Genomic DNA, 72,089 nt, shown 5'->3' with positions numbered 1-72,089 from the left:
TTGAATATTGACCTCCAAAGAGGGGAGTCAATTGCCTCAGGATGTCCTTCTTCTGACTTAACTGTCTAGTATTTACATGGCTGTTTCCAGTGTCTAAGCAGAATAGATGTTACTCTTTGAGCTTACACTGGTCAGCACTGGATGTGTATTGGACCCCAAGACAGTGATCAGAATGGGAGTTGGGCAGAGATTTAAAGAGACAGGTGATTAGAGGCTCAATATCTTCCTTGGGGACTTGCAAAGTAGACATCCAATCTGCATGTGATTTCTCCAGTATAGAGCAGACCTCATTGTGAGCATCATATACAATACACAGAATTGGAAAAAAAGTACATTTTCCATCTCTTCCCATCTAGCATGTGGTTGTGCTTTTCTGAATCAATTTGTTTCTTTTTCTCCTTGTCTCTAACTGCTCTTTTAAAAATAATTGCTTTGTGAAAATATTTCCTGGTACTCTATCACAGACATTTCCTCTGCTTGCTCCACCTACCTCTGCAACATTTTATCAGACAAGCTTGTACTTGGCACTGTGCAAGTGCTGACATCCAGTTAACTGAATATCATCCTGTAATATTTGTATGTATCTGAAAAAATGGATGTGCAGATTTATATAAACTATTGAAAATTGGGTGATAGGTCACAAGTGTATCCAATACATTTGAAGTGTAGTAGACCAACATATTACAATCCTCAGCTTGTTTACCATGATTAGCAGATGCATAACCATGTCGAAATTTATTGCAGTAATACATTTTATTTTTACCAAATGGATTCAGATATTGCTTATAGCCATACATTCTGTTTATTACATCGAGGCAAGATAATGAAAGTCCTTATGCTTCTTGTGATGTTTAAGTTGATATTTGCTCTTTGTTTCCTGGAGAGGCTTTTATCATTTCTGTGAATTAGTTATCAGTTCTCAGCAAACATGATATTCTCTCATTTGTTGCCAGTAGCCAGGTCACAAGCATTGTATACTTTACAGTTTTCCTGACAAAAATAAGAGGGAAAAATGAATAATAAATAATAAATCTGCCAATCTGCACAGTGCAGACTAATTCGAGGAATATTTTGCCTATTATATTCTAATGGAGGATACAATCAGAGGCCTGGCTTTTTCTGTCCTCACTGTGATAAATTTGCTCAGTCGCCTTGAACTGCTGCCTAAGCCTAACGGCTTGAAGGAGGATGTGTATGATTGAAAAGAGGTGGTGCAGAGGGTGTCTCAAGCTTCTCAAGAACAACTTGCATGCATCATTGCCATTTTATTTCTCATTACTTACATTTCTAATGGCTCTTGCTTCTTGAAATTATAATTTTATGAATAGAAGACAGATGAGCAGCTGTGATGCTATAAATTAGAAATGTATGTTGACAAAAAACCTGTCTGCTGCTTTAAAGGAATCATCCAAGGACATTTCTTGGATGGGAGATATTGTAAGTTATATCGAGAGCATATTAAGGAGAACTTAAATCTGTCCATTTTTATAATTAGGTATTAGGTGAATAATCACATTGTACCACTCCGAGTACTTTGCAGATAAGAGTTCCTTTAGAAGCAGTATGATGAAGCAATTTATTTCTTGTCTTCTTTTTTCTACCTTTCATCTTCAACTTCCAGATTATAAAGCCGTAGTTATCTTGAAAATATTTGTCTGTGTTCTATCACAGACACTCCCTTTGTTTTCTTCAGCAACCCTCACCCCTCTATCTCTGTCTCTCTGTCTCTGTCTCTCTCTCTCTCTTTCTCTGTCTCTCTCTCTCTCTCTCTCTTCCCCTCCCCCATCCTCTCTCCCTCTCTCCATCTGATAGGCTAATATTTTATGTTTTCCAAATGTTGAAAATGGGAAAAGTCAACTGGATTATTTTCATTTTATGCTTAGCAGCTTCTCCCCACCTAAGCTTATACATCTCAACCGTTATGATTGTTCAGGACAATAATAGATTAATAAATAAAAAAACATTTACCTCCTCCATTTCTACAATATTCAATTTCTACAATAATTGAGGGTTTGAGAGGCATCCCAAATTGGATCGATTCTCTGGAAGATTTATTGTTGACTAATGTATGACAAAGCAGCAGTCTTTACCATGCTGGATATATTTAAATCATCTTACAAGATAATTAGATGCAAACAATTTGTTTTCTGGTTGCTACAAAAGAAGGCACAAGTAGTTGAGCAGTAATGTGAAATGTCTGCATTTTCTTTTACGTCAGTGCATTTTGGCATTTAATTTAATTAATTCGTAGTTATAACTTCAAGAAAAGATCAGAGTAGTCTCATCTTGATACTTTGTTCAATTGTGCAAAGCTTTGATATTTGGAAACTAAACAGTGATGGCATTACCAGGAATTTTCAGATCTAAAAAATAATGAGATACTTTTAAAAAAAATCTGCAAACAATATGGTCGATGTTCATTGTGGTTAATCCAATAATTCTCTGCAAATAACTTTGCAACAGTAAGGGATAGAAATCAGCCACTCCTGATACATTATAATAGCATTTTAACACCTCTTGAGTACATTGAATGGACCTGGAATGCCCACAGCAGAATCAGATTTATTATCACTGACATATGTTATGAAATTTGTTGTTTTGCAGCTCCAGCACAATGCAAATATATTAAATTATGATAAATTACAAACATAAATAAATAGTGCAATATAAATTAAATATTGCGGTAGTGTTCATGGTTTCCTGCACTATTCAGAAATGTGAAGGTGGAGAAGTGGAAGCTATTTCTGAGTCATTAAGTTTGGGGCTTCATATTCCTGTAATTCCTCTCCAATGGTTGTTATGAGAAGAAGGCATGTCCAGGATGGTGAGGGTCCTTAATAATAGACGCCACTTTCTTGTCATAAGACGTCTCTTGAAAATGTCTTCGATCGTGGGGAGGGTTGTGCACGTGAGCTGGCTGAATCTACACTATGCAATCTCTTGTGTGCCTGTGGATGGTATACTCTATGCCAGGCTGTGTTGCAACCTGCTAGAGTGCTCGCCACTGTGCATTTAAGAATCTTTGTTGACGTACCAAATTTTCTCAAACTCTTAATGAAGTAGAGACAACAGCTTGCTTTTTTCATAATTACATCAATGTGTTGAGCTCAGGAAAGCTCACAGAGGTGTTGATGCCCAGGAACTTGAAGCTGCTCACTCTTTTCTCCAGAGACTGGTTCTGTCTTATGGTCTTCCTGTTCCTCAATTTCCCCATTCAATGCCTCGGTCTTGTTGATGTTGAGTGTGCGGTTGTTGTTGGGACACCACTCAACAAGCTGACTTATCTCACTCTTGTATACCACCGTGTCACCATATGAGATTCAGCTAACAACAGTGCTGTCATTTTCGAATTTATATATGGCATTTGAGCTGATGTTAACTTTGAGAACAATTGTTACCTGGAGTCCTCTGACTTCATTTTAACTTCTGCTATTTGGCTGTAATTAAGCAGAGGACACTTAAAATTTAAGTGGATGTTAGTCTTTCTGTAATGGTACCCCAGACAGCATGAGGGTATCATGGGTCTTTCCTGCCTTAGGATTCCATGTACTTATAGTGAGCTAAGCTTATGTTAAAAATCGCATTCCGAGCAACTTCTTTGTACCCCTCAGCTTTATCAAACACTTTGCTTCCAACTATTATGTTGGGCCATGTGGTTTGGTTGTTAAATTGAGCCTGCCTGTTGCCTTCCAAAATAGGTGCAACAATAGGTTCCCACCTGGGAATTAAAATCGAGCTAATATGAACAAGGACTTTAGAAATTCTATTCCCTTTTTCCTTGATGGAGGAAATAACTAATGGCTCCATAAACAACAGCTTCCACAGATGCAAGTTTTCTTGTTCTTTTCTTATGAATCAGGGCCGCATTAAAATTCAGCTGCCCAGCCTATGGTTGATCTCAGTTTGCTCAGTTCTATTATATCTGAGAAATTATTATCTATCCATGCCTATCTATGGACCCAGGCCTTTTATGGAAGCTTGTTAGCAATTCATAACTGGAATGTTGATTTGAAAAATAATGAGCTGTCATTATCCAGAACTAAAGTCCATACATACCTCAAAACAATGGGTTAGACTGACTCTCAAGTGTGTTACTGGGGTGACCATAACAGCAAACTTTGTAACATGTTCTGTGAAGTGAGTTGAAGTTTATAAATACCTTTTTAAGATCTCATATATTGTGGCTGATTTAAAGGAACAGCTGCCAAACCCAATCAAGACAGAAATTATTTACTCATTTAGTTGTTTGGGAGCCAGAATATGCAATTTTGTGCTACCAATACTAACTGACCGTTTCAGACATTCCTTTAAGTACATATTTTTACCATGAAGTTGAAATAAATTTTGTCTCTAACATATCAGTCTTAACAGAATCTTTATATACAATATCTGAATAGTCAATGAAGATTACTACTTCTTGCTGAGAAGCTACAGATAAAATTGAACATTATACAGTCATCAACAAACATCTCCACTTCTCTCTTTCTGATGGAAGGAAGGCCATTTATAAAGCAGATGAAGATGGTTAGGATATTCACCATGTGTGAACTTTGAGGCAGTAACAAAGTTACAAGTATATTTCCATGTTTAAAATTAGGCTAATTTTCTACATTCCCTCCTGAAGTCATAGAGTAATACAGCATTACAGTACAGAAACAGGACCTTCATCTAGTCTGTGGAGTCCTGTTTCTTCCCAGTTCCATCTACCCACTCCTGGGCCACTTTTCTCCATACTCGTACCTGTGCATATTTCTCTAAATTTTTCAATTGAACCCACGTCAACCACTTTCACTGGCATCTCATTCCACATTCACATCAGCCTCTGAAGATTCCCCATCAAGTCCCACTTAAATATTTCATCTTTCACTCCAAATCTATGACCTTTAGTGTTACCCAACCCGAGGAGAAAAAAGCCGATACTGTATGTACTTATCCTATCTATATCCCTAATAATTTTGTGCACTTTTTCTCATAAGATTTCCCCTCATTTTCCTACAATCGAGGGAATAAAGTCTAACCTATTCAACCTTTACCTATAACTCAGATCCTTAAGTCCCAACAACATCTTTGTAAATATTCTCCGTACTCTTTGAAGCTTATTGATATCTTTTCTATAGGTAGGCGGACAGAATTGCACACAATAATCCAATGCGGCCTCACTAACATCTTACAGAAATCTAACTTAACATCACAACTTCTGTACTCATTAAGTACATAAATGGTTAGTTCTCTCTCCCCCCACCAACTTTCCCCAAACCCTAGGTGTAGCTGTGGGCACCTGCATGGCCCCAGCTACGCCTATATTTTCGTCAGCTACGTGAAACAGTCCATGTTCAAGCCTACACTAGGAATGCTTCAAAACTCTTTCTGTGCTACATTGATGACTGCATTGGTGCTGCTTCCTGAACCCATGCTGATTTTGTCAAATTGATCAACTTTGCCTTTAACCTCCACCCTGCCCTCAAATCATCATCATCTCTGAAGCTTTTTTTTCCCTGTAACTGTCCAGCTTCTCAAGAAAACTCATACAGGTATAATATCCTAACTGTCCCTGCACAACATCCATTAAATGGTCCAAATGGTCTTTCCAGCTCTCCTTGTTGACAATTATTGAGCCTATTTACAGTATGTGTTCATAGATATTTAAGTCTGATTATTGACATTTGTGCATGTGACTGTTCTGCTAACTGTTGAATGCTCATGGCTGTTTGCACTATTGATTGGTTGCTTTTGTGTTGTTTGTTATGGTATTGCCCTGTGTTTTATGTTTGGCACTGAACCACAATCAGTTATGGTATGTTTCACATATTGGCAATAAAATGATGCTGATTCTCCATTTAGTCGGTCCCTCTTGAACACCTCTCTCCCCTTTCTCAATCTCACTTCTACATCTCTGCAGACAGACGGTCTACTGATATCTTTTGTTATCTGATTCTCACAGCTAATGTATCTTGACTATACTCTTCCCACCCTATCACTTGTAAAAATGTAATTCTCTTGCCTCAGTTCCTCCGTCATCACTGCATCTGTTCTCAAGATTAGGTTTTCCATTCCAGGACATTTGAAATGTCCTCCTTCAAGGAACAGGGCCCCTCCTCTACCATCAATGTGTCCTCACCTGTATCTCCCCATTTCCTGGGGTCTTCGTCTCCTTGCTCCCATAATAGGGATAAGGTTCCACTTGTCCTTTACCTACCAGTCCATGAGCCTCTGCATCCAGCACATCATTCTTTGTAACTTCTGCCACCTTCAATGTGATCTTACACGTCTTTCCCTTTCCACTTTCCACAGGTCCCAGGTTCACTCATCCCTTCCCACTGATCTTTCTCTGGGTACTTGACCCTGTAAGCAGGATTAGTGCCACACCTGCCCAGACAGCTCCTTCCTCAACACCATGCAGGGCCCCAAACAGTCCTTCCAGGTGAAATGACACTTTAGTTGCATGCAAGTCTGTTGGGATTATCTACTATATCTGTTGCTCCCAGTGCGGCTGCCTCCTCTGCATAGGAGAGATCCAACATAGTGTGGGGGACCACTTTGTCAAGCACCTTCACCCTGTCCGCCGCAAAAGGTGGGTTTTCCCAGTGACCACTCATTTTAGTGTTACTTCCTAGTCCCTTTCTGACATGTTGGTCCATTGCCCCCTCTCATGCCACAGTAAGGTCAACCTCAGAATCCAAATCAGATTTATTATCACCGGCATGTGTCGTGAAATTTGTTAACTTAGCAGCAGCAGTTCAATGCAATACATAATATAGCAGAGAGAGAAAAAAATAAAATTGATAATAGTAATAAATAAATAAGAAAATCAATTACGTATATTGATTAGAAGTAAAAAAAAAGTGCAAAAACAGAAATACTGTGTATTAAAAAAAAGTGAGGTAGTGTCCGAAGATTCAATGTCCATATAGGAATCGAATGGCAGAGGGGAAGAAGCTGTTCCTGAATCACTGAGTGTGTGCCTTCAGGCTTCTGTATCTCCTACCTGATGGTAACAGTGAGAAAAGGGCAAGTCCTGGGTGCTGGAGGTTCTTAATAATGGACGCTGCCTTTCTGGAGCACCGCTCCCTAAAGATGTCCTGGGTACTTTGTAGGTTAGTACCCAAGATGGAGCTGACTAGGTTTTGCCCCTTCAGGTTGAAGGGACAACATTTCATATACTGTCCTTGTAGTCACAAACCTGATAGCATGATCATTTCCTTCTCTAACTTCTGGTAATTTCCTCCTTCTTCCCTTTCTCTCTTTTTGCAGTCCCCATTCTGGCTCCTCTCATATGCCTCCTTGTCTCCTCACCTGCCTATCATATCCTTCTGGTGCCCCTCCTCCTTCCATTTCTCCCATGTTCCACTCTCCTCTCCTATTCAACCCTTTACCTCTTCCACCTATCACCCTTCATCTTCTCTTCATCCTTCCTTCCCCCATCCACCTATTTTCCACCCCACCTGATTTCACCTATCACTTGCCAGCTTGTACAGCTTCCCCTTCCTCCATCTTCTTACTCTGGCTTCTTCCCCCTTCTTTTCCAATCCTGATGAAAAGTTTCAGCCCAAAACATCAACTGTTTATTCTTCTTCATAGATGCTGCCTGATCTGCAGAGTTCCTCCAATATTTTGTTCTTCTGGGTTTCCAGCATCTGCAGAATCTAGAATAGAATAGAATAGTACAGCACATTACAGGCCCTTCGGCTCACAATGTTGTGCCGACCCTCAAACCCTGCCTCCCGTATAACCCCCACATTAAATTCCTCCATATACCTGTCTAGTAGTCTCTTATACTTCACGAGTGTATCTGCCTCCACCACTGACTCAGGCAGTACATTCTACGCACCAACCACTCTCTGAGTAAAAAACCTTCCTCTAATGTCCCCCTTGAACTTCCCACCCCTTACCTTAAAGCCATGTCCTCTTGTATTGAGCAGCGGTGCCCTGGGGAAGAGGCGCTGGCTATCCACTCTATCTATTCCTCTTATTATCTTGTACAACTCTATCATATCTCCTCTCATCCTCCTTCTCTCCAAAGAGTAAAGCCCTAGCTCCCTTAATCTCTGATCATAATGCATACTCTCTAAACCAGGCAGCATCCTGGTAAATCTCCTCTGTACCCTTTCCAATGCTTCCACATCCTTCCTATAGTGAGGCGACCAGAACTGGACACAGTACTCCAATTGTAGCCTAACCAGAGTTTTATAGAGCTGCATGATTACATTGCGACTCTTAAACTCTATCCCTCGACTTATGAAAGCTAATACCCCATAAGCTTTCTTAACTACCCTATCCACCTGTGAGGCAACTTTCAGGGATCTGTGGACATGCACCCCCAGATCCCTCTGCTCCTCCACACTACCAAGTATCCTGCCATTTACTTTGTACTCTGCCTTGGAGTTTGTCCTTCCAAAGTGTACCACCTCACACTTCTCCGATTTGAACTCCATCTGCCACTTCTCAGCCCACTTCTGCATCCTATCAATGTCTCTCTGCAATCTTTGACAATCCTCTACATTATCTACAACACCACCAACCTCTGTGTCGTCTGCAAACTTGCCAACCCACCCCTCTACCCCCACATCCAGGTTCTTAATAAAAATCACGAAAAGTAGAGGTCCCAGACCAGATGCTTGTGGGACACCACTAGTCACAATCCTCCGATCTGAATGCACTCCCTCCACCACGACCCTCTGCCTTCCGCAGGCAAGCCAATTCTGAATCCACCTGGCCAAACTTCCCTGGATCCCATGCCTTCTGACTTTCTGAATAGGCCTGCCGTGTGGAATCTTGTCAAATGCCTTACTAAAATCCATATAGATCACATCCACTGCACTACCCTCATCTATATGTCTGGTCACCTCCTCAAAGAACTCTATCAGGCTTGTTAGATATGATCTACCCTTCACAAAGCCATGCTGACTGTCCCTGATCAGACCATGATTCTCTAAATGCCTATAGATCCTATCTCTAAGAATCTTTTCCAACAGCTTTCTCACCACAGACTTAAGGCTCACTGGTCTATAATTCACCTCCCTCCAATCCTCCGGTACCATTCCCGTGGACAACGAGGACATAAAGATCCTAGCCAGAGGCTCAGCAATCTCTTCCCTTGCCTCATGGAGCAGCCTGGGGAATATTCCGTCAGGCCCCGGGGACTTATCTGTCCTAATGTGTTTTAACAACTCCAACACCTTCTCTCCCTTAATATCAACATGCTCCAGAACATCAACCTCACTCACATTGTCCTCACCATCACCAAGTTCCCTCTCATTGGTGAATACCGAACAGAAGTATTCATTGAGGACCTCGCTCACTTCCACAGCCTCCAGGCACATCTTCCAACCTTTATCTCTAATCAGTCCTACCTTCACTCCTGTCACCCTTTTGTTCTTCACATAATTGAAGAATGCCTTGGGGTTTTCCTTTATCCTACTCGCCAAGGCCTTCTCATGCCCCCTTCTTGCTCTTCTCAGCCCCTTCTTAAGCTCCTTTCTTGCTTCCCTATATTTCTCAATAGACCCATCTGATCCTTGTTTCCTAAACCTCATGTATGCTGCCTTCTTCCACCTGACTAGATTTTTCACCTCACTTGTCACCCATGGTTCCTTCACCCTACCATTCTTTACCTTCCTCACCGGGACAATTTTATCCCTAACATCCTGCAAGAGATCTCTAAACATCGACCACATGTCCGCAGCACATTTCCCTGCAAAAACATCATCCCAATACACACCCGCTAGTTCCAGCCTTATAGCCTCATAATTTGCCCTTCCCCAATTAAAAATTTTCCTGTCCTCTCTGATTCTATCCTTTTCCATGATAATGCTATAGGCCAGGGAGCGGTGGTCACTGTCCCCCAGATGCTCACCCACTGAGAGATCTGTGACCTGACCCGGTTCATTACCTAGTACTAGATCCAGTATGGCATTCCCTCTAGTTGGCCTGTCCACATACTGTGACAGGAATCTGTCCTGGACACACTTAACAAACTCTGCCCCATCTAAACCCTTGGAACTAATCAGGTGCCAATCAATATTAGGGAAGTTAAAGTCACCCATGATAACAACCCTGTTATTTTTGCACCTCTCCAAAATCTGCCTCCCAATCTGCCCCTCTGTATCTCTGTATTTCTGCTGCTACCAGGGGGCCTATAGAATACCCCCAGTAGAGTAACTGCTCCCTGTTCCTGACTTCCACCCATACTGACTCAAAAGAGGATCCTGCTACATTACCTACCCTTTCTGTAGCTGTAATAGTATCCCTGACCTCCCCTTTTTCCGCCCTCTCTATCCCTTTTAAAGCACTGATATCCAGGAATATTGAGAATCCATTCCTGCCCTGGTGCCAGCCAAGTCTCTGTGATGGCCACTACATCATAATTCCATGTATGTATCCAAGCTCTCAGTTCATCACCTTTGCTCCTGATGCTTCTTGCTTTGAGGTACACACATTTCAGCCCTTTTGCCTTACTACCTTTCTACCTTTACACCGTTTATTCTGCTTCTCTTTCCTCAAAGCCTCTCTATATGTTAGATCTGGCTTTATTCCATGCACTTTTTTCACTGCTCTATCGCTCCAGGTCCCACCCCCCTTGCAAATTAGTTTAAACCCTCCCGAACCATGCTAGCAAACCTACCTGCAAGGATATTGCTCCCCCTTGAGTTCAGGTGCAACCCATCCAATCTGTACAGGTCCCACCTTCCCCAGAAGAGATCCCAATGATCCAAAAATCTAAAACCCTGCTCCCTGCACCAACTCCTCAGCCACGCATTCAACTGCCATCTCCTCCAATTCTTACCATCACTATCACATAGCACTGGCAGTAATCCTGAGAATGCCACCCTTGAGGTCCTGTTCTTCAATCTGTTGTGCTTATTATGTGCTCAATGCCACGAGTTATGCTTTCCTTGATCTTTTTGCTGTGCTGCTCTCCCTGGGGTTCTACCACTCACTGTGTCAGTCTTACCCCAGCTTGGCCTGCCAAAGTGAGGCACCTCACACGTGTCCGCATTAAATTCTATCTGTCATTACACAGCCGTTTTCCCAATGGGTCCAGATCCCACACCAAGCTGTGTTTCCTTCCTCGCTGTCCACTACGCCCCTAATTTTGATCATCTGCAAATCTGAAGATGAAAATAACATTTGTTATGAACCAATTTGCTGGGACTATTTCAATAGCATGTTTTACTCTGGTGTCATTTTTTTCACTTATTGGTATTTTTGTCCATCTGTCATTTAGAGTCCTGATGGAGTTATTATATATTTTGTACCATGGTCATAAACTAGAATTATCTGTAACTTTCAATTTCACAGTGCTATTTAAATAGGGGAACTTTAATCTGTATGTTTATCTTCCTGCCAAGGTCTTTGAGTATTCATGGTTCAAGCCATTTGGTCCTAGAGTTTTGCTCTGTTTAATTTTAACCTATTCGTCAAATATCCCTTTCTTTTGATCTGAACTATTATAAAATCTACCTTAACTTTGTATGAATCCGGTATTGCCATTTGCCCTGTATTAATATCTTTAATTAATTGCTGGGGGATGATTAATCATGCAATGTTTCTGCTATTCAAACATCACTCTCTTTGAACTTATCTTGCATTGATTTGTGTTATGTCTATACTTATAGTATATATAACCTCTTACTGTATTATATTCTCTGATACTTTCCCATTGTCCCTTCCCTAAACACATATTCCCCTTTGACCTCCACTCCTCTCTTGCCCATACAAATTATAGTGGTCTACTTCACAACATTCAGTTTTATTCTCATTATTGATCCATGACTTGTTTGTTATTGAATTAATGGAATATATATTTGTCCAAACAATGCCAATACCTCCTTTATGTACTGTCCACAGTTGTTCTATTATTTCTGTCAATACTTTTTTCTCCAGTTTTCCTCCCTAGCTCCATTCCTATTCTCCTGCATTGATTTTGTTCCCAGCTACCATGTGATCTTTGTACTCTCTCTCCAGCACTGCCTTAAACTTGGATACGATCATTAATTTGGTTTAATCATGTTAAAATTAATACAAACTGGAATCTTCATAATCTTAATGTCTGTGTTATTCACCTGGGTCTGAGCATTTAAAAGTAAATCATCATAGGTTTTGTGTCTTTAAGTTGGATATAATTTTTGTGGCCCTTGATGAATCTATAAAGATACCCTTTTATCATTTGCTGTGTGAGGGGATCGAATCTGAATGAGGCTTAGCTAAAGTCTTGCACAAGGAGAAAATGACTTTTCTTACCATTAGATTATGAGGACATGCAGACCTCTTTTATTGTCATTTAATAAAGCACGCATTAAGAAATGATACAATTTGTTCCTCCAGAATGATATCTCAGGAACACAAGACAAACCAAGACTAAAAAAAACTGACAAAAACCACATACTTATAACATATAGTTACAACAGTGCAAGCAATACCGTAATTTGATAGAAGAACAGACCATGGATACGTTAAAAAAAAGTCTCAAAGTCTCTCGAAAGTCCCATCATCCCACGCAGACGGTAGAAGGAAGAAAATTCTTCCTGCCATGAGCTTCCAGCGTCGCAAACTTGCCGGTGCAGCATCCTGGAAGCACCTGACCACAGTCCGACTCCGAGTCCATCCGAAAACTTCGAGCCTCTGACCAGCCCTCCAACACCAAGCACTGAGCACCATCTCTGCCGAGCACTTTGACCCCAGCCCCGGCAACAGACAATAGGCAAAGCCGAGGATTTGAGGCCTTCCACTCCAGAGATTCTTGATTGCACAGTAGCAGCGGCAGCGAAGCAGGCATTTCAGAAGTTTCTCCAGATGATCCTCTGTGCTTCTCATGGCTGTCTCCATAATATCAGGACTGTGCACGGCATCTTACTTCACAAATATGATATCAATCCGGAGCGGCCGCGTGTGCTGCGTGGCGCCGCCATCTTCTCCTCCTCTCTTTGATTATTATGTCAAATAATCCTGCAATGCAACCTATATTTTACTTGCCTTATCTATCACTTTACAGCACTAGTTATGAATGTGAACTGAATTGTGTAGTAATGTCAGCAAAGTTGAGTCACTATATGTTTAATAGTGATAGGACAATGGAAGATTTATCTATCACATTATGGCATTTGCTCATAAAGAGGGCATTCGGCCTTGCAATTCCATGTCAGCTCTCAGAGCAATTCCATCAATCCTATTTCCCCATTGAATTCCCTGTATTCTATCCTTCCTCACATGCCCATCAACTCACCCTGATACTTGCACTATGCCCCTACACCAGGGGTAATTTAGAATAGCAAATTAAACTACCAGCTAGTGTGTCTTACGGATGTGGGGCAAAATCAGACTACCCACAGGACACCCATGCATTCACAGTGAGATAATCCTGTTTTACAGAAGCAGAACCGGAGATCAGGATTGAACTTGGATTGCTGGTTCATAGAGGGATACGGACTACCTGTTGCACTAACATGCTGGCCACTTAACTGTCATTTTCCCAATGTGAGGCTCTTTGCCCCTTCAAAATCTGCAGCAACTTACTTTGTATCTGTTAGGGAACTTACAAAAATCATCCACAGTCCGGTGGACTGTTCCTCCAGTATTGACATCCAAATAATTCATGCAAATAATATTGAGTGTTTCCAGCATTTTTCTTGTTTTACCTTATTAAAGAACATTTTATTGAGCTAAACCAAAACTATGGATATACTGTATTTTCATGATGCATTCATAATCCATTGATTGCAGAGAATGTTATCTGGATTATTTATTCTTTACGTATTAGTTCACTACTGTTCCATTTAGACAAAGAATTTTCTTCCATAAATAAAGCATGAAAGAGTTATGTACTTTTTTTTTACCAAACGCTTTCATTTTTGAGAATACAGCTTATTGTGCCATTGCCTTCACTTATTGTAGACAAACCCATATGTTAGGTTATTATGCTTAGTGGAAGTATGTGAATAGTTATTTTGGTATTTCAGCATAGATGATTCAAATAATGAAACAGCCTTTATGCACCAAGGTATCTGATATGGGACTACATTACTTATAAACTATTAAAATACTAAATTGATTGCTGAAATAAATGCCATTTTCTGGCACCAAACATAGAAAGTAAAATGCTTATTACTTATTTAAAATGTCTGCAGCTGTAAACAACTATTATATAATGAAGTCATGTTATAAAAACATGATGAGCCTCATTAATAATAAGGCATAAGTTTGGAAAATAATTAAGGAAGCATATTCAATGAAAATGAATAATACAAGTGAAAAGTTGTATAAAAATGACTTTGTCCATGTTTCTGTATCATTGCAGAATAGAAGAGTTTCAAATCCTACAGTAAGTGAGGACACACAAAGAAAATAATCTACTCTCACTTTTTCCAGAAGGCACTGGGCTGAGTGCAGAGGTGTGGGAAGCAGATGAGGTGTAGTCAAGGGTTCTGTTAACTATGTAGAATGGAAACCATGATTCAGGAAAAAGGAAAGCATTTGAGATGCACTTGTTGATAAGTTCTGGACAAAGATCCAGACTACTAAGCCTTACATAAGTTTTAATGAGATTTCTTCTCATTCTCCAGAAGTCTGGAGAATACAGTACCAGTTGACCCTAGAAGGTTAATTGGTCATTGTAAATTGTCCTATGATTCAGTCAGGGGGTTGCTGGGCAGCGTGGCTCAAAGGGCTGAAAGGATCTGTTCCACATTCTATCTCAATATATAAATAACTACATCTCCTCCTTTGGCAAGCTCACTATTGCTAGAACCAACCTAATGGGTCTTTGCTTAGTAGACAATATTTCAGGTGTGTTATGACAAAGCCACTATACAGCTGAAATAGGATTTCCTTACTGCTGTTTTCTAATAACAAAAGCCATTTGCCATCTCACGTGCTTGATGCACCAGTACTTTGCTCCTCAGTAACTTCTTTCCCTGAGGATATAGTAAACCAGATGTTCTTTTATCACAAACCAGTCATTTCATGGATATATTTGCTGATGTTAGGATTTTTCTCCGGATTCATTTAATTACTTGAGTGTAAATCCTACAGCTGCTGAGGTAGAGTTTGAACTCAATTCTCTGCACCCCAGTAACAACACAATGTTTAAGACAGTGCTGAAAGCACCACACTCAATCCATACGCTCACTGAGAGTCTCCATCAACTAGGACTGGTACTGAACAATATACGCACCGCCACATATACTCATTTACTATTATGATCAATGTTAGATGTTTTAACCATGACTGGTGCATCACTCTAAAGCTGTAGTACATTCTCCAACACAATTCTTCCTCTCATTGTGGATATACTGTTACTCATCATCATCATCATCGAGTGCCGTGCCCAGTTTGAGCTTTGACTGCCATGGCCCACACACTCCTGTTTCAGGTCAAGTGGATCAATTCATTGGCATTCATTTCCAGTTCTCTGGCTGCTGTCTCCATCATCATTTGTCTTTGTCTTCCTCTTGCTTTCTTCCCTTCAATCTTCCCCATAATTACCGTGCATTCTAACGCCTCTTTCCTAATCACATGTCCAATGAAGTTACGTTGCCTTTTCATGATCTCATACATTATTTCTATTTTTGTATTTGCTCTGTTCATGACATCCTCAATAGATATTCGTTTCATCCATGATATTCTTTGCATCCTCCTCAAAAACCACATCTCTGCTGCTTCAATTCGTTTCGTCATGTTTCTAGATATCGTCCAACATTCTGAGCAAACATAACATAACAGGATAAAAGTAACATTTCAGTACTCTGAGGCAGGTTGTCATGCCTAGTTTAGTATTGGTCAGTATACTCTCCATTCTTGTAAAGGTGTCTTTTGCCATCCCTATTCTTCTTTTGATGTCCATGTCGCACCTGCCATCTGATGTCACCCAGCTTCCTAAGTAGCAAAAATTCTGTAATTGTTTTATGTCTTCCCCATTTATTCTCAGCCTGCAGATAAGATTCTCCTTCTTTTTGGATATCACCATACATTTTGCCTTTTTGCAATTGATAGGTAGATCCATTTTTGCACTTTCTTCAACAACTATATCAATTAAGTTTTGTAGTTCTTCCTCCGTACTTGCAATTAACACAGTGTATACGCATATCTGAAATTATTGATGTTTTCACTGCCAATTTTGATTCCCAAGATGTCTCTTATTTTTTGTAATATTGTTTCACTGTACATATTAAATAAATCAAGGGAGAAAACATACCCTTGTCTAACGCCTCTTCTGATTTTTGTAAACTGACTCACTTCTCCATCTATTCTTACAGCGGCAGTTTGTTCCCAGTACAGATTTCTGATCAGGCAGAGGTCTTTCGAATCTAGATCTAGAGTTTCCTTTAATATTTCAGATAACTTATTGTGCTTCACTTTATCAAATGCTTTTGTGTAGTCGATAAAACAAACAAACAAATCTTTTGCACTTAAATAACCTGTTCTGATAGTATCCTTAACATCAATATTGCTTTTCTTGTACCTTTGTCTTTCACAAAACCACATTGTTCTTTACCTATTTCAGCTTGTATCTTACTTTTAGCTCTTGTCATCAAAATTCTTAGAAGAATCTTGGTGATATGACTCATTAAACTTATGGTCCTATGTAATTCGTATTCTATTGCTCCAGGTTTCTTAGGAAGAGTGATAAATACTGATTTTTTCCATCTCTTCTGGTATCATTCCTGTCTCATAAATGTCATTGATTAAATCAGTAAGTTTTTCAATTCCATAATCTTCAAGGGCGATAATTTGTTCTATTACTAATTCATCAGGACCTGCTGCCTTTCCTTTCTTCATCTTATTTATTGCATTATGAACTTCAGCTTTTAAACTACTTGGACCGTCAATGTTTTTCTTAATTTCTGGTTTTTCGCCTTGATCATCTTCAAACAATTCCTGAATATATTCAGTTCATCTGTTCATAATCTCATCTTTTTCCATGATAATGGTACCACTCTTTGCTTTCAAACATCCACCTGAAGAACAGAGGAGCTTTTTACCAGTGATATTCTTGATTTGTTGATGTAACCTTTTTGAATCAGTAATAAGGATTCTTTCTATTTGCTCACATTGCTGGTTTAACCATTATTCTTTGGCTTTTTGACACATCTTTTAACTTTTTTATCTAAGGATGTATATTCTATAGGATTTGCTTTCTTCCATCTCCTTTCTTCCATTAGATTTTTGATTTCATCTGTCATCCATTTATTCTTTGTGCTTTTTTTCTTTTTTAGGAATCGCTGACTTTGCTGATTCTACCAAGGCATCCTTTAGAGAGTTAAACTTCATTTCTACATGATTGTTATCATCTTCAACAGATTCTATTTCTAAACTTTGAAATCTATTCCTTACTTCAATTGTAAATTTTTGTCTCAAGTTCTCTTCTTTAATTAATTGTGAGTAGTCAAGGGATTGTTCAGGTTTTTGCTTCTTTAGTTTTTTAAGTTTTACTTTTACATGACATATTATTGGGTTATGGTCACTATTACAGTCTGCACCTGGATATGTTTTGCATTGAGTCATTGAGTTTCTAAATCTTTGGTTTATAGTAATAAAATCAATCTGATTTCTAGTGTTATTACCTGGACTTTTCCAGATCGACAAGCGTCTTGGATGTTTTTTAAAGTAGGTATTCAGAATGACCTGATTATTCATCTTGCACCATTCTACCCATTTCTCACCTCTTTCATTTCTTTCCCCTAGTCCAAATTTTCCTATGGTATTTCCATCAGCACCTTGTCCAACTTTAGCATTTAGATCTCCCATGACAATAACAATATCTTGAGATTTGCATCCATTTTTTGCTTGTTCAAGCTCTTCATAGAATTTATCTATATCCTCATTTATTCCATCTGGTGTTGGTGCATATACCTGTATAATACAGGTATTATAGCAACAGCAAATAAGGTGACTGGTGCAGTCGGCACACCTTGCCTCACCCTGGAGAGGCCATGATGAAGGGATGCATTTGGGTAGTTAGGTTGAGGTAATCGCGGATGAAAATAATCTCAGTTCACTCTTTTTTCCCATGTCTGTTTTACTGCCTAACTCCAAACTTTCCATTTTCCTTTTCTTGGCAAATTTATGGAAATTTCTGTCCACTGTAATCAGACTGTCCTCACCCCCAGTAGTCTTCTGAAAGCTTCGTGTGTTCTCACTTATCTCACACAGAGATGCCAGAATATTAGGTAAGTATGAAAAAAGAAAGCAACAGATACTGATTCAGGAAGGATTTAATCAGCTTTGAATCTCCATACATTCTAGTCATTCCTATGGAATTGAAGATTGTCAACGTCACCCTCACTTGCCTGACAGTAACACTTATGCAAGCTTGAGTTTCTTGAAATCCATCTCTTGGAGCACCAGAGCTATATATGTATCCTACAAATCAAGACCTAAACCTGTTAGGGAGTATCTTTATCTAGAAATAGAGAAGGTTGAGCAGATCCTCTGATTTCCATTGCAAGCCAACACTCCTTAACCCTTATTGAGAGATAATTAAGACCTTTGTTAATTAATGAACCTGAAAGCTTAGATGATGGTCAAGCAACATCCTACAAGTATCTGATCAGGTAAAAACACTAATGAGTTCTTGGGGAAAGAAATGCTTGATCAAACATGCAAAAATGGAGATAACTCATTGGTCTATAAAGCCTGTAAACAATCATATAATCTACTAACTACAGGATGAAGGTACAAATTACAGCCTTTATATGCATATTGAATTTAAACCTCAAAACAAATTATAAAACAGCTTGCAGCAGAAACCAATATGCACAAAAGTGCATTATGCATATCTAAATAATTAGAACAGTATTGTGTTTTGAACCAAAGTACTAAGTTGAATATATGACTGTCATTTTTTTATTATGCCTCTCTGCTATGAATTTGTGGTGACAGTGATGAAGCATTTATTATCGTAACAGCTGTTTGTTGAATTACATGGTTGACCACAGGTGCTCAAAAATTACTTGAAGCAAAATCATTCCAAGGTCCAAACTTCCTGGTATAATTTTTGTGAAATAATAGGAAATTCTCCTGTGTATTCATTTCAAGTTATCTAATCTGGTTTGCCTAGTTGTTAATTAATGTGAGGAAAGTTGTACTGAAATGCTGTATTAAAATCTTATCTAAGTTTTAATTTTCAAATGCTTTTACATTTCAAAACTTGATTAAATATTAATATTTATATTGCCAACTACTCCAGGGAATCCTCCTCTCAATAGAATGAAGGCTTTTGCAAATTTATCTCGTTCATTTTTAAGTACAGAAATCAAATGACATCACTACTAATTCCTGAAGATGTTTGAAGCTTTCACAGTGATGCTTATTTCAATCTTTAGAAAATCCAAATTAAAATGTAACTGAAAAAAACCTGTGGCTTTCATTTAATTATCATTAGCTATTTGCTTCCCTTCCTTCGACATGTCCTCTATTTTTCATGTTAATAGTCTCCGGAGTACCCTTAGATTCATGATCTCAAGTACAAAAGGCCATTGCGATAAAGATTCACATGCCAAATCATGGCAACACTGAGAAGCCACTGAGTGTGCTTGTGTTTTTCATAAGAGATAATAAGTACCTTCTTACTTCCTCTGTCCCTACTCTCATGTCTATAACTAGCTTCAACTTTAATAGATTTCTTTAAAGAATGCACAAAATGCACTTGATGAAGATAACAAGTACCATGCACAGAGAGACACATAATATATTGTACCTCCTTTATATTAAAAATCAATAACATCTCATTTTAAATGTGTAATTTCCCCTTCCAAAATCCTGCAATTTCAGAATGAGTCAAAAATCTACATGCTGAAGATTCTGGATTTTCCTTTTAACTTTGATCAACTATTTTAAAACTGAAGAGATACTCAGGTGTCTTCAGGTTGCTAAGCAACAAAGCATTCAACCAATAATGTCAGGCTGTGCAATCTCATTAATTACTGTGTGGATTTTGATGCAGGTCAGAGAATTTCAGACTTGCTTTGTGTGTAAGTGAATAACACTGCATTATGACACTTCAGTAGTTCACAATCTGATTAAGAGTCAAATGTTTCCATATCTCTTAAGAAATGACCTAGATGTAATTATATACAAAAGCAGTGAACAATGAACATCTCCATTTTTGAGACTCATTTCCAGAGGGTGGAATTATGTACACTTTGCCAGTTGTGACACAGTGGTATCATTCTCACTTCCATGTTAGAATGTTGTGTTGTGGAATTGGAGTGTATAATGAAGATGTACTTCATGGTGCAGTTTTGAGGTAGAGCTTCAATGTCAGAAGTGAAAATGAGATAGTAACCAGAGGCTCATGCTTGCTCATTTCAGTCATTGTGAAAAATCCCCATGACATTGTTCAAAGGAGACGAGATTGGTTTCCAGTTTGCTGGACAGCATTCGTCCTGTAGTCAAAAGAAACATGAGAGGGAGATGCCTTCTCGAGCCTGTTCAACTATTCAGTAAGATGATGGCTGACAAAAAGTTGGCCTCAACATCACTTTTCTCCTCTTTGCTCTTTTGCTTGTCCTTCCTGTCATAAGTGCCGTTTTAAACAAATGTTTAGATATGCTAATCTCCACCTTGAATATATTTGAAGACTCCACCTACAAAAAACTTGGGAAGAAAATTAGTCTGAAACTATGGCTCTTGGTTCTAAATACCCCAAATGGGATGAACCAACCCCTCAGCATCTACCCTATCAATATATTGGTATTACAGTATATTTTCACAGTCAGACTTAACTGCCTTGTAATTTCTTCCTTCTGGTCTTGCATAGTGGTGTTATCTTTAGGGTTTTCTGATCTTCGGATTTCACTAGAACTGAGGAAATTTTGGTAATTACAAATAACACATCCAACATTACCACCACTATATTATTTAAGAGCCAGAGTGAGGGCTAGTAGATCCAGGATACCAATCAGTTTTAAGTCTCTAATGCTTATTTTCTGGCCTCTTTTTGGTTCTTACAGAAATTCATCATTTATAAATTTACTTCTCGTTCCCTTTAATTCAACAATAACTCTATGTCATAAATACTCTCTTGGTATAAGGCGCTTGGAACATCTTGTGATTCTGGAAAACAGAACGTAAGTCTTTCAGATAATTCCAAAAGTCTCCTTTCTGAAGGTAATATCGTCATTTTCCCTTCACTATCTGAATGGCGATCTGGCAGTATATACTGACAGCCAATTGTAGAACAAAAGTAGAGAAGGCAACAGAAGAAAGATCTGGAGTAGGCCACACAGTATCTTGAATCTGCATGAGCATTCAATATGATTATGACCAATCCTGTTGGTAGTTCATGTTCACTCTTTATCTCAATATCGTTGCACAAAATGGTGGAGCAATTCAGTGGATCATGCAGCATCTATGGAGGGAGACGAACAGTCGGCATTCTGGGCCGAGACTCTTCTGCAGGACTGGACCTGCTGAATTCCTCCAGCATTTTGTGTGTGTTGCTCTACATTTCCAGCATCTGTAGAATCTCTTGTGTCTCCACGTTGATTGCAGCAATTAACTTTATAAATGAAAAATCTTGCAGGGTTGCTAACATAGTAACTTCTGTGAATAAATTGTGTTCTGTCTAATTTGGTACAAGGTCCCAGAAGAAGAAAGTTGCTGGGATTCTTAGCAACATGCACAAAATGCTGGAGGAACTCAGCAGGGCAAGCAGCATCTATGGAAATGAATGAATAATTGACATTCTGGGCTGAGACCTTTCAGCAGGACTGGAAAGGAGAAGGAGCCAGAATAAGAATGTGAGGGGAAAGGAAGTAGTACAAGCTAGAAGATAATGGTTGAAGCCAGGTGGGTGGGGGAGGAAACAGGAAGCAGAGAGGTGACAGGTGAAAAAGGTAAAGGGCTGTAGAAAAAGGCTTTTGATAAGAGAGGAAAGTGGACCATGGAAGAAAGGGAAGGAGGAAGGGCACTAGGGCGATGTGATTAGCAGGTGAGGGGAAGAGGAGAGGTGAGAGGGCAGCCAGAGTGGAGAATGGATGAAGAGGGAAGCAGAGTGGGAAAAATTACTGAAAGTTAGAGAAATCGACGTTCATGCCATCATGTTGGAGGCTATCCAGATGGAATATGAAGTGTTGCTTTGCAGTCTGAGAGTGGCCTTATTGTGGCAGTAGAGGGAGCTATAGACCAACATGTCAGAATGGGAATGGATTGGAATTAAAATGGTTGGTCACTGGGAAATCCTGCTTATTACAGGTGGAGTGAAGGTGGTCGATAAAGCAGTCTCCCAAACTAAGACGGACCTCATCAATGAAGAGGAGGCCAAGTTGGGAGCACTGGATACAGTCGAAGACCCCAATAGATTAACAGGTGAAGTGTTGCCTCACCTGGAAGGACTGTTTGGGGCCCTGAATGGAGGTAAGGGAGGAGGTCAATAGGTAGGCAAAGAACTTGTTCTATTTGCAGGGATAAGTGCCAGGAGGGAGATTAATGGGGAAGAAACTCACCTTTCTCTATTTTGTGTGTGCTGCTCTGGATTTCCAAAATCTACGGAATCTCTTATGTTGGGATTCTATTTATTTATGATTATGTCAGCTTATCATTATAGGGAATGATAATAATGCAACTTTTTGGATGAAAATAGAATCTAAACATGTGAACACATGAGATTGCAGATGCTGGAGATGGAACAACATGTAATCTGCTGGAGGATCTCACTAGGCTGAGGAGCAACTGTGATCCTGAAGCAGAGGTTGACCCTAAACACTAACTATTTCTTTCCCCTCATAGAAGCTACTTGACCTGCTAAGTTCTTCCAGTAGGTTGTTTCTCTTGAATTTGAATATTTTGCAGTGTAATAAGATAATTCAATGAGGATATATTCCCAGAATATCCAGACTCTCATTTGTTGCAAATCTAACTGTAACTGGTCTGAAGTGATTTTTCATTATTTAGGAAGGATTTTAATTTCCTCTGCTTGGATTGAAATTCCATTGGATTGTATGAGTTGTAGATGAGCCCCCCAATCTAGTTTCAATCAAGAGAACTGGAAAAAAACTAGAAAATGCTGGTAAATCACCACTAGAGAGATTCTGTAGATGTTGGAAATCTTGAAAGACACAAAATGCTGGAGGAGTTAAGCTGGTCAGGTAGCATCTGGGGGAGGGGGGATAAATAGTCAATGTTTTGGGCTGAGACCATTCATTACAGCTAGAAGAGAAGGGGGCAGTGTTGGTTAATGCTTCATGTTGATGAACTTGGCAAAGCTGGCAAAGAAGCATGCATTAATTTATAATGAAGGAGGAGGAATGGAGAGAATAAACACATATCTGAATTGTGGAGGAGACCAAAAGGGAATATGATGTAAATGGTATTAGCAGAATGAGGGTGCAGAAAGCTTGTTAGTCATCAGTGATCTGATTGGATATTAATAGGTACACATGACGAAGAGAACCATCAATTCTAGAACTGTGAAATGGAGAATACTACAGTCACTGCAACTCACAAACACCCAGAACATTAAGCAGCATCTGCAGAGACAGAAATAGACGTAACATAGAACATGAATGTATTCTTTAGACATATTATCATGATCTGAAATTGATCTGGAAAATTTATAAAGAAAATAGGAACTGAAGTGACAAATTTCAGAAAACATTGCATACACTTGAATGCGCTTAGACTAATATTACTGAGGACAGAAGGAGGAAAAGGAACAGCAGACATTAAAAATCTACACAACAGTCAGATAAAATTTCTGAGGATATATTTTCATCAACGAAAACAGGATTCAGCACTTCTCATGAGCATATATGATTCTGATAAGATGTAAGCACCACTGAATTTAAAAGAGAGATCAACGCAGAAAAATGAAGAAATTATCACTATTAAAGAAAAAAGTTAACCAATGGAAGTGCATGACCCTCCATCGAAGACACCCCCATGATCTGAGCAGACTAAATGTTGACAAGGATGTGTCGAGCACCTGGCTCAGAGTTGGAGACCTCTTCCCAGAAGCAGAAAAGTTCCCTGTGGCAATACGGGACCAGGAGGTTAACAAAAAAAATGATCAAAACTGCAGAAAAGACCATCAAATTCAAGATGATGAGTGTAGAAAATACCAAGGAAAACCAGAAGCAATTCAACACATTCCAGAATCCTGTAGCAGTTTAAGACAATCTGATTACTTACACAGTCATAATCAAGTGGCAAACATCATTCGTCAAAATCTTGCTTTAAAATACAAACTCATAAAAGAAATCACACTTTACTATAAATACGAGCCTGATGTAGTTTTAGAGTCAGAATATTACAAATAATGTTATGACTGATCTGTTATTACAGATAGGAAAATCCATAATAACCGTCCTGATATAATAATACAGGAGAAACAAGCAAGAACAACTTACTTAATAGACATAGCTAGTACAAACATACATAACTTACAGAAACCAACAATTGAAAAACACTGGAAATATGCTGAATTTAAAGAGGAAATTGAAGGACTTTAGAACATGAACAGGGTATACATTGTCCCAATATAATATCTACAACTGGTATCACCACAAAAGCACTACACAATAGCATTAAACAATTAGTGCTACACAGCAATATCCATGTAAATTTTCAGAAAGCCACAATACTAAATGCCACCAGAATAGTCCAAAAGATCCTAGCAATCGAGGAATGATCATGTTTAGTTATGCCCGCACTTCAGGTTTTACCTGCTTGAGCTGAGTGCTTTTATAAATAAAAGTAAATGTATAAGCAATAAGTATTGAGAACATGAGTTGAACAGTCCTTGAAAGTGAGTCCAGTTCAGTGATGGGGCGAATGAAGCTCATTTGGTTTCTCCAATGTAGGGAAAACAGACTGTCAGCTCCAAATGCAGTTCAGTAGATTGGAAGAGCTACATGTGAATCACTGCTTCACCTGAAAAGAACATTTAGGTCTTGGAATGTTGGGAAAAGAGGAAGCCAAAAGGAGAGCTGAACCTGCTGGGGTTGCAATGGGAAGGTTTCATGAGAAGATGAGTGGGTGGTTGATATGAAAGAGTGAGTCAAGGAGTCATTGAGGGATGAGAGGAGACGGACGACGATGTTTCCGGTGGTGATGTCTCAATGAACAAAAGCTTTGTTTTTCTAACCAAAGTTCAATGTAAGTATAATTCAGCTGCATTGTCTCTGCAGCAGTCACAAACTGATGCAGCAGTTTATTGGTAAGATTAATCCTGTGCGTCATTCTGCTATATATGCCATATTTGCCATTGAACTGTAAGAACACACCAACTTGCAACTTAATGCAGACATTTATCATGTTTTCCATAAATTATTAAAGAGTATTATTGGCAGGTTGAAAATTACCCTCCAAATCTTCTCCACTGCAGTGAGAGCAAAATCAGTAGTATATCTTGTAAGAAATCAAATCAAAACCCATCCTCACTAATAAACTATTCCTACAGTAACTCCTGAATGCCAACCATTTGAATTGTCCAATATTTTTTCCTTAAAACACACAGGCATTACAATGATGAGAATGAAATTCAGAGCAGGAAGCTATACTTATCCATATTGATTTTACCCATGCTTGTAAAAAATTGGCAAAAATTTGAGATGCGTTCCCTGATATAAAAAAAGTACATGTCTTTGAGCTTTCAAATGATTGATCTCAAAAAGGGGCTTGTAAGAAAATTGTAGCAAAAATCTAAATATAAAGGATGAAGAAAAAGATTCACTGCCCTTAAAACCAAAACTTAAACATTTGTGGCTGTAGTGATTCTAGTGGGTGTGATATTGCTTCTCAGTCATGTGTAAATGTGGCTCCTTTAAAGGTTATACAAGTATTTCAGTTTGTGATTTGTTCAGCATTCCTCCTGTCGGAAGCTATTGTGAGATTGAGAACTACTGTGGGTTAGGGCAATAGCAAGCTATCATGACTGTTTGAAGTGCAGGACAAGCAGTTTACTGATCTTGAATAGCCTAAGGGCAGACTTCCTCAGAATTTTGTTGCTAAAGGGGCCAGACCTTGGGACATTGAGAAGAGCATTCACCAAAGAAATGCTGGGCTGTTATCATGGGAATTTTAAACCATTTAAAGCTGGCATCTGGCTCAGATCTGGTTGGCACTTGAGATCTCAGTGTCATTAGACTATAGCTCCTCATTAAAAGGACATGCTTTATCCTTTACTGCAAATGCAGGGAGAATGAGTTGTAAAGTATGATTCATCGGCATTGCACTACATCAGATAAATGGGCAAAGCAGCAAGTTACAAACACTTTCCTCATACCTAGACTTTCACTGTGTAGTAAACTCTCAGAAGTTATTTCCAAGTTCCCTATTTATACTATAATAGACACTTTTAAACAGACTGTTATTTAAAGCCAAAGTGCCTATCCCCCTACCTAGGTGGCATAGTCTTCTGTATGGCTACTTTTCAGAGAACGCAGAGCAGGACTAGACCCAATCTGATTCACCCCACCCGTCCAAAGTTTAAGGAACACACTGCGAGCACTGTCAGCAGAACACACTACACTGACACTGAATCAGAAATCTGCCAGTTTTCTTCCTTGCATGTCGCAATGCAGTACACTCTACAAATCAGCTGTTCCTGGGTCATCCCTTGTGCTCACACTTGGATCTCCTCAAATCCAGTCTCAGAAGGATAATGCAGGACAAATAGCTGAGTCAAATTGAGGGCTTCTCAAACAAGGAGGTTCGATGTTTCACTCCCAGACAGTCCTGGAGTGAGACTACAGGGGTAATCAAAAGTGGGTACTTGGAAAGATTAAGGACAAAACTCAACCACTCTCCTCATCGGTGGAGATTGTATTTGATGTCATCTGGAGAAGGACACATCGATCATTGAGGAAAGCAGAAGTGGTCAGAACTGTCAGAACCACTTCCTATAGTCCCAGAGTCAATTCCTGCAACCACCATAGAGCAGGCCCCAGAACCCCAGCTGCCAGTCTTACCTGCCTAGCAGAGTGACAACCTCCCGTGTCAGAAAAGTTGGTATCCCACAAGAATATGAAATTCTCAACAGCAATTTAAATATATATATTTATATATATGATTTTTTTTTATATTTCTTCTCCCCCTTATGGTGTGTACGTGTATTTTCCCTCAGCCTTGGGTCCTCTACCAGAGGCCTGGGAGATTGAGGGCTCAGCGCAGAATCCTTGCTCCCCCTAGTAGTGCGCTCTTCTGGACCGAGACCTCAGATGTTGTTCTTGGGATTTGTTAGAGTCACTCTCCCAGTCCAGATGTCACAGCTCCAACTACTCCTATCAACACTGGGATTATTCTGATTTTAACCTTCCACATCCTTTCTACCTGCTCTTTCAAGCCCTGGTATTTCTCTTGCTTCTCATATTCTTTCTTCCTGATGTTACTGTCAATTGGGATTGCCCCGTCTATTACTATCGCTTTCTTCTGTTCCTTATCCAGTATTACTATGTCCGGTTGGTTTGCCAGTACCTGCTTTTCTTTTTGTATTTGTATTTGTATTTGTTTTTGTATTTTGTATTTTGTATTTGGAAGTCCGACAGGATCTTAGCTATTATTCTCCACTACTTGTGAGTGTCCAATCCATACTCAGTGCAGATGTTCCTGTACACAATTCCTGCAGCTTGGTAGTGCTGCTCAGTGTATGATTTCCCTGTCTGCATCTTGCACCCTGCTACAACGTGATGGATGGTTCAGCGGATTCCTTGCATAATCTGCATCTTGGATCTTGTCTGGCGTGATAGACCCCTGCTACTATTACTCTTGTGCTCAACGCCTATTCTTGTGCAGCCATGAGCAGCACCTCTGTGCTGTCCCTCAGCCCTGCCATTTCCAGCCATTGGTAGGTCTTTCTTATGTCAGGCACCGCTGATATCTGGTGATGGTACATCCCGCGCAGTGGCTTGTCTTGCCATGGCCTCTGGTCCTCTGGCTCTGCTTCACCCACTTCCATTTCCAGATCCCTTGTCTACCGTCTGAGGTATTCTTCTAGCAGGTTGTTCTTGGGGGCCATCTTCCTGACCTACCCATGGATCTTCTGCATTTCTTCCAGGACTGTGCCCTTGACACAGTTGATAGCTCTGATCTCGTTCTTCCCATTCATCTGGCTTTTGAGGACCTGTCTCACTCTTTAGAGGTACTTGGATGTTGCAGCCTTCTTTGTGTCCTCATCATGGTTTCCATGCGTCTGCAGGATCCCCAGGTATTTGTAACTGTCCTGTACATCTGATATGTGGTTGTCAGGTAACTCAACTCCTTCAGTCTTGATGGGTTTGCCTTTTTCACTACCACCCGGCTGTACTTCTACAGTCCAAATTACATCCCGATGTCTCTGCTGTACACCCTTGTCAGATGGATTAGTGAGTCAATGTCTCTTTCATCTCTGGCATACAGCTTGATGTCGTCCATGTACAGGAGGTAGCTGATGGTCACTCCACTCTTGAACCTGTATCCATATCCACCCATCTGAGATGATCTGGCTGAGGGGGTTCAAGCCTATGCAGAGCAGCAGTGGGGATAGTGCATCACCCTGGTATATTCCACATCTGATCGTCACTTGTGTTGTTGGCTTTGAGTTAACTACAGGTCGACCTTCATTAATCCGGCACCATTGGGATCTGAGGAGTGCCCGATTAGTGAAAATGCCGAATTACAGAAGGATCACATTAAACATAATCAGTGCCAGATTTCGAAGGAACCGGATTACAGGTAGTCGGATTAGTAAAGGTTGACCTGTGCTAGCTTTGTTCTCCAATGGCCCACTGAGTTCTTGATGAAGGTCCTTAGTTTCTTGTTGACCTTGTACAGAGACAGGCATTCTAGGATCCATGTGTGGGCATTTCATTGTATGCTTTCTGGTATTCAATCCAGGCTGTGCTTAGATTGGTTTGTCTGGTCTTGGGCTCTTGCATTACTGCTTTGTCTACCGGTAGTTGGTGCTTGGAGCTTCTGGTATTTACGCACTTTTCTTCAGCTCGATGGCTATGATGCTTGATAGGAGCTTCCATGTCACCGACAGGCAGGTTATAGGCTGGTAGTTTGACGGTGTTGCTCCTTTGAGAGGATCCGTCATTATGAGTACTGTCCTTCCTTAAGTTAGCTAGTCAGGGGGTGGAGGAGCCTGCTTCAAGCAGCTGGCTCATTTGAACTGCCAGCCATGTATGTATGTAATGCTGTTAGTTTCTTCAGCCAATAAGAGTGTAGTGTATTTAATATTTCAGTAATAATTGAGTAATATTGTAAGTTTTTTTTGGATTAAGCATTCTTTATTTACATAATCCATTACGGGTTGTATGTAAGAAGTACGTGAATGACACACGTCATCATGCCACCACGTCAGATGTCAGAGTCTCACTAAAGAAAAACTACAGTTGCAAGTGACCAAAAGACATCCCGGGTCCTGGGTGTTTTACTTTTGATTAGCTTCTGGAGCTACAAAACATAACATTAATCACCTTGTAAAATATAAATATGACACGCTGAAGCTGAGTATGTGTATGGCAGGATTTTAAAGAATTAAAACTATTACTCTTATTTGTCATCCATTTAACTCCCCACACACTCACTCATGCATCTAGATTCTCTGTAATTATCCATGCCTTGTAAACCATGTGACTATTTTCTAATATATTTGACAAAAATATTGGAATGTTATGGGTTTAATGTTCATGATATATAAAGTGTGTTAGAAAATTGTGAGCATATCTGATACTGAGGATTGCCTGCTTGGGCAAGTTAAAGGGAAATTTTTGGATGGCCAATGATTACCTGATTACATGGTGGCTACAGTAGTAGGTATTGGGGTCACATTACCAGCCTAGTCCCAATCCATCTATCCTCCATTCCAGGCCTTAGCTCTTCAACCCACCAGTCCTGGTCCGATGCAACTCAACTAATCCCATTCCTGTCCTCCACCTGCCACCTACTAATATCAATTCTTTGAGTTACCAGTTGTGGCCCACAATTCCTCTTCTGACAGAAGAGGTCATCATCCATCATTCATCTGATCCAATCCCTGATTAATTTACTGACCAATCCTCGACCTCAATCCCTTAGTCTTCAGGTCCTGGTGCCTAGCTGCCTACCACGATCGCCTAGCCCCCTCTAGATCAGATTATGTTTAAACCTACCACTCAGTTTTTATTGGTAAGCTCAGTTAAATGTGCATACCTCATGAGAAGCAGTGAGAAATCTCTTTATGCAAATTTACACAATTATGATATATTTGAGTGTTAAAGTGAAGTTCCCCCAGGTTTTTAAAATGGCACAGTTTGTGACCAATGATAATGATCATAGATCCCAGCTGTTAAAGGCTGTAGAAGATTAGGAGACTAATGAGGCTCTAGAGACTTAGACTGATTTAGGAAGCAGGCACTGGAGGATTCAGGCAGCGATTTGCTGGAAATAGTTATCCCGGAGATATCTACCACAAGGCAGCAGCACAAAGTGTTTCTCATTTGCACTAGTCTAACGTGACAGTAAGACACGCAAATGTTAACGTTGCTCTTGATTTTGACACTATTATTATACATAAATATTGACAATAAAGATAATTTTTCAGAAGTGTATTGAGCAAACATGCTTTCAGAGTAGTGCATTGATATATTAGTGCTGACAGGACTGTTAGTCATAAAATATTAATGCCTAATGTTAGTCATAACTCCTTTCACCATGTAAGTATTTGTAATAGGAAAATGTACAGTCCAATATTTTATGCATGCAACATATTTTAGTTTATCTGTTTTACTTTGCACGCAACTGCAACTTTTATATCTCTCCAGAGCAGGACAAACAAAATTCTGCATGCTTTAGTACACCACAGATAAGTTAAATAAAGTTTTCAAACTCCCTGATCTCACTCTATACCCTGAACTGTCCCTCGGTCTTCCTTGTTGGCTCGATGGCAGGGTTTTGCTTCTGCTGCTCATTGAAGCTTTTATTATCAGTGCAGGAGCTCAAGCGAAGGAAGTATTTTGCTTGCAAATGACTCAAAACTTCAGTTCGCATGGTAGAAATGGTGTCAGTTTTGTGCAAGGAAATTGAGACTAGCACCCGCAGATGCTTTACTGCATTTGCCATATCAGAATCAGAATCAGATTTATTATCACCGGCATGTGACGTGAAATTTGTTAACTTAGTAGCAGCAGTTCAATGCAATACATAAAATAGCAGAGAGAGGGAGAGAGAGAAAATAATAGTAATAAATTAAGTAAAACATAATAAATAAACAAGTAAATCAATTACATATATTGAATAGATTATTAACAAAATGTGCAAAAGCAGAAATACTGTATATTAAAAAAAGTGAGGTAGTGTCCAAAGCTTCAAGGTCCATTTCGGAATTGGATGGCAGAGGGGACGAAGCTGTTCCTGAATCACTGAGCATGTGCCTTCAGGCTTCTGTACCTCCTACCCGATGGTAACAATGAGAAAAGTGCTTGCCCTGCATGCTGGAGGTCTTTAATAATGGACCCTGCAGTGCATCTTTCATTTTTGTGGATGTTCTTACTCAGTGCTATGAGGAGCAAGACCACTAATTCTGCAGCATATTGTGGGTCATTTCTCCTGCAAGTTAGAGCTTAAGACTGAAAATCCCCAGAATGTTTGAAGACTCAGAATATCCTATTCTTTTTGCTAACCTGACCTCATGGCATTGAAACTGATCAATGGCTGGAAGGTAGAAGCATGCAGGAAGTATCCCAGTGAAACAGTCAACACAGCCACCAAAGTGGAAGAAGGCAAGAGCAATGCCTGATTGGTAGGAGGCAAAGAGCAGGAATAAAGGGAACATTTTCTGGTAGACTTCTGGTGGCTCCACAGGGGTTGTTTTGGGACCACTACTTTTTACATTATACGTCAATGATTTGGATGACAGAATTGATGGCGTTATGGCCAAGTTTGCAGGGATACAAAGAAAGGTGAGCTTTGAGGAAGTAGATAGGGTACAGAAGGACATGGACAGATTAGGAGAATGGGCAAAAAAGTGGCAGATGGAATGCTATGTTGGGAAGTGTATAGCATGCACTTCGGTAGAAGAAATAAAAGTGCAGACTATTTTCTAAGTGGAGACAAAATTTTTAAAAATGTGCAGTGCAAAGGGACTTGAGAGTACTTGTGCAGAATTTTCTGAAGTTTAATTTGAAGGTTGAGTCTGTGATGAGGAAGGCAAATGCAATGTTAGTATTCATTTCGAGAGGACTAGAGTATATAAGCAAGGATGTAATGTTGAGGCTTTATAAAGTACTAGTGAGGCCTTACTTGGGGTATTGTGAGCAGTTTTGGGCCCCTTATCTAAGAAAGGATAGAAAACATAGAAAACCTACAGCACAATACAGGCCCTCCAGCCCACTAAGCTGTGCCGAACATGTCCTTGCCTCTGCAATTATCTAGGGTTACCCATAGCCCTCTATTTTTCTGAGCTCTATGTACCTGTCCAGGAGTCTCTTAAAAGACGCTTTCGTATCCAACTCCACCACCGTCGCCGGCAGCCCATTCCACGCACTCACCACTCTCTGCGTAAAAAACTTACCCCTGACATCTCCTCTGTACCTACTTTCAAGAATCTTAAAACTGTGCCCTTTCATGCTAGCCATTTCAGCCCTGGGGAAAAGCCTCTGACTATCCGCACAATCAATGCCTCTCATCATCTTATACACTTCTATCAGGTCACCTCTCATTGTCCGTCACTCCAAGGAAAAAAGGCCAAGTTCACTCAACCTATTCTCTTAAGACATGCTCCCCAATCCAGGCAATATCCTTGTAAATCTCCTCTTCACCCTTTCTAAGTTTCCACATCCTTCCTGTAGTGATGCGACCAGAACTGAGCACAGTACTCGAAGTGGTGTCTGACCAGGGTCCTATATAGCTACAACATTACCTCTTGGCTCCTAAACTCAATCCCACGACTGATGAAGGCCAATGCACCATATGCTTTCTTAACCACAGGTTCAACCTGTGCAGCAGCTTTGAGTGTCTTATGGACTCAGACCCGAAGATCCCTCTGATCCTCCAGACTGCCAAGAGTCTTGCCATTAATGCTATATTCTGCCATCATATTTGACCTACCAAAATGAACCATCTCACACATATCTGGGATGAACTCCACCTGCCACTTCTCAGCCCAGTTTTGCATCCTATCAATGTCCTGCTGTAACCTTTGACAACCCTGCACCTATCCACAACACCCCCAACCTTTGTGTCATCAGCAAATTTACTAACCCATCCCTCCACTTCCTCATCCGGGTCATTTATAAAAATCACAAAGAGCAGGGCTCCCAGAACAGATAGTCATAGTCATATTCATAATCATAGTCATACTTTATTGATCCTCGGGGAAATAGGTTTTCATTACAGTTGCACCACAAATAATAAATAGTAAAAGAACCATAAATAGTTAAATAGTAATATGTAAATTATTCCAGTAAATTATGAATAAGTCCAGGACCAGCCTATTGGCTCAGGGTGTCTGACCCTCCAAGGGAGGAGTTGTAAAGTTTGATGGCCACAGGCAGGAATGACTTCCTATGACAGTCAGTGTTGCATCTTGGTGGAATGAGTCTCTGGCTGAATGTACTCCTGTGCCCACCCAATACATTATGTAGTGGATGGGAAACATTGACCAAGATGGCATGCAACTTGGACAGCATCCTCTTTTCAGACACCACCGTGAGAGAGTCCAGTTCCATCCCCACAACATCACTAGCCTTACGAATGAGTTTGTTGATTCTGTTGGTGTCTGCTACCCTCACCCTGCTGCCCCAGCACACAACAGCAAACATGATAGCACTGGCCACCACAGACTCCCTGAGGCACACCACTGGTCACTGACTTCCACACAGAATATGACGCATCTATAGCCACTGTTTACTTTCTGTGGGCAAGCCAATTCTGGATCCACAAAGCAATGCCCCTTGGATCCCATGCCTCCTTACTTTCACAATAAGCCTTGCATGCGGTACCTTGTCAAATGCCTTGCTGAAATCCATATACACTACGTCTACTGCTCCACCTTCATCAACATGTTTAGTCACATTCTCAAAAAATTCAGTCAGGCTCATAAGGCACAACCTGCCTTTGACAAAGCCATGCTGACTATTCTTAATCATATTATGTCTCTCCAAATGTTCATAAATCATGCCTCTCAGGATCTTCTCCTTCAACTTACCAACCACTTAAATAAAACTCTCTGGTCTATAATTTCCTGGGTATCTCTACTCCCTTTCTTGAATAATGGAACAACATCCGCAACCCTCCAATCCCCCAGAACCTCTCCTGTCCTTATTGATGATGCAAAGGTCATCACCAGAGGCTTAACAATCTCCTCCCTCACCTCCCACGTTAGCCTGGGGTACATCTTGTCCAGTCTTGGTGACTTACCCAACCTGATGCTTTCCAAAAGCTCCAGCACATCTTCTTTCTTAATATCTACATGCTCAAGATTTTCAGTCCGCTATAAGCCATCCCTACAATTGCCAAGATCCTTTTCCGTAGTGAATACTAAAGCAAAGTACTCATTTAGTATCTTTGCTATCTCCTCCGGTTCCACTGTCACATTTGATTGGTCCTATTCTCTAAAATCTTATCCTCTTGCTCTTCACATACTTGTAGAACACCTTGCAGCTTTCCTTAATCCTGTCTGCCAAAGCCTTCTCATTGCCCCTTCTGGCTCTCCTAATTTCATTCTTACATTCCTTCCTGCTAGCCTTATAATCTTCTAGATCTCTATCATTACCTGGTTATTTGAATCTTTCATAAGCTCTTCTTTTCTTCTTGACTAGATTTTCAACAGCCTTTGTACACCATGGTTCCTTTACCCTACCATCCTTTCCCTGTCTCATTGGAACGTACCTATGCAGATCTCCATGCAAATATCCCCTGAACATTTGCTACATTTCTTCTGTACATTTCCCTGAGAACATCTGTTCCCAATTTATGCTTCTAAGTTCTTGCCAGATAGCCTCATATTTCCCCTACTCCAATTAAATGCTTTCCTAACTTGTCTGTTCCAATCCCTCTCCAATGCTATGGTAAAGGAGATAGAATTGTGATCACTATCTCCAAAATGTTTTCCCATTGAGAGATCTGATACCTGACCAGGTTCATTATCCAATACCAGATCAAGTACAGCTTCTCCTCTTGTAGGCTTATCCTCATATTGTGTCAAGAAACCTTCTTGAACACACCTAACAAACTTCACCCCATCTAAACCCCTCGCTCCAGGGACATGCCAATTGATATTTGGGAAATTACGATCTCCCACCACAACAACCCTGTTATTATTACACCTTTCCCTATCTGCTGCTCGATTTCTCTGCTACTATTGGGTGGTCTATAAAAAACACCCAGTAGAGTTATTGACCCCTTCCTGTTCCTAACTTCCACCCACAGAGACTCTGTAGACAATCCCTCCATGTCTTCCTCCTTTTCTGCAGCCGTGACACTATCTCTGATCAACAGTGCCACGCCCCCACCTCTTTTGCCACCCTTCCTGTCCTTTCTGAAACACCTAAAGCCTGGCACTTGAAGTAACCATTCCTGCTCCTGAGCCATCCAAGTCTCTGTAATGGCCACAACATCATAGCGCCAAGTACTGATCCACGCTCTAAGCTCATCTGCTTTGTTCATAATACTCCTTGCATTAAAATAGACATATCTCAAACCATCGGTCTGAGCGCATCCCTTCTCTATCACCTGCCTATCCTCCCTCTCGTACTGTCTACAAGATTTCTCTATTTGTGAGCCAGCCGCCCCTTCCTCCATCTCTTCAGTTTGTTTCCCACCCCCCAGCAATTCTAGTTCAAACTCTCCCCAGTAGCCTTAGCAAACTTCCCAGCTGGGAGACTGGTCCCCCTCAGATTTAAGTGCAAGCCATCCTTTTTGTACAGGTCATGCCTGCCCTAAAAGAGGTCCCAATGATCCAGAAATCTGAATCCCTGCCCCCTGCTCCAATTCCTCAGCCACGCATTTATCCTCCATCTCACTCTATTCCTGTACCCACTGTCACGTGGCACAGGCAGTAATCCCGGGATGACAATCTTTGTGATCCTGCTTCTCAACTTCCTTCCTAACTCCCTGCAGTCTGCTTTCAGGACCTCCCCCCTTTTCCTGCCTGCGTCATTGGTGCCAATATGTACCACAACCTTTGGCTGTTCTCCTTTCCACTTCAGAATATTGTGGAAATGATCAGAAACATCCTGGACCCTGGCACCTGGGAGGCAAGCTACCATCTGTGCTTCTTTCCTGCATCTACAGAATCAACTGTCTGACCCCCTAACTATAGAGTCCCTTATCACTGTTGCTATCCTCTTCCTTACGCTACCCTTCTGAGCCACAGGGCCAGACTATGCTGTCATTGGAGAGGGTTGAAAGGAGGTTCATGAATATGGTTCCAGGATTGAAAGGTTTGTCATATGAGGAGCGTTTGATGGTTCTGGACCTCTATTCACTGGAATTCAGAAGAATAAAGAGTGACCTCATTGAAACATATTGAATGTTGAAAGGCCCAATTAGAGTGGATGTGAAGAGGATATCTCTTGTGGTGGGAGAGTCTAAGACTAGAAGACACAGTCTCAGAATAGAGGGGCGCCCTTTTTGAATAGAGATGAGGAGAAATTTCTTGAGCCACAAAGTGGTGAATCTGTGGAATTTGTTGCCTGGAGTGGCTATGGAGGCCACCACTGGGTATACTTAAGGTGGAGGTTGGCAGATTTTTGATAAATCAGAGCACGAGGGATAAAGGGAGAAGGCGGGAGATTGGGACTGAGAGGGAAAATGGATCAGCCATGATGAGATGACGGTGCAGACTCAATGGGCCAAATGGCCTAATTCTGCTTGTATATCTTAGGGTCTTAGGATAATTGAGTGAAGGGTTTAAAAGTTTAAAGTTCAAAGTTTGAAGTAAATTTATTACCAAAGTACATACAGGTATATGTTACCATATACAACCCTGAGATTCATTTTCTTGCAGGCATTCACCATAAATAAAAGAAACTGTACGGAATCAATGAAAGGCTGCATCTAACCGGATGGCAAGGAACCATCATGCAAGAGGCAGAAAACTGTGCAAATAAACAATATATTTAATAAATAAATATGCAATAAATATCACGAACACTGGATGAAGAAGCCTTGAAAGTGAGTCCATGGGTTGTGCAAACATTTCAGTGATGGGGTGAGTGAGGTTGAGTGAAGCTATCTCCTTCAGTTCAGGTGCCTGATGATTGAGGTAATAACTGTTCCTGAACCTGGTGGTGTGAGTTCTGAGGCTCCTGTACCTTCTTCCTGATGGCAGCAGTAGTTGAGCACATGATGTGGATGGTGGGAGTCACTGACGAGGGATCCTGCTTTCCTGCAACATTGCTCAACGATGGCAAGGGTTTTTCCCATGATGGACTGGGCCGTATCCACTACTTTTTGTGGGTTTTTTCATTAAAGGACATTGGTGTTTCCATACCAGGGCATAATGCAACCAGTATGGTCTCCACCACACATCTACAGAAGGTTGTCAAAATTCCAGATGAAATGCTGAATCTTTGCAAACTTCTGAGAAAGTAGAGGCACCGCTGTGCCTTTTTTGTAATGACACTTGTGTGCTGGGCTCAGGACAGATCCTCTGAAATGGTAACACTGAAAGATTTGAAGTGCCTGACCCTCTGATGGTGTAGAGACATCATCTTGCATATGTATGATCTAAGCACCATATCTTGTTAGAAATAGAATAAACACTACCGTTTAAAACTCATGAGTGCTAAAGCGCATTAGAAACTCACTACAATTTCAACAGTACCTAAGGCACACCTGAGGCTGCATTATAATTGGCAACACAAATGGGAAAAGTTAACAATAAAAAAGGGAAAATTCAGAAAGAAATCTTTGTGATTGCAAGTTAAAATAGTGAAGATTAATTCTCCCAATTGTATGCTCAGTAAGTGATTTAAATGTGGGTTTTGTGGATCAGGTGCAGCCTGGGAGAACTCCAGACAGGAGAATTCATTGGTATTGCTTCACAAAATGATTTTTATAGTGAAAGTAAAGTAAAGAAGGGGGAATGAGCCTGCAACTATTGGCACAGACTGAGAATAGAAGTGGCAACATACAGATTTGACTACTGTAGCATCATTTTGACATGAAAGTAAAGAAAATAGCGGCTCAAGTACAAACAGGCTTTATAGACAGGCATTGTTCACTTCATATAAGCAGAGGTTTGAGGTAACTTTATGGCCAATAATATTCTCGAAGGGGAAGAAATTGCTGACAATGTACTGGCATTATATACTGTACAGAGGAAAGAGAAGAAAGCACCATTCCTTATGGCTAAGAGGGGAAGTTAAAGAAAGCATGAGATCAAAGAAAAGCCTTATGATGATTTGAAAAAATGAGAAGTCAGCCTCAGCACTGGGGAAATTTCAAAATTCAGCAGAGGGGAACTAAAGCATTTGTAAGGAAATGAGAATTGTCCAATGAATGATGTAAAAAGTTTATAAGAGCTTCTATGAATATCTAAAAAGGTAATGATTAGCTCAAGTTAATGTGAATCCTTTACTGGCTAAGTCAAAGGAAATTATACTGGGAGTAAGGCGAGGGCAGAGAAATTCACAGAAGAAGGTGTTGAAAACTTCCTAGAAAAAGATGAAGGCCACAAGTCTAGTGTTAATGAGGAGTTCAAAGAACTAGCATTAATAGAAACCACTGTTGGAGCGGGATTCAAAGACAATAAATCTTCAGAAGCAGATGACCTGCATCTTGGGAATTTGAAGAAGATTGTTATAGAGATAACATATGCACTGGTTACCATCTTCTAAAATTTCGCAGATGCTAGAAAAGGTCCCATAGATTCAAAATTGGCAAATGTAAGCACACTAACTTAGGATATGAGGAAGAGCTAAAGACTTATTAACCTGATGTGAGAAGGAGAATGACAAATCTGTCAGAGTTTTTCAAGGTTGTAACTGGCACAATAAATGAAAGGAAGCTCAGTGAAGTGGTATATTTGGCCTTTGATAAGCTGCCACATAAGATATTATTAAGTAAAATAAGTGCATGAGGGATTGAGAGTTCAATAGTCATAGTCATAGTCATACTTAATTGATCCCAGGGGGAAATTGGTTTTCGTTACAGTTGCACCATAAATAATAAATAGTAATAGAACCATAAATAGTTAAATAGTAATATGTAAATTATGCCAGTAAATTATGAAATAAGTCCAGGACCGGCCTATCGACACAGGGTGTCTGATCCTCCAAGGGAGGAGTTGTAAAGTTTGATGGCCACAGGCAGAAATGACTTCCTATGACGCTCTGTGCTGCATCTTGGAGGAATGAGTCATTGGCATTGGCATAAATTAAGGATCAGTTAATGAGCAGAAAATAGATTAAAAATCAAATGAATATTTTTTCATTTGTGCAGCAGTGTCTAGTGGGATAACACAGATTGAAACTAAAGGTCCATTTGTTAGCAATCTATATGAATGATTTGGATCTGAGGATCAAGTATTTTGCTAATACTACAAAGATAATTGGCAATATAGGCTGATAGGATTATACAGAAAGACTTCAGAACAATATGGACTGGTTAGATACTTGGTAAGAATGCAGAGTAAACAAAAATGATAAGACAAAAAGGAATATGATATGGAATATGTGATTATCTATTTTAGTGGAAAAAATAGGAAGTTATTTTTAAAATATGAGAGATTTAAAGGCTTTGATATTCAGAGGAACCAGAAATCATTGTTACTTCATCTGCTAGTTCAGCAAGCAAATAAAATGGAAAGAGACTTTATTGCAAGACGATCAGTGTAAAAGAATGAAGATAAATTGCTCTAAGCCTAGGTGAGACCACATCTACAATATTATATAACATTCTGATTTTCCTACCTAAGGAAGGGCATACTTTCAATAAAGGGACTGAAGCATAGATTGAACATGTCAACATTAAGAAAGAGAATATGCTGGACCTTTTGAAAAACTTCAGGATAGATAAATCCCTGGAGCTGGACAAGATATACCCTTGGTTACTACAGGAATTGAGGGAAGAGGTATCTGCAGCTTTGGTGATGATGTTTGTGTTCTCACTGACCACAGGAATAGTACTAAATGATTGAGGGGAGGGGAAATGATATTAATTTTTTCAAGAAAGGAAGTAGGGATAACCCTGGGAATATAGACCAGTAAGTCTTATTTCAGTGGTGGGCTAATTACTAGAGACAATTCTCAGAGACAGGATTTATGAGCATTTGAAGAAGCATAGTCAGCATGCCTTTGTGAGATGCAACTCATGCCCCATGAACCTAATTAAATTATTTGAGGATGTTCCAAACACACATTGATGAATATAGAGCATTAGATTTGGTGTATATGGATTATAGTAAGGTGTTTGATAAAGTTCCTCATGGTAGGTTTATGCAGAAAGTCAGGAGGCATGGGATCCAGTGAAACTTGTCTGTGTGGAAACAGAATTGGCTTGCCCATAAAAGTCAGAGGGTGGTAGTAGATGAAGTGTATTCTGTCTGGAGGTCAGTGATCAGTAGTGCTCTGGGACCACTGCTCTTTGTGATTTTTATAAATGAATTTGATAAGGAAGTGGAAGGGTGGAATAGTAAGGTTGCAGATGATACAGAAGTTTATGGGGTTGTGGATAGTGTTGAGGGTTATTTGTAGGTTGTAACAGGATATGGACAGAATACAGAGCTTGACTAAGAAGTGACAGGTCAGGTTCAAATTTCAAGTTCAAAGTTCAAAGTAAAATTTGTTATCAAAGTGCATATTTGTCACCATTTACAACCCTGAGATTCATTTTCTTGTGGGCATAGTCAACAAATCCATGGAATAGGAACTATAACAGAATCAATGAAAGACTGTCCAACTGGGGCATTTAACCAGAGTGCAGAAGACAGCAAACTGCTCAAATGCTAATATAAGTAAATAGAAATAAATATGGAGAATGTGAGCTGAAGAGTCCTTGAAATTGAGTGCATTGGCTGTGGGAGCACTTCAGTGATGGGACAAGTGAAGATGAGTGAAGTTATCCCCTTTTGTTCAAGAGCCTGATGGTTGAGGGGTAATACCTGTTCCTTAACCTCGTGGTGCGAGTCCTGAGGACTTGTACCTCATTCCTGATGGCAGCAGCATGTCCTGGGTGGTGGGGATTCCCTAATTGATTGATGCTGCTTTACCATCACAGTGTTTCATATAGATGTGAACAACGGTTGGGTGGGCTTTACCTGTAATGGTCTGGGCCAGATATACTACTTTTTGCAAGATTTTCTATTCAAGCGCATTGGTGTTTACATGCCAGGCTGTGATGCAGCCAGTCAATATATTCTCTATCACACATCTGTAGAAGTTTGTCAATGTTTTACATATCATGCCAAATTTTCACAAACTCTTAAGGAAGTAGAGGCTGTGCATGTCATGGTCCGGTCTGTGAAGTCTGCATTCCGGTTCAAGGTAGGGTCCATCGATCCTTGTTCTGGGTTTCCCTGTTTCTCCCTTGTTTTGTTGGGTGCCTTAATTGAGGCACTTGATTCTCATTTCGGGCTGGCACATAAATTCCTCTGCAAACCAGGGATTGGTCTCCGGACTGTTCCCTTCCTTCCCCTTCCTCCTGAAGCCTTGACTGAAGCCTCGCCTGCATCCTTGTCAAGTTCAACTGCCGGAGTGAGACTGGAGCCTTGCCACGCCAAGATAAGGAACTGTCTATTGTTGAGTCTGGATCTGTCTCTTTGTGTCCCCGTGTTTAGTGTCCATATCAAAGAAGAGTCCCGGTCCTAGGTCCTGTTCCAAAGGGGGGGGTCCTGACTCTGTGGAAAGCCCTGGCCCAAAGCCCTGTTTCCAAGGACGGGTACCGGGAGAGAGGCCCCTCTCCCCACCTCGTAGGAAAAATATGCGGTCATTCATTTTGGAAGGTCAAATTTGAAGGAAGACTACAGGATTAATGGCATAATTCTTGGCAGTGTGGAGGAACAGTAGAATCCTGGAGTCCATGTCCACAGAACCCTTAAAGTTGTCGTGCAAGTTGATAGGGTTGTTAAGAAAGTATATGGTGTGTTGTCCATCATTAATTAGAGGATTGAATTCAAGAGCAGTGGGGTAGTACTGCAGCTCTATAAAACCCTGGTTAGATTGTACTTAGAATATTGTGTTCAAGTTCAGGTCGCCTCATTATAGGAAGGATGTAGGAGCTTTAGAGAGGGTGCAGAGAAGATTTACTAGGATCCTCCCTGGATATAAGGGCATGCCTTATGAGGAAAGATTTAGTAACCGAGGGCTATTCTCTTCAGAGGGAAAGGAGGATCAGCAGTGACTTAATAGAAGTGTACAATATGATAAGAAGCATATATGTAGAGTGGATTGTCAGAGAACTTTTCCCAGGGCAGAAATGGCTAATACATGGGGTATTATTTTAAGGTGATTAGTGGAAAGTATAGGAGGTATTTCAGCAATGTTATTTACATATTGATGATGGGTGCATTGAATACCCTGCCATGGATGGTGGTAGAGGCAGATACATCAGAGGCATTTAAGAAACTCTTAGTAGACACATGGATGATAGAAAAATGTAGGACTATATAGGAGGGAAAGGTAAGATTGATCTTGAGTGCGTTATACATACAGCACAACATCGTTGGCCAAAGGGCCTATGCTGTGTCTTACATATTCTATGATCTAAATGAGTAGGAAGGGAAGAAGTTGTAGAGACTAGTAAACTCTGAATAACACAGGTACAGCCTTCTCCACTGTCATTAGTATTTGCAGTTTTGGGGTGTATGCGGTGTTAGGGAGGGGTAGCACCTCTGGTGGGGGAACATGTCGCGTCCTTTTCAAGGCAGTTAGTCCACCTTTGGTCCCCACCTGGCACTCAGCTCTCACCTGTGGCTCCTCGTAGCTCTTTGCATGCGACAGCAGCCACACCCCAGACAATGGCTTCAACAAGCCGGCTAAACCAGGTGAGGGTAGCCGATGGGTCTCAAACCGTTGGTGAGATAGGGAGATATCTATCCCAGCATGTGAAGGCAGACTCCAGTGGATTGAGCAGACGAGACCAATGGAAGGTCCAACGGTCAAGAAGGCGGTCTCTGCAAGCGTCGTGGAATGCGTAGAGCATGACAAGACACAGAAGATGTCCTGGTCACCCACTGTGCCTAGTCCCATCTCCAGCCATCTCGACTCTGTCTTGCCATTGGATCCAGATGGGAATTGGGAAGAGAGAGTGAGGCTGATGCTGCACAACTCTCTCTCACTTAAGTCCAAATCATGCGCTAATCTCATCACCATATGGTATCCAGGTCTTCATTGACGACGACGATGGACAAACAACAGTGTCTGCAGAAGACACTACATCAGGAAGGCACCACCAATCATCAAAGATCTCCACGATTTGTGTCTTGCCATTTTCTCACACGTACTGTTGGGGAAGAGATACAGAATACTGAAGTTCCACTCCACCAGGTTCAAGAACAGCTACTTTCTTGAACAACCTGGCAAAACCTTATCATTACAATTTAGCATACCACAACCACTTTGATCACCTTACACTAAAATTGACTTTTTTTTGTTTTAATTGTGCTCTTTCTTGTAAAAACTGCACATCATTTATGCTTATGTATTTCTTGTGAATGCTCTTTGAATGATGTCTGTGCCTGTGATATTAAATGTGCTTTATAAATAAATTTGACTTGACTATGATACTGCTGCAAGTAAGATTTTCATTGCACCTGTGCATCCACTATATGTACTTGTATATATAACGTTAAACTTGACTTTGAGTTTAATGAAGATCTGTAGCCAAGTGTATTACTGCACTAAACCCATATTCTATAATTCCCTTTACACTGATAGAATTTTAGATATATTTAGGGAATTAAAGGATGTAGGTTCAGTGCAGTAAAATGTCAGAATGCAATACCTCAGCCACAATATTATTGAATAATGCGACAGGCACAAGGGGCTGAATTTCATCTCTTGCTTCCCATGTGCCATGTGCAAATTGGCATAGGGTCAAGATGATTAGAGAGCTAAATTCGTGGCTCAAGGATTGGTGCGGGAGAAGTGGGTTTGAATTCTTGGGAAATTGGTACCAGTATTGAGGAAGGAGGGAGCTGTAACAATGGCACGGTCTCCACCTGAACCGTGATGGGGACCTGGATCCTCGTGAATTGCATAACTAGGGCTGTGGATGGGGCTTTAAACTAAATAGTAGGGGGTGGCTTCAACAGATTGGAGAAGTATGGATAAAGTAAAAAAGAAGAGTGTAGATGAGGCTAAAGAAAAACAAAAGATAAAAAAGAAAAAAGGAAGAGTGCAGTGAAGAAAAGCCAAGTACAAAAGAGTACAAGATTTTAAAAGCACAATGAGTATAAGGGGACTTCATCTGAATGTCTGTATTATTTGAAACAAGGTCAGTGAACTTGTGGCTCAAATCAGTACAAAGAAGTATGACTTAGTGGCCATTACAGAGAAGTGGTTGCAGGGTGGAGAGGATTGGGAATTAAATAACCATGGATATCAGGGGAACATCGATTCACTCCATGAGAGGCCTGCGTCGGGCATTTTCACGCCTTACAAGGCACAGATTGGAAGTCTGTGTGGGGCGCCACTCTCTCACAGACACTAGAGCAATGTGTGATTAGATTAGATTAGATTAGATTATGAGGACACGCAGTCCTTTTTTATTGTCATTTAGTAATGCATGCATTAAGAAATGATACAATGTTTCTCCAGAATGATATCGCAGAAACACATGACAAATGGACTGAAAAACTGACAAAACCCACATAATTATAACATATAGTTACAACAGTGAAAAACAATACTGTAATTTGATAAGAACAGACCATGGGCACGGTAAAAGTCTCAAAGTCTCTCAAAAGTCCCATCATCTCACGCAAATGGTGAACACCTCCAGCGCCGCAAACTTGCCGATGCAGCACCCTGGAAGCATCTGACCACAGTCCGACTCCGAGACCAACCGAAAACTCCGAGCCCAACCGAAAACTCTGAGCCTCTGACCAGCTCTCCGACACCAAGCACTGAGCACCATCTCTGCCGAGTGCTTCGACCCCGGCCCTGGCAACAGGCAATAGGCAAAGCTAAGGATCTGGGGCCTTCCCCTCCGGAGATTCTCGATTGCCTATTAGCAGCGGCCGCGAAGCGGGCATTTCAGAAGTTTCTCCAGGTGTTCCTCTGTGCTTCTCATGGCTGTCTCCATCAAATCAGGATTGTGCACGGCCCCCTAGTTAACACATATCGATATCATTCGGAACGGCCGCGTGCGCTGCGTCGCGCCGCTGTCTTCTCCTCCCTCCACCTTGCTCAAGGACACAAACATGCTGCCACAGCTGAGTCTCGAACTAACAACCTTGAGATCGCTAGACGAACACCTTAACCATTTGGCCATGTGCCCACAGGGATATCAAGTAATATGGAAGGATAAGCAGGGAGGTAAGGGAGGTGGAGTAGCGCTCTTAATCAAAGATGAGATCAGGGTGATAATGAGACACGATATAAGATCTAAGGAACAGAATGTTGAATCAATCTGAGAAGAGATTAGGGACAGTAAAGGGAAAAAAATCACTGGTGGGAATTGTCTATCGAACACCGAATAATAACAATACAGTGGTACAGGCAATAATCAGAAAAATATCTGAAGCATATGAGAATGGAACAACAGTTATCATGGGGGAGTTTAACTTGCACATAGATTGGGTGAATCAAACTGGTTGAGGCAGTCTTGAGGAGGACTTCACAGAATGCATCCGTGATGGTTTTCTTGAACAGCATGTTACTGAACCTACAAGGGAATGTGCTATCTTAGACCTGGTCCTGTGCAATAAAATAGGTAAAATTCATGATCTTGTAGTTAGGGATCATCTTGGAAACAGTGATCACAGTATGACTGAAGTTCTCATACAAATGGAGGGTACAATAGTTCAATCTAAAGCCTGTGTATTATGCCTAAACAATGGAGACTACAATGGGATGAGCGAGGATTTGGCTGGCATAGACTGGGAACAAAGGCTATATAGCAGGACAGTTGAGGATCAGTGGAAGACTTTCAAAGAGATTTTTCATGGTGCTCAACAAAAGTATATTCCAGTTAAAAGCAAGGGCAGTGAGAGTGGGGAGAGCCAGCCTTGGATAACTCGGGTAATTAAAGAAGGCATCAAGCTAAAAGCTCATGCATACAAAGTCACCAACAGTAGTGGGAAACTGGAAGATTGGGAAAACTTTAAAAAGCAACAAAGTACCACTAAGTGAGAAGTAAAGAAAGGGAAGATCGCTTATGAAAATAAACTAGCACAAAATATAAAAATGAATAGTAAAAGATTTTATAATTATATAAAGCAGATAAGGGTGGCTAAAGTGAATGTAAGTCCCTTGTGGCTGAGAAGGGGGAATTGATATTGGGTAATGAGGAAATGGCTGAGGCTTTGAATGACTATTTTGTGTTGGTCTTCACGGTGGAGGACACATCTAACATGACAAAGAGAGATGTTATGGATGCGATGGGAGGTGAGGACCTTGATACAATAGCTATCACTAAAGAGACAGTGCTGAGAAAACTTGTGGGTCTGAAGATAGATAAGTCCCCTGGTCCTGATGGAATTCATCCCAAGATACTGAATGAAATGGCAGAAGTTATAGCAGAGGCTTCGGTGATGATTTACCAAAATTCTCTGGAAGTTGGGTGGGTACCAGCAGATTGGATGACAGCGAATGTCATGTCACTGTTCAAAAAAGGATGTGGGCAAAAGGCAGGTAACTATAGGCCAGTTAGCTTAACATCTGTAGTTGGGAAAGTGCTTGAGGTTATCACTAAAGAAGAAATAGCGAGGCATCTAGAAAGAAATGGATCCCTCAGGCAGACACGACATAGATTCAGCAAAGGCAGGTCCTGTTTAATAAACTTACTGAAGTTCTCTGAGGACATAACAAGTGCAGTGGATAGAGGGAAACAGATAGACGTTATTTACTTGGATTTCCAGAAGGTGTTCGATAAGGTGCCACATAAAAGACTTATTCATAAGATAAGGATTATATAGATTTCAGTTCAGTTTCATTTACTGTCATTTAGAATTGCATGCATTAAAAAAATGATACAACATTCCTCTAGAAAGATATCACAAGAAAACACAAGACAAACCAAGACTAAAACTGACAAAACTACATAATTTTATAGTTACAACAGTGCAAAACAATACCATAATTTGATAAAGAGCAGACCATGGGCATGGTAAAAAAAAGTTTCAAATTCCCGATAGACTCACCATCCCATGCAGGCGGCAGAAGGGAGGAACTCTCCCTGCCATGAACCTCCAAGTGCCGCCAACTTGCCGATGCAGCACCATTGGAAGTACCTGACTGCAGCGGACTCTGAGTATGTCCGAAAACTTCGAGCCTCTGACCAGCCTGTCTGACACAGCCTCTCCGAGAACTATCCTCTGCCAAGCGCTTCGACCCTGCCCTGGCCACCGAGCAACAAGCAAAGCCAAGGACTCGGGGCCTTCTCTTCCAGAGATTCTGGACTACACAGTAGCAGCAGCAGCAAAGCAGGCATTTCAGAAGTTTCACCAGATGTTCCTCCATGCCCTCACGTCTGTCTCCATCAAATCAGGATTGTGCATGGCACCCTACTTGACAATTAACAGACATCACCACTGGAGTGGCTGCAGCGAGCTGTGTCGCGCCGCGATCTTCTCCCAACAGGAGAAAAAAAGGGGAGTGATGTATTAGCAAGATAAGGGGGTGATTTATTAGCATGGACAGACGATTGGTTAAATAATAGAAACCAGACTGCTGGGATACATGTGTGTTACTCTGGTTGGCAATCAGTGGTGAGTGGTATGAGGTAGGGGTCAGTGCTGGGCCTGTAACTGTTCACAATATACATTAACGATCAGTAAGATGGGGCCGAGTGTAATGTATCTTAGTTTGCTGATGATACTAAATTCAGTGGAAAAACAAATTGTGCAGAAGATATGGAGAGTCTGCAGAGAGGTATAGATAGGTTAAATGAATGGGCAAGGATCTGGCAGATGGAGCACAATGTTGGTATATGCGAGGTCATCCACTTTGGTAGGAAAAATGAAAGAACAGATTATTTAAATGATAAAAATTGCAGCAAACTGTTGTGCAGAGGGAATTGGGAGTGCTTGTGCATGAATCACAAAAGGTTGGTTTGCAGGTTCAGCAGGCTATCAAGAAGGCAAATGGAACATTGGCCTTCATTGCTAGAGGGATTGAATTTAAGAGCAGGGAGGTTATGCTGCAACTGTACAGGGTAGTGGTGAGGCCTCACCTGGAGTATTGCATGCAGTTCTGGTTTCCTTACTTGAAGAATGATATACTGGCTTTGGAGATGGTACAGAGGAGGTTTATCAGGTTGATACCAGCGAAGAGGGGGTTAGATTATGAGGAGAGATTGAGTTGCCTGGGACCGTGATCGCAGGAATTCAGAAGAACGAGAGAAGATCTTATAGAAACATATAAAATTATGAAAGGGATAGATAAGATAGAGGCAGGAAAGTTGTTTCCACTGGTATGGTAGACTAGAACTAGAGGACATAGCCACAAGATTCGGGGAACTATTGTTAGGATGGAGATGAGGAGGTACTGCTTTTCCCAGAGAGTGGTGAATCTGTAGAATTCTCTGCCCAGTGAAGCAGCGGAGGCTACTTCAGTAAATATATTTAAGACAAGGTTGGATAGATTGTTGCATAGTAGGGAAATTAAGGGTTATGGGGAAAAGGCAGATAGGTGGAGATGAGTCCATGGGCTGATCAGCCATGATCTTATTGAATGGTGGAGCAAGTTTGATAGGCCAGATGTTCTACTCTTGCTCCTATTTCTTATGTTCTTATTATATTGCTAAGGTGGGTTGCACACTACTAGATTTGGTAGCATCACAAAAAGCTATTTCATTTGCAGAGGTAGTTCTGCCTGTGCTGTTTGGGATATTAGAGCACTACTCAAGAAGGCACAGCCGTATCTACATTTTCTGAAGAGACTGAGCTGCACAAAGGTACCGGCCCTGTTCTAGCATCTTTCCATGGGAGCACCATCATCAGTGCAGTGACTGGCCGCATCATTGTCTGGTACGGAAGCTGCGAGGGATCAGGCTGCAAGACGCTACAGAGAACAGTAAAAACCACCGCGATGATGACTGGGTCTCCCTTCCCCCCACTTGTGACATTTACTGGAGTGTTGCAGATGAAGGGCTGAAAGCATTGTTGATAATTCCTGGCACTCATCCCACAGTCTCTTTGGCCGACTACTGTCAGGAAGGAGGTACGGGAACGTCAGGACTAGAACTATCTGAATTATATTTTATTGACTTATTTATATTATAATTTTTCAGTTTATGTGCTGTGTGTGATATATGTTGCGTGGATGCATCATACTCCGGAGGAGCACTGTTCCATTTAGTTGTATATATAGTCAGCTGACAATAAGCTTGAACTTGAACTTACTGTAAATTTGGACACACATTCAAATAAACTAGTGCAAACAGTCACTGTTGCAGCATCTTGCAGTGTTAGAGTTTATTTTTATTGTGTTCTCACAGGAAAATTGAGAGTGGTTTAAAAAATTTATAGTTTATTGTGTTGGGCACGTGGCTAAGTGGTTAAGGCATTCGTCTAGTGACCTGAAGGTCGCTAGTTCTAGCCTCAGCTGTGGCAGCGTGTTTGTGTCCTTGAGAAAGGCACTTAACCACATATTGCCCTAGTGTCCTGTGTGAGGAGTGGCGCCCCACACAGACTTCCGATCTGCGCCTTGTAAGGCATGAAAGCAGGTCCATAGGTAGACATTGTAATTGGGAATATTCATCTAACGTTCTCTGCAAAAGAACTGTAAACACGATTCTTGTCAAATACACCAGAGTCACTGATGTTGTGCCCATTGAGATGACTTCTGTGTATTAGTTAAATACTGATGAAAGGTTGGAGAAAGCTGACTGTGATGCAGAACAATATCATCTAGGACTTCAGTACAACTATATCAATGAGACATATTGATCTTTGATAACAAAGAATAATCATTTCTCTAGTCTCATTGACACACACTCAAAAAATAATTTTAGAAATTCAAGGCAGGCAAGAACAGCAGAACATACTTGCTGTGTCTGTGCAGAACTACATATTGATTAAATGAAAGCATGCTTGGGGGGATTGTTTTAACTGGTGTATTCACATTGTGGTGAGAGAGAGAACAATGTACATGCACAGACAACCAATCTATATGTAGTGCTAAGGGCAGGGGGTTTCATTGCTCTAAAAGAAATAGATCCATACAATACACTTCCTCCCCCTTTATATTAATGGAACGTAAAACTAAATATGTACAAAATATTCAATTTCCCTTTCATAAGCCTATATTCCAAATAAACATGCTTTCACAGTAACAGTCCATAACTAACTTCACACATTTAAAGGTTCAATCTTTTGGGTGGTGCTCTGTTTCTTTCAGGATAGTGGTTCTGGACCTGTAGAGAGGTATCAAGTTTGGTAGGTGTCTTGCTGCTGTCAGTGACATCATCACTGGGAAGTAAGTCCAGTGACTGTAATATGTCCGTCTTGTTGGATGCAGTCGACTCTGGTGTGTTCTTCGGTTGAGTATCCTGTATCTAGTCCACATAACATCTCCATGTATGATCTCCAACATCAACTGTGTACATCAGTGGTCCAATTCTTGTAGCTATCCTACCCTGTGTCCACTTTTCTTCTCAGTAATCAAACGCAAGGACTTCCTGTCCAACCTCAAAGATCCTTGCTGCTTCACTTGGCAACTGGTTGAACTGTTTTTTCTGCACTTCCCTCCAGAGGTCTGGTTTCAGGAGGTCTGTGCGAAATCTCAGATTCCTGCTCATGAACAGCATTGCAGGTGTTTGATTTCTTGTCGTATGAACAGAGTTCTGATACACAGAAAGGAAGTTGCCCACCTTGTGACGTAGAGGAATGTCCTCCTTGTCCATCGCTTTAATGACTTCTTGAATGTTTGGATAAACCTTTCAGCTAACTCATTCATTTCTGGGTGCTGAGGAGCTGACTTGAAATGTCTGATTCCATTTTTCCTCATGAACAGTTGGAATTCTTCTGACCTGTATTGTGGTCTGTTGTCACTCACAATTTGTTCGGGTAAGCCATTTCTGGTGAAGATAGTCCTCAGAGTGGAGACAGTCTTTGCTGAGGTGGATGACTTCATTAGTATGACCTCCAGCTACTTTGAATGAGTATCCACAGCAATCAGAAGCATGGAGTCCACGAGGGGTCCAGCAAAGTCAATATGTACTCTTTGCCATGGTGAAGACGGCCACTCCCACGGGTGTAACAGTAACTTTGGGGTGCATTTTGAACGTTTTGGCTTCCCGAACAGCTTTTGCCAAGTTTCCAACCTGTTCATCTATTCCCAGCCACCACACATAGCTCTGGGTGAGACTCTTCATCTTGACTGTACCCAGGGGTCCTTCATGCAGATTTTCTAACACTCTGGTGCGCAATTTAGAGGGAACCACAACATGAGATCCACAAAGTGTTCTTTTATGTACAGACTGTTGGTCTCATCTCACTGTAAACTTCGGAAAAATAGGGTTACCAAGAGCTGGCCAAGCTTGCATGATGATTTCATAGACTTTTGACAATATCAGGTCATTCCTTGTTTCCATTTGGATTTCAGAATTTGTTACCAGCAACTGGTCCACCAATGCTGTGTGAAGACTTTTCTTCTTCAGTTGCCAGTAGTGGAAGATGTGACAAGCCATCAGTGTTGCTGTGTTGTTTAGTACCCTTGAACTCTATGTGAACACGGCACAGCACATCACACAAACCAATCTTCCATCCTTGGACTTACTCTACACCGCACACTGTCGGAGCAGTGCTGCCAAGATAATCAAGGACACGACCCACCCAGCCAACACACTTTTCGTCCCTCTTCCCTCCGGGAGAAGGCTCAGGAGCTTGAAGACTCGTACGGCCAGATTTGGGAACAGTTTCTTTCCAACTGTGATAAGACTGCTGAACGGATCCTGACCCGGATCTGGGCCGTACCCTCCAAATATCCGGACCTGCCTCTCGGTTTTTTTTGCACTACCTTACTTTCCATTTTCTATTTTCTATTTATGATTTATAATTTAAATGTTTAATATTTACTATTGATTTGTACTCCAGGGAGTGGGAAGCGCAGAATCAAATATCGCTGTGATGATTGTACATTCTAGTATCAATTGTTTGGCGACAATAAAATAACGCCCAACATCATAACCAGGTAGCAGTCATCAATGGAATTCTATCCTGGAATTGAAAATTGACACAAGGGGCTGGTGATCTGTCACTAGCGTAAACTTTTGTCCATAGAGGTAGTGGTAGAACTTCTTTACTCCCCATACTAGACTAAGAGCCTCTCAGTCGATCCGTGTGTTGTTGTGTTCTGTGCTCGTTAGTGATCTTGAAGCAAATGCAATTGGACATTCAGATCCATCTTTCATAATATGTGACAAAATGGCTCCAATGCCATAAGGGGATGTATCGCACGCTAGTTTGATGGGCAGGGATGGGTCATAATGGGTGAGCAGTTCATTTATTGTTATTAGTCTCTGTTTCCTTGAATGCTTTTTCTCATCTTTCTGACCATCCCCGCTTTGCTTCTGTATGTAATAGTGCATTAAATGGATGCAGCACTGTAGCAATGTTTGGGAGAAACTGATGGTAGTAATTTACCAGGCCCAAGTATGAGTGGAGTTGTGACACATTTTCCAGAATGGCTGCCTGTAGCACTGCTTCAGTCTTCTCTTGCAGGTTACGTAAGCCATGCTTATCAAAAACATGTCCACAATATGAGATTTAATTCTTGAAGAACTCACGTTTGTCTCTCTTTGCATGCAGACTATACTCACTCAGCCTGGTGAGCACTTTACCAAGGTTCTGGAGGCGCTTGCCATCATTTCTTCCAGTCACACTGATGTCATCAATGTAACATTATGTTCCTGAGATGTCTTGGAGCACTTGATCCATTGCTCTTTGCCAAATTGCTGGAGCTGATCCGACACCAAAGATGAGACAATTATACTGGAACCGTCTCTTGAGAATGTGGATTGTGAGGAACTTGCTACTTGACTCCTCAGTCTCCATTTGCAAATAGGCGTGCGACAAGTCAAACTTTGAAAACCTCTCCCCACCTGCCAAAGACGCAAAAATGTCTTTTATTCGTGGCAGAGGATACTGCACAGTACGCAGCACAGGGTTGATGCTCACCTTGAAATCCCCACATATGCAGATGGCTCCGGCCTTCCCTTTTTTGCTCTGCAGGATAATGGGCTGCTGTAAGTTAATATGGGTCCTTGAAGCACATAAAATATTAGCTGAGTTAATGCCCAGTAACGGACATCACTTCATTTTGCATTGATTTCAGAATCTTATTTTATTTAGAGATGCAGTGTAATAACAGATCCTTCTGGTTCAACGAGACCACATCCTCCAATTACCCCCATGTGATCAATTAGCCGACCTGTCCACCTGTCTTTAGGAAGTGGCAGAAAACTGGAGCGGTCAGAGGAAGGCCATACAGTCACTGGGAAACATACAAGCTTACAGACAGACAGCAGCAGATCTGAACCCAGGTCGCTGAAGCTGCACTAGCGTTACACTAACTGCTAAACCAAAGGCTCCCCACCTGTGATATAGTGGCAACAAGTATCCATTCATTCCTTTGTATTAGCCTTCGTCCAGAGGGCATTGGAGAGACCTGTTTGTGTGTTAAATCAACATTGAAGAACCATGTTTCAAGAGTGATCCTAGTATTTTGTGGAACTGATGATAGATTAAATACTGTTCTGTTCTATATCTTATTTTTTGCCTTCTAATAGAGCTGTTGTCCTCATACAAGATTGAGTAGGAATAGTGTAACTGAGAAGGAAGAGTAGAGTGGCAGAAAATGCAACATGTTAGGAAGAGGGAATCAGTTTTATTTAAGAGAGTTAAAGTCACCAAATTAGTGAACAAGTATAAGACTTAAAAATAGGAGCAATACACACAAAATGCTGTAGGAACTCAGCAGGTCAGGCAGCACCTATTGAATAAAGTACAGTCAACCTTTTGTGCTGAAACCCTTCGGCAGGTCTGTAGAAAAAACGCTGAGGAGTAGATTTGAAAGATGGGGGGAGGGGAGAGAGAAACGACAGGTGATAGGTGAGACTTGGAGGGGGAAGGATGAAGCAAAAAGCTAGGAAGTTGATTGGTAAAAGAGACAGAAGGCCATGGAAGAAAGAAGAAAGGGGGGGCGCAGGGAAGGAGCACCAGAGGGAGGCAATGGGCAGGCAAGGACATAACATGAGAGAGGGACAAGGGGATGGGAAATGAAGGGGTGGGGGGTGGGTGGAGGCATCACTGGAAGTTTGAGAAATTGATGTCCATGCCATCAGGTGGGATGCCATCCAAACGGAATATAAGGTGTTGTTCCTCCAACCTAAATGTGACCTTGTCCCGACAGTGGAGGAGGCCATGGATAGACATATCGGAATGGGAATGGGACATGGGAAGTGGAATTAAAATGGGTGACCACTAGGAGATCTCACTTGCTCCGGCGGATGGAGCGCAGATGCTCGGTGAAGCGGAGTCCCAATCTGCGTCGGGTCTCACCTATATACAAGAGGCCACAACAGGAGCACTGAACACAGTAAATGGCCACAACAGGTTCACAGGTGAAGTGCCACCTCACCTGGAAGGACTGTTTCTGACCCTAAATCCTAGTGAGGGAGGAGATGTCGGGGCAGGAGAAGCTCTTGTTCTGCTTGCAAGGATAAGTGCCAAGAGGGAAATCAGTGGAGAGTGATGAATGGGCAAGGGAGTCGCATAGGAACCGATCCCTGCGGAAAGGAGAACGTGAGGGTTGGGGAGGGAAAGACATGTTTGGTGGTGGGATCCAGTTGGAGGTGGCGGAAGTTTTGGAAAATTATGTGCTGGACGCCGAGGCTGGTGGGGTGGGAGGTGAGGACAAGAGGAACCCTATCCCCGGTAACGTGGAGGGAGGATGGGGTAAGAGCAGACGTGTGTGAAATGAAAGAGATGCAGTTGAGGGCAGCGCTGATGGTGGAGGCAGGGAAGCCTCTTTGAAAAAGGAGGACATCTCCTTCATTCTAGAATGAAAAACTTCACCCTGAGAGCAGATGCAGCAGAGATGGAGGAAATGAGAGAGGAGGATGGTGTTTTTACAAGTAGCAGGGTGGGATGTGGTATGGTCCAGGTAGCTGTGAGAATCTGTTGGTTCATAATACCTAGTGGTGGATAAGCTGTCTCCGGAAATAGAGACAGTGAGATCTAGAAAAGGAAGGGAAGTGTCAAAAATGGACCAGGTGAATTTGAGGGCTGGGTGGAAGTTGGAGGCAAAGTGGATGAAATCGACAAGCTCAGCATGGGTGCAGGAAAGAGCACCAATGCAGTCATCAATGTAGGATAGGAAAAGAGCAGAATGGTCACCAATGCAGTCTTGCAACATAAACCGTTCCACGTAGCCAACAAACAGACAGGCATAGCTGGGAGCCATGCGAGTTCCCATGGCTACCCCTTTTGTTTGAAGGAAGTGGGAGGACCCAAAGGAGAATTTATTTAGAGCGAGAACGTTCTGCTCAGTGGAGGAGGGGAATTGGTTTGTGTCCAGAAAGAAATGGAGAGCTTTGAGGCCTTCCTGGTGGAGTTTGGAGGTGTATAGGGACTGGACACCCATAGTAGAAACAAGATGATGGGGGCCAAAGAGCCTGAAATCCTTGAAAATGAGCTGTCACAGATGTAGGTGGGAAGGGACTGAACCGGGGTCGGGGGGGATAAAACTGAGTTGAGGTATGCCGATATGAGTTCAGTGGGGCAGGAACAAGCTGAAACAATGGGTCTACCTGGACAAGCAGGTTTGTGGGTTTTGGGTAGGTGGTACAAACAGGAGGGGCAGGTGTGGGAACTATGAGGTTGGTGGCAGTGGATGGGAGATCCCCAGGGTCAGTGAGATTGGTGATGTTGTGGGAGACAATGGCCTGGTGATTCTTAGTGGGGTCCTGCTTGAGGGGTAAGAGGAGGTGTCTGAGAGTTGGTGTTGGGCCTCAGCAAGGAGAAGGTCAGTACGCCAGACTAGTACAGCACCTCCCCTACCTGTGGGTTTGAGGGTGAGGTTAAGATTGGTGCGAAGGGAGAGGAGAGCTGAGCGTTCAGAAGGAGTCAGGTTGGAACTGGAGAGAGGATGCCCAGATGGTAAATGTCCCATTGGCAGTCAGCAATGAAAAGGTCCAGAGCAGGCATAAGGCCAGGGTAGATTGTCCAGGAAGAGGAGGAGGGTTGAAGATGGGAGAAAGGGTGATTGGTGCAGGGTGGGGAGTCCTTGCCAAAGAAATAGACTCAGAGACGGAGGTGGTGGAAGAAGATCTCAGTGGAACTCACTGAGGTGTGGGCAGGAGAACAATAGTGAGGCCCTTACTGAGGACAGAACGTTCTGTCTCAGAGAGGGGAAGGTCAGAGGGAATGGTGGAAACCCAGCATGGACGAGAGCTGCAATCAGAGGGGGGAATGGGGTTGGTGGTGTCTGAGGAGCAGGGAGGTTTGGAGTGTTCAGGGATGGTGGGGTGAGAGGAAGATAGAGTTTCCGAGGACCCGGGTGGTGATGGTGGGACCTGAGAGAGATAGGATTGTGGAGTGGCGGTGGGGGAAGGGGAGATGGGGGTGCCAGTGGCAGCGTGTAAAGACCCCATCTGAAGGTCAAGACTGGAGTCGGAGTTGGAGGTTGTGCAATCGGCACTTTGGAGGTGTCCGAGGTCATTGGAACCCGCGTTGATGGCTGTGGAGTCCGGGATTTGAGTCTGTTCAGGATTGTTAGAGCCATTGAGATCAGCAGCAGGGATTGCGGTCTGGAGACGTCTGAGCCTGCCGGTGTAGGAGTCAGCAGGTTCTGTGTCTCTGGACAGGTGATCTTCAAATCTTTGCAGGACGTGAGAAAGTCAAAGAACCGGCAATTGAAAGTGTGGATCCGGCGGAGCATAAATTAGTGTACAGGTCCATTACAGGCAAAGAGAGAATCCCGGAGTTGTGGAAGTGACTGTGACAGGGACACCAGGTACCACTTCATGGCGGAAAGTGTGGTGCGTAGAACGCAGTGGGAGAAGCAGGTGGAGAAACAGTACCTGGGGTCCTCAGAGGATCCAAATTGAGAAGCTTGAAAACGAATCTGGAAACCGTGTGGTACAAGTTGGTGGCGAAGACATGTTCCCAGAAAGGATACGTGGCTGTAGTAGTGGGTCTGGGTAAGCACGTGGTCAAAGAGTTGGAGAGCAGCAGGGGAGCAGTGAAAGAGAGCACAGTGAAGGAGAAGTGAGAGAGAGGATCTTTGAGAAGAGGCCCTTCTACCTTCCAAGTTCATGCTGATCATTAAGTATTCACTTAGACTTATCCAATCTTCCAGAACTTCACCCTTGACTTTGTCTGCCTTGGTGATTCAGTTATTCAGTTAGATATTTCCTACTGCAGATGCTGTGATAATCTCTTCTTCTATCACACTTCCTCAGTCACATAGCCTGTAGACCAAAAAGGGCATTTAGTTTGATCAAAAACTGTGTAGAACCACAAACAGACATATCTATTATCACTGATATAATGTTTGTGGATGAATCTATTTCTGACTTTGACAAAAAAAAAATCACAAGCTATCCATGAATTAAGTCTGGAGGCTGTAGAGTTCCAGGAGCAATTGCAAGACTAGAGACAAGCACAGATAGAGGAGGGAAATTAGTTAAGGAAGTCAGTTAACAGACAGGATCTCTGATGAAGCATTTACCAGATTTTCACAAAAGAGTGAAAGCATTGTGATATACCTGAAACAACAACACACAAAATGCTGGCAAAACTCAGCAGGTCAGGCAGCGTCTATGTAGGGGAATAGACAATCAACGTTTCAGGTCAAGACCCTTCATCAGGACTGAATGAAGGAAGTCAGCCCAAAACGTCAGCTATTTATTGTTCTTCATAGATACTGCCTGACCTGCTGAATTCCTCCAGCATTTCATGTGTTGCTTTGGATGTCCAGCATCTGCAGAATATATTGTGTTTGTGACGTGCTTGTATGTAGTTCAGAGATGTGTGTACATGTGATGTAAGCACCAATGCAGTCAGAGTTTGTTACTGTTAGAGTTGCAATGAATGTCCTTCAAAGTCCTTGTGTCCTGTAACTGTTTTTATAAGTAGAATTTACTAGTGCTCCTGCAGTTTGGCTTTTCTATTTTCATGCAAAAATGAAAATATGAATTATGTAATTTAACTTTGTAACAGTTGAACTATTAGGCCTATTTATAATATGAATAAAATCCAGGGTATGGGCATGCATTTGCATCTTTCTTATCTGTATTTCATTCAAGCTTTGGAAGTGAAGTAAAAAGAATTTAAACGACAATTGCTTTAAACATGGATCCCAACAGATTTTGCAACAGTATGAAAAAATTAATTATATTTTATTATATACTTTATGCTATGCTGACTAATCAGCATATGTTACATGAGTTTTCTGGAACATTCATTGAATTTGTTATGCTTCCCTGATTTGATTGTCCATATCTCATTCTAACGTTGGAGCTAATTTCAAAAGGATTTATTCATGTACAGGTTTTGCCAGTCATAATTTAAAACTAGATTAATAAGATTAGTTTAATGGTGCAAATTAAAATGAAGAGCTTGCTGCTCAAGTTCCAAATCTTATTCAATCGAACCACATACTGAAACTAATGACAAGTACATCAGCACTAGAGAGGATAATAGGTGTTGATCATTTGCCATTTTTGAGTTTGAAATATTTTGTTGCTGTGCCTAAGCTGGATGCAATGGGTAGGTAGTATTAGTTCTCTGAATTTATGTTTCCGACAGGTTTGGCTGCAGTGATTATCAATTCCAACAATGTTTTGAAACTTTAAAAAAAACATAAGCTTAATCCAAGCATATTGAGATGTATGCAGTTCAGGTCAAGGTGAAATGGAATGAATAAGTTTCCTACTTGCTTTGCAGTAAGAAATGTTTTGCTTTTCTGATGATATCAATTAAAGCAAGGGTGCCTTTTCTGTACCTTCCATACTGATCCTGTCTCCCCCAGTAGAAACTGTACAATCAGTATATTATTAGTTTTGGCAATTAGCTTAATGCTGTTCCATTGTCTAATAAGCTACTTAGCTGAAATATACTGTGAAATGAATCAGACGTTGAGATTTTTCATGTGATTTGTTGAGCATGTCTCTTGATACTGCTTATGGCTCATTGATCCCCAGGGACACCAGTTCTTGCTGATGGGTAGGTCTCAGGTGGGGATATTGATAAGATGCCAAGTTGAGGCAAGTCTGGAGGGGGGGCATTTGCTGATTCTGCTTGTCACTGTAGCTGATGGTGTAACTGCAGTCAGAATGTGACGTGGAGCATCACAAGGAGTGAATGAGACCAGCAGCAACGGTGCACTTGAGGACCAGCTGAGAAAACAAGTAGTTGAAAAGCGAATAGAAGGCTATGCTGAGAAGGTGAAATCAAATATGGTGGAGAAAACGCTTCAGGAAAATAAATGGAAACCAATACTGAACCCAGTTGAATGAGTGTCATCTTCAAATTGCATGCATTCCAGTACAATGCAAAATTATTGCTATAAAATCCAAAGTTGCTCAACTTTCTTTCTTTGCAGAATTTGGTCTGCTTGCTTGGTGAAAATGTGACTCGGGGATTATTTTTTAGGTGACACAGGGAAGCCTATATTCATCATTTATAATTCTCCTGCAATGAAAAGGCATATTTCAGGTTGACCAGCACAATATTGGAGCTATTTCTAACTTCCACTGCCTAGCTTTTGTTACTAACTTTATGTTCAGAGTGTAAAAGATGGCCGAGTAACAATGCTGATTTTTTTACTGTATCAAGTTGCACTTCATTCAGTATTTCCTCCATGCAAATCACTTAGAGAACCTTACAGTCCTTTAAAGAGGATTCAGGAAGGGCACTTTCCAAGAGGGATAAATTCAAACTGCAGCTTTAAACAAAAACTTCCTCCAAAACTACATCTAAAATAAGATTTGTAATAGATGTATTTTTAATGAAACTCTGAAGCCTGGGGAAATTTCAGCTTGAATCAAATGCCAGGAAAAATTTGGCCAATAATCCTTAGTCACTGAAAATCATCACTGAATAGAGTTTCAGATGAATTCTGCTACTACTCAGGCTTTGATCTACTCTTGATCAATCTAGTCTTGATGTTCAGTTTAATTTCTCAAGAATGAAAATCATCTCAAGAAGAGACATGTCCATTTAAACATACCTGGATCAGGTTATGAAGTGACAAAGTATAAAAACCTATAAATATCAGACAAAGCATTTCAAGTTCATGGTACTGACTTTGAATCACAATGATGGACAGCAGTGCCATTGGCTTAAATGTCAAATGTCAACATCAAAGTAAAGTTGGTACCATGGTTAATACAACATATTACTGTTACAAAGATCAGGCCTTAGTAATAATGATCAGAAAGGTACAGAGAGAATCCGAGATTACCGACAAGTACCTTATTGTCTAAACTAATAAGTATGTGAATTCAGACACTAAGTACCTGCATGCACACACTATGTTTCCCTAACTCTCCTGAATAGTCGAAGAATAGAAAAGGTAATACCCAGTCAAAGGAGTCTATGTGTTCCTCATAGTCCCGATCCACTCCTCACGTGTTCCACGTAAGATTGCTCATACTTGTATCTGCAATGGTTAATCCTCAAAGCTATTGTTATTTTTGCCTTTTAGAACGTAGAACATAGAATAGTACAGCACAGTACAGGCCCTTCGGCCCACAATGTTGTGCTGATCCTCAAACCCTGCCTCCAATATAAGCCCCCACCTTAAATTCCTCCATATACTTGTCTAGTAGTCTCTTAAACTTCACTAGTGTATCTGCCTCCACCACTGACTCAGGCAGTGCATTCCACGCACCAACCACTCTCTGAGTAAAAAACCTTCCTCTAATAACCCCCTTGAACTTCCCACTCCTTACTTTAAAGCCATGTCCTCTTGTACCACTGGGGAAGAGGCGCTGGCTATCCACTCTATCTATTTCTCTTATTATCTTGTACACCTCTATCATGTCTCCTCTCATCCTCCTTCTCTCCAAAGAATAAAGCCCTAGTTCCCTTAATCTCTGATCATAATTAGTTCAAATGTTGCATTTCAGTGTTATTGGCCCTGGGTCATCTGATTGATCTATAACACCGTCTTATTGGCTCTGGTTCAAACCAGCATCCATTTATTGTTTTCTTTCTGCAAGTGACAGCTGGTAATTTCATGGCTCCTTGTAACAAACCAGTTCCCAAACCAGTAAACCAACTTGAATCTCTCAGGGCAGACATAGACCCCAACATTCACAAATCTATATATAACCTGTCACGTACCCTGTAACGGGAATAAACAACCAGCAGAGATGGAAAACACCTTGGAGTCCATATTGCTATTAACTAATAATATTTATTAGTAACTACTCAATACAGTAATATAATTGTAGATAAATCAAACAGATTAGCAATGATTATATATATATATAAGTAAGTAAATCAGTAAGTGTGGAAAATATATGTGAAAAACCAAGCTTCTTTAAGTCTAAGGGTAAAAAGATACAGTCTTATGATGATGAGTAAAGTTCGGTTCAGTTCAGTTCATGGTATTGAATTGAGTAGTGATGGAGAGAGAGAGAGAGGGAGAGATTTGAGTCTTCAGGTGAGCTGATGCCGTTGATCTTCTCATTGTCCTTCGAAACCCTTTAAAAGTCACTGACTGTGACCACAACAAAGGGGATCGGTTTTCTGTGGTGGAGCTATCCCCCAGACAAGGGTGAACACATGGACAACTCCCCACCAGTCAACCCCTTTCCTTCTCACTGCAAGAGCCACTGATCGATCTGCCTGATCAATCCTCCAAAAACCTACTTTTTCTGTGGGCCCAACAAAGCTCATTCAGTGTCCCAAAACATGTGTCTCCGGGTCTATCATCTGACCTTCTATTTTATCTTCCCGTGCTGAGCATCAACTGTCACTCAAATAACTTCTCCTTTCTCTGTCTGTGTAAGAAATATACAAGCATGCCATGTCCTTGGGAAGTATCAACATGCTGCCGAAAAAATCATAACATTGATTGTCCATCAAATAACTGCGCTCGGTTACCATAGCAACTTACGAGCTGCTCGGTGCCATCTCTCTCCCCAACTCAGCAGAAATCCAAAAGTTACTTCCAGTGCCTTAAAGTGACAGTCCAACAGTTAGTCTTCGTCTCTCTCTCTCTCTTTCAAAACAACATGTCGGTGTTAAATAACTCTCTCTCTCTCTTTTCAAGAGCACAGTTCATAGGGGTAATTCAGGACCCCGTCACAAACCAAAGAACTCCTCACAAATATCTTCTTATTTGGAAATTATCTCTAGTCCAGGAGATTACCTGGAGCATCATCGTCTCTACTTTAAAACATTAATTCAGCCAAGCAAATGTAGTTCACAAAATAGAGAATGAAAAGCAGCGTCTCAAATGGCAGCCTTCATTCCTTAACCTCATGGCAAGAACAAAGGCAATTGATCTGTCTGCTTCCACTGGTCCTTGATTCATTTGGATTCACTGATTTAGAGACAGTGGTTCTTTCTGCAAACAGTGCAAAACCCATTACAAGACTTTTAAGATTAAGGAATCATTTTTGAAATTGAATGAAAGAACATTGGTGGTTATTGTTCACATAATTTCTTGCTCCAAAGTATTTAAAATAGAGAATAGAATGGATAAACTGACAGCAATTAAGAAAAAATGTTTTGTTTAAACTTACTTGTAAACAATATAATTTTGACATCTGTCCTTATAACATCATTGATTACTGTGACAGAACAGGTTGGCAATGCTAATTCTCCCACTAACCTTATGCCTTTGCCTGGTTAGTCATTCCTCCTCACTCTGTCCCTGGTCTAGTTTCCTCAGTAGTTCACACACTTTGCCCTCCCATTCTGCAGTTCTTGACAGTTCAGTATTTACACATCCCTGAAGTAAAACAGTTGCTAGCTTGAGTAATCAAAACAATCTCCTCATAAAGGGTGCTACTGGTTTATAACTCATAAAAATAAGGATTCTAGACACAGGCATTCCAAACAGTTTCATTTATTTTCACTCACACCATTACATTAGTTTATAGACTGCAGAACAACCACAAAAGGCCTGAGGGACAGTTTGGGGTGTCCTAAAATAATGCCTGGGTTAGTGGGAGCAGGTGCATTACACCCTACACAGGCAACTCTACGGTGGGGGGGCATTTTTTTTTATATTCATCTGAGCATGTAGACACTAATCTATGAGTTTAACTAAGGCATTTGTTGTGGAATAAAACTGTAGGGTGTTAGAATCCCTGTTTGAAATTCTCCAATTCAACCTTGAGTGGTTCCACCAACTTCTCTGGCACTCAGTAAGGATGGTGCCAGATGGGGTTGTTGTCCTTTTAGCGAATGGTGTGTGCTTGCATTGTTGGTCAGCCAAGTCGGACTGGAAGAGAAAGGGGTACTGCTGGAAGACTTGGTTGAGGGATCAGATGGCCCAGGCTGGTCTTTGGAGAAGCACTCCAAGACTGCAGGTCTTCAGTCACCAGGTGACAGGAGAGAGATGACTGTATTTCTGCAGTCTTGCAGTGCTTCTCCAAAGCACAACCTGGGGTGTGGGGGGGTGGGGGTGAGGGGGAATCATGTGACCAGACGTAGCAATTATGTCAGATGCAGAAGTGGAACATTTTAAAAAGGATTCTAACATCCTACAGTTTTATTCCACAACAAATACCTTAGTTATACCCATAAATCTAAGTTTGCTAAGTTTGCTGACGATACGAAGATAGGTGGAGGGGCCGGTAGTGCTGAGAAAACAGAGAATCTGCAGAGAGACTTGGATAGATTGGAAGAATGGGCAGAGAAGTGGCAAATGAAGTACAATGTTGGAAAGTATGTGGTTATGCATTTTGGCAGAAAAAATAAATGGGCAGACTATTATTGAAATGGGGAAAGGATTCAAAGGTCGGAGATGCAGCGGGACTTGGGAGTCATCGTGCGGGATGCCCCTAAAGTTAACCTCGTGGTTGAGTCGGTAGTGAAGAAGGGGAATGCAATGTTGACATTCATTTCTAGAGGAATAGAGTATAGGAGCAGGGATGTGATGTTGAGGCTCTATAAGGCACTGGTGAGACCTCACTTGGAGTACTGTGGGCAGTTTTGGTTTCCTTATTTAAGAAAAGATGTGCTGACGTTGGAGAGGGTACAGAGAAGATTCACGAGAATGATTCTGGGAATGAGAGGGTTAACATATGAGGAACGTTTGTCCGCTCTTGGACTGTATTCCTTGGAGTTTAGAAGAATGAAGGGAGACCTCATAGAAACATTTCGAATGTTGAAAGGCATGAACAGAGTGGATGTGGCAAAATTGTTTCCCATAATGGGGGAGTCTAGTATGAGAGGGCATGACTTAAGGATTGAAGGGCGCCCATTCAGAACAGAAATGCAAAGAAATTTTTTTAGTCAGAGGGTGGTGAATCTATGGAATTTGTTGCCACGGGTAGCAGTGGAGGCCAAGTCATTGGGTGTATTTAAGGCAGAGATTGATAGGTATCTGAGTAGCCAGGGCATCAAAGGTTATGGTGAGAAGGCAGGGGAGTGGGACTAAATGGGAGAATGGATCAGCTCATGATAAAATGGCGGAGCAGACTCGATGGGCCGAATGGCCAACTTCTGCTCCTTTGTCTTATGGTTATGGTCTAAATCAGTGTCTGCATGTTCAGATGAATATAAAAGTATAATGCCCCCCAGTGGTGTTGCCTGCGTAGAGTGTGTTGCGCCTGCCCACTAACCCAGGCGTTATTTTAGGACGCCCCAAGCTGTCCTTGGGTCTTTTGGGGCTGTTCTGCAGTCTACAAACCAATGTAACGGTGTGAGTGAAAATAAATGAAACAGTTTGGAATGTCTGTGTCTAGAATCTTTATTTTTTATGAGTTATAAACCAGTAGAGCATGTTTTGAAGGGATTGTTTTGATTAGCCAAGCTAGCAATTGTTTTATTGTTGGGGTTTATAAATGCTGAACTCACAAGAACTGCAGAATGGGAGGGCAAAGTGTGTGAACTACTGGGGAAACTAGACCAGGGACAGAGCGAGGAGGAGTGACTAACCAGACAAAGGGTCAAAGTTAGTGGGAGAAGCATTGCCAACTGATTCTGTTACAAATAACAAATGAGTTCAATCACTTTGCATAGTGACTGCCATCTTGCATAGATGGTATTTAAAAATGATTTGAAATAAATTTCAAGAACAATTAAAGTATCATCACTTGTTGGAAATGACTTTTAACATAACTTCCCTGAAGTTATGTTCAGAATGTTATGTTTCTCTGTACTTGCTGTTAGGTTTCATGAGAATGGAAAGTTGCCTGCTGGACACCTGATTGGAAATAGGCTGTGATACAATCAATGACTCAGCCCATTCATGAAAGATAAATGGAGGTATCAATGGAACCCGGTAACACAAGTTAAATCTGGCATCATCAATCACCTGTGCTGTTGGATAATTTCTGACTCGTGGTATTTTATAACATCCTTGGAGATGTAACAATAGCTATATATTGTTTTAACCTCCAGAGGATTTCTGTAGGCCAAACATTAAGCAAGAGTGCATGAAGTGTTTTTTTGATTGGAAAAATTATGCTATCTTGAGCTTTGTGTACAATTTGAAATAAATCCACTTGAATATGGTATTTTGGCATTAGCCAAAATGTGTATATAGATCCATGGATCCAATTTTTTTGATTTGTGGTAGGAGGCATAGTTTGGGAATAATGGGAGTCTTTTCTGGCTGGCTGCCGGTTACTAGTGGTATTCCTCATGAGTTGGTGTTGGAACCACTTCTGTTCACAATATATGGTAAGGATTTGGATGACTTTGTGGCCAAGTTTGTGGATGATATGAAGATAGGTGGAGGGACAGCTAGTGTTGAGGAAGCAAGGAGTCTGTAGAAGGATTACACAGATTAGGAAGGTGGGCAACGAAGTTGCAGATGGAGTATAGTGTCGGGAAGTGTATGATCACGCACTTGGGCAGAAGGAATAAAGGCACAGTCTGTTTTCTAAATGGGGAGACAATTCAGAAATCAGAGGTACAAAGGGACTTGCAAGTCCTTGTGCAGGATTTCCTATAGGCTAACTTGCAGGTTGAGTCAGTGGTAAGAAAAGTAAATACAATGTTAGCATTGATTTTTGAGAGGACTAGAATATACAGATGTAATGCTAAGGCTTGATAACGCATTGGTCGTACCGGACTTAGAGTATAATGAGAAATTTTTGGCCCCTCATCATAGAAAGGATACGCTGGCATTGGAGACAATTCAGAGGGGATTCCCAAGCGTGATTCTCGGGTTAGTGTATGAGTAGTGTATGAGGAGTGGAGAAGAGGGAAATTAGTGGGGGAAACTAGGAACAGAGGGCACAACCTCAGAATAGAAGGACGTCACGTTAGAAAAGAGATAAGGAGGATTTTCTTTCACCAGAGGGTTGAGAATTTGTGAAATTCATTGCTACAGATGGCTATGGAGGCCATCAAATTGGTATATTTATAGTGGAAGTTGATAGGTTCTTGATTAGTAAGGGCATCAAATGTTAAGGGGGGAAGGCAGGGGATTTGGGTTTGGAGGGATAATAAGTCAGCCATTATTGAATACTGGAATTGTCTTGACAGGCCAAATGGCCTATATCTGCTCTTATATCTTATGGCTTAAGTAAAGAATTACAGTGCTGCAAAATGCAGCATTCTTGTCAAAGATTCATTTTGGATGGCAAGTTGAAGTGCAGCATATTCAAGATGAAATCTGGGGACTAGACCATGAGTTTTGTGATAGTGTGAAATGGCTGCCAGCAGATTGTAATTTGCAAACTAACGGTTAGTTAAGCTCTTTATTATTTTATTTCTATTATTGAAATATTACTTGAAAAATGTCAGGTATCATCTGTTGTACATACTTTAGAAACAGAGGATTCAGCTGAGCGTGATCATTCTCATTTATTGTACCATTTGTATAATGGGGTTCACTCATTTCATTCAGGTCATTCATTACCAGCATAGAAAGCAAAGCTCCATTCCACACAATAACACATGCATCTTTACACATAACATAATTTTCATTAGAAGCACTTAAGTGTTTGGTGGCATCAATGCTGGTTCATTACTTTTACAATGTTATTAATCCTGCTTTAAATATTTATGCTGCAATATAAATTTAATATTTTCTATGATCAGAAAAGGCGAAGGTGAAGAAAAAAACATTATGTGCATAAAAATAAGAACTGCACATGATTGATTAATATGAATTCTTTAATATATTCTTTGAAGCAGCATGCGCTCTTGTTTGATTGATAGTAATTGTGCCGGACAAGCTTTGAGGCTGAACATTTCTACAATCTTCTGTTTGTTGTGGCACTGATATATGCCACAGAGTTGATTGATAAGTACTTTATAGAAAAACCATGTCTTGGTGTATGTGTGGTTTAGCTCTGCATCTCAAATTTTCGAAACAGAGTCGATGTTATCAGTGTTTGACAGTGGGTGCATCATTAGGACAGACAGGTACTTAATCGCTATTCTGACACCAGCTACCAACATGAATTGCCCTGTTAAAATGAGGCCAGAGTTGCATTTAGTATTAGAAATAAAATCTAACAGCTCCATAATGATGCAATTCTTACATTTTTGCTTGTCTTTTCTTTGAATTAAAATATAACATTAAAAAGAAACGTACAGCACATTTGAAAGGATACCTTATTGAACTGTGGAAGTTGCACTGATGACCATTTTGTGTGATGGAGGTGGTTGACTGTCAATAAATTCTTAAGAGGGTGAAACAAACTGAATCATACTGCCTAATAGACATCAGGTGGAATAAGATTTAGATCAAACAATGCACAAAGCTCCTCTATTGTTCAAAAGAGTCATATAGCGCAGAAACAAGCACTTCAGCCCACTATGATCACGTAAGCCATGAAGCACAAAACCACACTAATCTAAATTACCAACGCTTGTCTGTAGCCTTCATGGTAATTCAAGTGCTTGTCCAGATCAGTTCTTTTTATGTAAACAGGACACAGGTGGGAGCCTCATGAGTACATATTGTTGGGGTTTGTTCTAAGTGTTGTCTTTCTTTGAAAAAGCAAATACCAAAGAAATAGGAAGACAATACAGTTTAACACGTGGTTCAGGAAATGGTGTAGGAGGGAGGGCTCCAGATTTTTGTATCATTCGGCTCTCTTCCAGGGAATATGGGACCTGTACGGGGGGGATGGTTTGCACCTGAACTGGAGGGGGACTAATATTCTTGAGGAAGAGCTTTTCTGGGGGATTTAAGCTAGAGCTGCAGGGAGATAGGAACTAGAGTGTCAATGCAGAAAGTGAGTTGTTGTGGGGAAGATGTTGTTAAGCCTACATTCGAAAAGGTTGGGCATGGTGGGAATAATGTTCTGAGTTGTGCATACTTCAATGCAAGGGGTACTGTAGGAAAGGTAGGTGAGCTTAGGGCATGGATCAACACGTGGAATTATGATATTGTAATGAGACTTGGTTGCAGGAGGGGCAGGACTGGCAGCTCAATGTTCAAGAGCTTCGTTGATTTACACATGATATAGCAAGAGTGATTAAAGGGAGAGGGGTGGCATTATTAATCAGGGAAAAAAATCACAGCAATGTTCGGACAGGAGAGATTGGACAGCATATCTGCTGAGGCTTTATGGGTGGAACTAAGGAATTAGAAAGGGGTTACCATGTTAATGGGATTTTTATATTATGGAGCACCCAATAGTCATCAGGATTTAGAAAAGCAAATTTGTAGAGAGATTAGAGATTGTTGCAAGAAACATAATATTGTGATGGTAGGTGATTTTTACATTCCACATATTGATTGGGACCCCCATACTGTAAAAGTGCTGGATATGGTAAAGTTTGTCAGATGTATTCAGGGAAGTTTCCCTCATCACTTCAAAGAAGTCCGAACTAGAGAGAGTTCAACACTAGATCTATTAGGGAACAAGACAAGGCTGATGACAGAAGTCTGAGTAGGGGAATACTGTGCATTTAGTGATCATAATGTCATTAGTTTCAATATAATTGTGGAGAAATTAGGCCTGATCCTCAGGCTGAGATTCTATATTGGAGAAAGGCCAATTTTGATGGAAATAGAAAAGATCTGACAAGTGTAGAATGAGTCCTGAAGAAGGGTCTCGGCCCAAAACATTGACTATTTACTCATTTCCATAGATGCTGCCTGATCTGCTGAGCTCCTCCAGCATTTTGTGTGTGCTGCTGTGGATTGGGATAGGTTGTTTACAGGCCAAGGTGTGGCTGCTAAGTGGGAGGCTTTCAAAAGTGAAATTTTTAGAGTAGAGTTTGTTTGTTCTTTTCAGAATAAAAGGCAAGTCTAACAGGTTTAGCAAACTTTTGTTTTTGAGAGATGCTGAAGCCCTTGGTAAGAAGAAGAAAGAGGTACAAAGCAGGTATAGGCAGGAAGGAACAAATGAGGCACTCATGAAGTAAAAGAAATGCAAGAAAACACTTAAGAAGGAAATTGAGAAGGCTTAAAGAAGACATGAGTTCGCTCTAGCAGACAAAGTGAAGGAGAATCCTAAGGGCATTGACAGATATATTAAGAGCAAAATTATTGCAATGGACAAAACTGGTCCTCTTGAAGATTACAGGGTCCTCCATGCATGGAGCCAAAGGAGGTGGAGGAGATCTTAAACGGATTCTTTCCATTTGTATTTATTCAGGAGATGGACACCGAGTCTAGAGAAGTTAGGCAAAGCAGCAGTGAGTTCATGGACTGTATACAGATTAAAGAGGAGGAGATGTATGCTGTCTTGAGGCAAATTAGGGTGGATAAATCCCCAGGGCCTGACAAGGAATTCACTTGGACCTTGTGGGAGGCTAGTGCAGAAATTGCAGGGACCCTAGGAGAGCTATATATAAAATGTCCTTAGCAATGGGTAATGTGCCAGACGATGGGAGGATAGTAATGTTGTTCTGTTGTTCAAGAAAGGCTCTAAAAATAAGTTGGGAAATTACAGGCCAGTGAGCCTGATTGGAATGTATTCTAAAGGACCACATATATAAGTATTTGGATGGATGGGGACTGATTAGGAAGAGTCAACATAGCTTTGTGTGTGTAGTTGTGCCTAACCAATCATAAAAAAGTTTTTTAAGGAAGTTATAAGGGAAGTCAATAAAGACAAGGCAGTGGATGTTGTCTGTATGGACTTTAGCAAGGCCTTTGACAAGGTTCGCATGGGAGGTTGGTCAAGAAGCTTCAGTCACTTGCCATTCAATATGGGTTAGTAAAGTGGATTGGACACTGGCTTCAGAGGAGAAGACAGAGAGTGACAGTAGATGGTTGCCTTTTTGACTGGAGGCTTGTGACTAGTGGTGTGCCAAAGGGATCAGTGCTGAGTCCATTGTTGTTCGGTATCTATATCAACAATCTGGAAAATAATGTAATATACTGTATCAGCAAATTTGTTGTTGACAGCTAGTTAGGGGCATAATAGAGAACAAGGAAGGCTATTAAAACTTGCAGCAGGATCTGGACCAGATGGAAAAATGGGCTGAAAATGACACATGGAACTTAATACAGGCAAATGTGAGGTGTTACACTTTGTGAGGACAAACCAGAATAGGACTTACACGGTGAGTCGTAGGGCACTGAGGAGTGTGGAAGAACAGAGAAATCTCAGAATACAGGTTCATGATTCATTGAAAGTGGTGTCACAGTAGACAGGGTTGTAAAAAAGGCTTTTGGCTCATTGGCCTCTATAAATCAAAGTATTGAGTACAGGAGTCGGGAAGTTATATAAAACATTGGTGAGGCCTAATTTAGAGTAGTATGTCCAGTTCTGATCACGTATCTACAGGAAAAATGTAAATAGGATTGAAAGAGTGCAGAGAAAATTTACAAGGATATTGCTGGGACTTGAGGACCTGAGTTCTAGGGAAAGGTTGAGCAGGTCTGGACTTCATTCCCCAGAGTGCAGGAGAAGGAGGGGAGATTTAATAGAGGCAACAAAATGATGAGATGTTTTCTTAGGGTAAATACAAGAGGGCTATTTTCATTGAGGTTGGGTGAGACTAGAACTGGAGGTGGGTTAAGGATGAAAGGTGAACTGGTGAAGGGGAACATGAGGGGAAACTTCTTCATTCAGAGGCTGTTGAAAGTGTAGAACGAGCAGCCAGTGGGAGTGGTGGATTCGGGTTGGATTTCAACACCTGAGTGAAATTTAAATATGTATGCGGATGGGAGGTGTGTTGGGAGGTGTGTTAAGAGCTATGGTCTGGGTGCAGGTCAATGGGTCTAGGCAGATGATAGTTCAGCATGGATTAGATGGGCCAAATGGCCTGTTTCTGTGCTGTAGTGTTCTCTATGACAGAGGTGGAGCTATAAACAGGACATTATTTATTTTATTTTATTGAGATGGAGTGTGGAGTAGGCCCTTCATCCCTTGATTTAATGGGACAATTTACGGCAGACATCCCACCTCTCCCGGAAGTTCTGGCAGTCTCACGCATATTGATAGTGGCACCCTGATTCCCGCAATTTATATACAATATCCTGGAAATCGATTTTTTTTGAGAGCGAGTTAGCGAGAGGGAGGAGAGGGAGAGAGAGAGAGAGAGAGAGAGAGCGCGAGTGACAGACGCAGCGAGAGAGTGACAGAGAGAACATCCTGATTGGGTTCTCGTTGTGCTAAGTAGACCTATCAGTTTTCTCTGTGGGTGGGCTTTACAGTCGACCTCTCTCTCTCTTTCATTGTCTATCGGTTCAGATTAGGGCCCTGCAGCACCATGGCAGAGTGTTCCAAAAAAAGAAAGTATAAAACGTACGTCACCCCAGACTACCCTAAAGTGTACCCCTGCCTAATAGGGGTCAAAAATACTGACAGTGTTGCTCGCTGCACTGTTTGCAACAGTGACTTTTCTATTGCCCATGGTGGGTTAAAATGTAAAAGACATGTTGAGGTGAGTTTAACAGGTGTCATTCGTTCATGAGCATAGCTAACGTTACTTAAACTAGCTGGCTAGCTGCTAAGGAGCTACTCTATTGATG

The sequence above is a fragment of the Mobula hypostoma genome, chromosome 1, assembly GCF_963921235.1.
Source record: "Mobula hypostoma chromosome 1, sMobHyp1.1, whole genome shotgun sequence".
Lineage (NCBI taxonomy): Eukaryota > Metazoa > Chordata > Chondrichthyes > Myliobatiformes > Myliobatidae > Mobula > Mobula hypostoma.
This window is presented reverse-complemented; position numbering follows the sequence as displayed.